The sequence below is a fragment of the Nicotiana sylvestris genome, chromosome 9 (assembly GCF_000393655.2).
Source record: "Nicotiana sylvestris chromosome 9, ASM39365v2, whole genome shotgun sequence".
NCBI classification, from domain to species: Eukaryota; Viridiplantae; Streptophyta; class Magnoliopsida; order Solanales; family Solanaceae; genus Nicotiana; species Nicotiana sylvestris.
The window spans coordinates 132,030,533-132,102,621 of NC_091065.1; the positions used below are offsets into that span (position 1 = coordinate 132,030,533).

Consider the following 72,089-nt stretch of genomic DNA (forward strand, 5'->3'; position numbering starts at 1 on the left):
GAGGCTTTTGTTGCATTTGCAACCCTCGTATTTGTGAACCTGGTGTCGCAATTGCGACATCAGAGGGCTGTGTCCAGCTCTTTTAATGCAGGATTTAGGCCATTATTTCATTTCACTTCATCCTCTTAGGCGACTTTTAGAGCTCTTTGAAAAGGGTTTTCACCTAGCACTTTGAGGTAAGTAATTTCTACACAACATGAGTTAAATACATATATTATGGGTAGATTAACATGTAAAAAAATTAGGGAAAATCAAGGGTTTAGGTAAAAACCTAGTGTTTTGATGAAAACAAGATCTAACCACGAAATTTTGTTATGGAATGGAGTAAAAATCATGTATTCTTGATCCTTAGGTTATGGGTAACAACTTTTTTCAAAAAATTTCGGGATCGGGGCACGTGAGCCCGGGATGAATTTTAAGAACTTGCATTTAGGGTTGGGAAATTAGCTTAATAATTAGAATATAAACTCTTGAGCATGTATTGACTAGTTCTTACCCCATTTGAATAGTTTTTGGATCGTTCGGCTCCGATTTGGAGATTTGTGCGCGTTCTTGAATTGGGATATAGGCTTCGGAGCGAGGTGAGTCTCCTTTCTAAACTTGTAAGAGTGAATTGTCCCTATAGGTGAATTAATTGGATATGTGCTTCTATTTGTGGGGGCTACGTACACACGAGGTGACGAGAGCCCGTGCGTCGCTACTATTATGCTTAAGTCCGGGTAGTCTAGGACCCAAAAACATGCTTTACTTGTAATATTTGCAATCTTGTTGATAATTTAAAATGCTTAAAAGATATCGAATGTATAAATAAATTTCTTAATGACTAGACATCGTTCCTTGATTTTTAAAAAGGGAAATTGCCTTATCTTGAATAATTGCTTCTTGATGAATTCTTGAATGACTGCTTGAATGTGTTTATCTATTATGGAATGGGCCGAACGCCTCAGTAGGTTAAACAGATGCATCTATGGTTTGCTCCATTCGACCCAGTGGCATGCACAGTTTAAATATTGTTGCATCGGGCCATACGACCTCGGCATGGTTTGCACATACTTGTATTGCTTGACTTGCAAAGCTATAAATGATGATATTGCCTCCCTGTCCTGAGATAAATGTATAAATGACGAAAACAACTTTGAAAATTTCCTATTAATAAAATTATTGTTTACTTGCCTCATGCTATTGAGTTAAAGTCATTATTATGAAAATCCCTGATTTTCTATATTATTGGTATTATTATTATTGGACCCCTAGTAAGTGTCAAAGTCGACCTCTCGTCTCTACTTCTTCGAGATTAGACGGGATATTTATTGAGTACACGTTGTTTTTGTACTCATGCTACACTTGTTGTGCATTTTTTGTTCCACTTACATATGTATCTCTAGTGGCCTAGTGGGCGTAGCAGCATGATTGATACAAAGACTTAGGTGAGCTGCACTTCTCAAGACGACCCGCAGCCAGCAGAGTCTCTTTCAGATTATTGTGTTTACTTTCTATCCAATTTGTATTCCTGATGGTTTTTGTATTACATTGTTTCCTAGAGATAGCTCATGCACTTATCACACCGGGTTCTGGGATAATTATGAGATTATTCAATATTAAGTTTGTTAAAGATTTCACGTTTATTTCTGTGAATTTCATTATTTATTGTTTAATGTATAAAGAAACTAATTTCAACAAATACTAAAATGGAAATTTAATTAACTCCTTCGTGTTGGCTTGCATGACAGTGTGTCCGGCGCCATCACGACCCTTAGTGAATTTTGGGTCGTGACAAGAACTTGCCCGAAATATTCTCCAAGGTGAAATCCTAGACTAACTTGGTTTGAAAAATGATGTTAGGTTTTCCTTAGACCGTTATTATGCCTTCAAATTTCCTATCCTTACATAATTTTCCCTAGTTAACCTCTTTTGAGCCTTTAAACTTTTCTTTGGCAACCATGTTACAAGTTTTAGTCCTTCATTCTTTATTGATCTATATTTTGGCATCCTACCTCCCTAAGAACTTTGAAAGTGTAGACATAGGCTAAAAGCCTAATTTTGGGGATGAAGGTTGAAAAGGTTGTGAAGTGAAAGTTGCTTAAAAGGTGGAAGGTAATATATATAGTGGAAGCTTCCTTGATTTTTGAAAAAAAATGAGTAAGAAAGAAGAAAAAGGAAAGAAAAATAAGGAATTGTGAATAAATGAAAGACTAGGTGATGAAATGAAAAATGAAGAAAGGGTGGAAAAGTTCTTGAAGGAAGTGTAATTTGATTGTTGAAAACTTGTAGTGCTTAGGGAGGTTTTGAGTCAGTCTAGCCTTAATTGTGCCATGCCTTAACCAAAAGCCCAAACTACAACCCTTTAGGTCCTAATTAATTTTGAACCAAGTTTGTCTACATTAGTGGAGAAATACATGAAGGGCAAGCCTATGGTACTACTTGTGTCCATTTGAACATCTTTGTGAGAGAGAGTTAATTCTTTCCATTTGATATCCCATTTATATTTTGAATTACAACTTATGAGCGTGGGATTCTCTCATTAGTGTGAGGGCACATGAAATTTGATTTGTGAATTTAATCTCATTTTCAATTGGGAGGAATGAACAAGGAAAAGTTATTTGTGATAAAGAGGCAAATTTTGACGCTTTAGTGTCATGACTTGATTGCTACTTTGATTAATGTGGTGTTTGAGCACTTGAATTGTAATAAAATTTGTGAGAAGTTGTTGGCGATTCATATGCTTTGGATTAATTGTTGGTACCAACCGAAGTCACTAGATTGTGTTTAATTTGAACCTTTTTGACATGAAATGTTGTTTGGTATGCCATTGAGCTTAATTGATGATTTTATAGAAGGATGTTCATAGTTGTTGAATTGCTTGAGGACAAGCAATAGTTTAAGGTTGGGGGTTTGATAAGTTGGTATTTTACCAACTTATCTCAACTTTAATATTAGATTTTTGCTATGTTTGATTGATTAAATTGTGTGGTCAATGTCATTTACTTCTATTATGTGATTTAGAAGTGATCGCGAAGAAACCAAGTAAAAACGAGTCAAAACGGAGCTAAAATAAACAATAGAAATCTGCCCAGTGAATGACCCTTTGCAAATGCGAAGGAGTAATGCGAACACGAAAGAGCAAGAAATCGAACCTTCGCGAACGCGAAGCATAGATCGCGAACGCGAAGACGCTGAAAACAAAACTTCGCAAACACGAAGGAGAGACCCAAACGCAAAGATGCAGAATAAACCTTCGCGAACGGGAAGGTAAGATCGCGAATGCAAAGAACAAATGGGCGGAAAAACTGGGGCAGTTCTGGAATTTAATACACGACCTAGCTTATTGGAAAGTATTTTTGGTCAGTCTCTGAATATTTTTGACATATCTGAAGAAGAGAAAACAAGTTTTGGAGTTAGGGTTCTTGTACACACATTTGGGTCTTGGAGATTTGAAGCTTTCGGCTAAGAATTTCTTACCCATTTATATTTATTTCTTCATTTTCTTGCTTTGTATTGTATATCTAAGTATGTAGTATTTTTTTTTCTAACACTTGAATCTTGTTTATGGAATATTCATATTTAAAGTGTGGATTAAATATCTTGTTGTGTTTATGTATTGAACAATTTTTATTTATATTGAAGTGAGTTACTGTTTCTTTCATTGTTCTTGTTCTTTAATGTTTCCAAAGGGATTAGCTAAACCTAGGACTCGTCCATTTACTTTGAATTAATTTTGGAAAAGATAATTTGGGGTTGAAAAAGATTAATTAACAAGAATGTGAGGTGTTAACCCTCACTTTATAGTTTCTACCTAGGGATAGAATTGAACTACTTGTAACCATATTCAGGTATGCTTAATGTCTTAATTGTTTTAGGGATAATTCAATTAGAAAATCTTGTTAGTATTCGGAAGAAGCTAATAAAGAATTATTACTCGAGGCTAATAAACATAAACTCGCTCATATTTATAAAATCGTTAAACACATTGGATCGTTACTTAAGTGTAATTCCCCAGGCATCCATGCTTGTAGCCATTGATCATTTTACTTGCTTTCTAGGTTAGTTTACATTTTCGCAATTAGTTATGAACATTTTCTCAAAACCATTCTAAGTGTTTGGGTTAGCATAATAAGTGATAATTCTCTTATACTCCTAATCGCCTACATATTATTTTCTGTGGGATTCAACCCCGACTCATAATTGAGTATATTATATTACATGCGAGCGTGTCCATTTACTTTTTAGTAGTGGATTTGGGCGTCATCAATAATATCTGCTCACTTATGCTTGTGCATGCACCATCATAATATTTACCTACATGGCATCGAATCTAATGTAAAGCAGCCTAGTGCTGAGGTCTTTCTTGAGCCACTCTCTCTCTCTCCTGTGTATGTGGATCATATAGTTTGGACGGTCACCTTGTTTTGTTATTTAAAACATAAGAGCATATCTCAACACCTATCATATGTGTACATGTCAATTGAAACGGTCACTAGTCCATATAAAATTTCTCAGAAATTTGGGATCTACACAAATTCATCATAGGAAGATCTTATATCTGCCCATCTCAGTATAAATCTTGATCCACCTAGATCATGCCTTGGTGAGTTGTCACACCTCCTTTTTACCATCCGAGGGGGTATATAAGAGAGTTTTTCCAATTAAAGTGACATTATTCGAAATGAGATTATTTATTTAATTTTCAAAGTCGCCACTTGGGATAATTTTATGGTGTCCCAAGTCACCGGTTTATTTTAAATCCCAAATCGAAGAAATTTCGACTTTATTTAAAAGTCTGCGAAACCAGAAATTCTAAGTAAGGAATTCTGTTAACCCGAGAGAAGGTGTTAGGCATTCCCAGGTTCTGTGGTTCGAGCACAGTCGCTTAACTATTAATAATTGGCTTATTATCTGATTTACTACACATTTTAAACCTATTGTGCATTTTTAACTTTATAACCACTTTTTAATTATTTTATGGAATTATTCTGGAACAAGTTACGATTGTCGTACACTTGTTTGTTTGATACACATTGCGAATCATGTCACGAGAACCGTACCCACGATCTACAACATGTTTAATTTATTAAAGTTATTAGAAGTTGTGGCTGGGTCACCCCCCGAATTTGGAAATTAGGTATCACAACTACATCACGGGAACCGTACCCGTAGCTTTGATGACTTTATTATAAACGCGCCTAAGGCAAACTACGAGTGTTCAAAGAATGTTTTCTATTTATAATACTAATGTGAAGGCCATAGATTAAGTGATTTAATTATAAATGGCACGCCTCGATTTATTTTAGAATATTTGTACTCAATTAAAGCAAACTATAGATGTTCATATTTAAAAAAGTAGACTAATTTGAAATTTGGTATCACAACCACGCCACGGGAGTCGTACCCGTAGTTGTTGTAACGACCCGACCGGTCATTTTGAGCTTTTCTACTTTTCTCACTAGTTCTCGGGCATGACTAGCCCCGTGTGGTGTATTATGACTTATATAAATCGCCGGTTTTGATTTTCAGGGTAATCGGAATGAGTTTGGAAGAACAATTCTCAGTTGAAGCTTAAAATTTGAAAAGTTTGACCAACTTTTGACTTGTTAGTATATGATCTCGGATTGGAATTTTTATTATTTCGTTAGCTCCGTTATGTGATTTGGGACATAAGAGCGTGCTCGAAATGTATTTTGGAGGTCCGTGGAAGGTTTAGGCTTGAATTGGCGAAATTGGAATTTTGGCATTTTCCGGTTGATAGGTGAGATTTTGATATAGAGGTCGGAATGGAATTCCGGAAGTTGGAGTAGGTCCGTTGTGTCATTTGTGATGTGTGTGCAAAATTTCAGGTCATTCGGACGAGGTTTGATAGACCTTTTGATCGAAAGCAAAATTTGGAAGTTTTTTAAATTTTTAGGCTTGAATTAGATGATGATTCTATGTTTTGATGTTGTTTTGAGTGTTCCGAGGGTTGGAACAAGTTTGAATGATGTTATGGGATGTGTTGGCATGTTTGGTTGAGGTCCCGGGGGCCTTGGGTGAGTTTCGGGGTAGTTTCGGACCATTACTAGTTGCTGGTTTTTGGCTTTAGGGGTGTACAGTGCATTAGCATAGAGAAAATTTGGAAAAATGGAGTTGTGCTTTGCGATCGCGTAAGTCTTCCCGCGATCGCATAGAGTAAAATCTCTGCTGCACTAACCCGAGTTTGGAAGCTTATATCTCACAATCTATAAGGAATTTGAAGATGATCCAAAAATGAAAGTTGTAGCCCTTGATGTCTAGTTTTCATAAAGTTAAACAAACTGTAATTTGTAATTCTGTACGAAGAGTTATTACCACTATACTAGAGGATGTTCGGAAGAGTTGGAGAAGGTTGTTGGAAAAATTTGTTCTACGCTATTGGGGGGAAATGGCCACGATCATAGAGAGTAAAAGAAGGGCTGGAAAATTTTGTGCTTTGCTATCGCATTAGTTTGTGTGTGATAGCATAGGGTAAATGCCTGGGCAGATTATAAAGTAGTCTATTTCGAGGATTTTGGCCATTTTTGCTCATAGCTTGGATTGAGGCGATTTTTGAAGGGATTTTCTGAGGATTGATTGGGTTAAGTGTTCTTCACTAAAATTTGGTTAAATCTCATGATTATGTCTTGATTCTTATCATTTAATTTGGGAATTTGGGGTGAACATTGGGAAAAATGGAGGAAGGTTTGGAGAGTTAATTTTGGGGATTTGGATGACCATTTGATGTCGGATTTTGGTGAATTTGATGTGGGTAGACTCATGAGCGAATAGGTTTTCCAGTTTTTTGATTCTTATCGGATTCCAAGATGTGGGCCTGGGGGCCGGGTTTGAGCCAATTTCGGGATTTTTGAGTTAATTTGATTATTTTAGCTTGGGATTTGTTCCTTTAGCGTCTATCGATGATAATATACTAATTTTGGTTATATTTGGAGCATTTGGAGGCCGATTCGAGAGGAAAAGACATCGCGGGCTAGAGTTTGGACCGATTTGAGGTAAGTAATGATTTTAAATGCTGTCATGAGGGTACGAAATCCCAGATTTCATATCGTTGTGCTACTGTGAGGTGACACACACACTAGATGACGAGCGTAGAGTCGTGCACCGTTGGGGATTGTGGCCTTGTTTGTCCCGTACGGCTGTTAAGTCTCATATTTGATTGAAAATTGTTTGATATCATTGTGTTTTCAAAAATATTGCTACGTTTTGGGCGGAATGCCATGTTTGGGCCTCGTGCCAACTGTTTTGGACCCTTATGGGGCTTTTACTACTTTTCCTCACTGTTTTGACTTAATAATTGTACTTAGTCATACTGTGTTTTATTGATCTCATAGCTCAGCCTTATTTACTCAATTTTGATATTATAAATGATATTTGAGCTGAACGCCCTGTTTTACTGATAGTCCGAGTGACTTGTGAGGTTGATGGCCGAAAGAGGCCGAAGGCCTGATTGTGAGGTTGATGACTGAGATAGACCGAGAGTCTGATGGTGAGGTTAATGACTGAGAGAGGCCGAGGGCCTAGTTGTGAGAATTATATATTTATGGATCGGGCTGCACGCCGTAGCAATATATATATATATATATATATATATATATATATATTTATGTATGTATGTATATGGATCGGGTTGCATGCCGTAGCGATATGTTGGATCAGGCTGCACACCGCAACGATATAGCGCTTGGGTTGTAGGAGCCCCTCCGGAGTCTGCGCACCCCCAGTGAGCGCAATCAACTATATATATGGATTGGGTTGCACGCTGCAGTGATATATGGATCGGGCTGCACGCCGCAACGGTTATGATAAGGTACTTATTGAGCGTAAGTGTTGAGTGTGAGCGTTGATTGCTGAGAGTTGAGTCATGAGTGACTGAGTAGCTTGCCCGAGGGGCTATATATATACACATATACGAGTGATGCTTTGCATGAGGGGCCTATTTATGAACTTACTGTTTTTTCTCACTCTTCCTTAAAGTGAGTTTCTGTTGAATATGTTGATTAAATTACTGCTTTCACTCATCTTTAGATCGAGCCTCTGTTGAAAATGTTGAACAAATTCTTTAAACAACTTTCATTTATACTGAAGTTTTTACGAGGTGTTCAAAATTTAGTCACTGATTTGGCTTTGTTACTTTCTCCGAGATTTTTAAGTTATGAAATGGTTATGAATTTCTGTTTGCCGAGGGGGTGTATGAACTATGTTTTGCCCGATAGGCTGATTATGATTTTCATCACTTTTACTATATATATTTCATTAAACCTCTATTGAAAAGGTTAGAAAGATATTTTCTAAAGGATTTTACTAAAGTTAGAAATTTAACGAAGTAATTTGAATGGTATCTTGTTTTGGGAACATTCTGTAACCATTGTGGTGTTATGACGTGGGTTACGTGATTTCTTACTGCTCAGTCTTTATTTACTTTTATTACTTACTAAATTGGCGTACTCACATTACTCCCTTCACCTTGTGTGCAGATTCAGATATTTCTGAACCCAGTAGCGGGTGTTGATTGCTCAGTGGTAGAGTCATCGGAGTTAGCAAGGTAGTTGCCCAACGTTTGAAGCCCTGCTCTTCTTTCTCTTGTCTTTCTTAGATTGTTTTTAGTATATTTTCAGACTCTTCATTGTATTCAGACCTTAGTAGATGCTCGTGACTTGTGACACCTTGATGTCGGGCTTGTGTATTTATTCCGCACTGTTCATTTACACTTACATCATGAGATTATTGATTAATAAATGATATAAAAAAAACTTTTATTGAATAATGGTTGATTTGGGAATTGTGTCGGCTGGCCTAGTTTCACGATAGGAGCCATCACGACCGGGTCAGTTTTTGGGTTGTGACAAGTTGGTATCAGAGTCTAGGTTACATAGGTCTCACGAGTCATAAGCAAGTTTAGTAGAGTCTCGCAGATCGGTACGGAGATGTCTGTACTTATCCTCGGGAGGCTGTAGAACCTTTAGGAAAAACTTCACATTCTTGAATTCTTATCGTGCGTCCTTGATTCGGCTTGAAATGTAACTCTTTGAATTCTTTCCACGCATTCGTTTGCTCGCATGAGCGCTCAATATCAGATATGCATCGATAGCTTGTGATTCCATGATCGAGGGGCGAGATGTGATATCTGTATGTTGATGTTGGGCCAGTCTGGAGGACTTGAGGCCAAGTTTTTCCTATAGCTTGAGCATTGAGGCGTTGATTGTGTGAGCACGTGTTTTTGAATTTGTATGTCCAATAGTGTCCCTATTAGCGGGAGTGATGACTGGATAACTATGTGACGAGTATGATGTGGCTGCGAGATGTGTACATATGATTTGAACGAGACAAGAAGGGTCTGCTTTGGGGTAGTAAGAACTATCCGGTGCTTGATTTCCATCTTGATTTGATGTATAGCCCGAGTTGTAGGCGGGTTGAAGGACCTTTTCATGTTGCCTAGTTGGGAAGTGAAGTAATTTTCACGTTGTGATATGAGTTCAGACTCAGGAAGATTAAGTGACTGCGTAATGTTTATTCCAGTGGAAGGATATAAAGATATGTTAGTTTGAGGCGAAGCGGGTGGGTTATCTTTGCGGATTGTTCTGAAGTTTGTGTGATCCTTATATCGTTTATTGGAAGATCTCTGTTACTAGTAAAAGATATGTGTTACAATTTGAATTTGGGTTGCTTAAGAGAGTGGGCTTGTATGTTACGAGGGTGAATGCGAGATTTATAGAAGATTTAAAGTACTAAATGGTCTGTCTTTCACGAGCTTATGAAGGATTCAGTTTAATCTCACTATGGTATTATGGCAGTAATAGAGTATATGCATTATGAGTTATGGTGTGTTTTGATCTATGGCATTGAGCCAAGTGGGGGAGTCTGCGATTGATCAGTTGATTGCACGGTTATGTGCTATGATGGTTCTAGTTTGGGACATACTGGTGAGTCAGTGATGGCTTACAGAGGTTGAGACCGAGGATGACTCGAGTAAAGGAAATTTCAATAAAGGTTATGCTTTGCTTATGGGTGTATGAGAATCACGGAATGACTTGAGTTGTTATTAGTGAAGGATGTAATGTACATGGAGCAGGAATCTACCTGTATACATTAAGGTGGGGTTACTTTCGTGGTATTGGAGTGCTAATGGAGCACAGGCCGTCCAGTCCGTTTGATCAGTCTAATGGAGGTTTGAGCAGAGTGGATGACTCTCGAGAATAGGTCTAATGGGTTCAAGATTTTTACATGTAATAATTGGAGATTTTCAGGTTGTATATTTGCCTAAAAACTGAGGTTTACATTGGAGGGTGTCAAGACTCGTGGTATTTCTATATTATTATGGATTCTACACACCACTATCAGGAAGGTAAAGGCAATGACTTTAGATTCGTAGAAGGTCTTCTCAGAGCGGGTATCATGGCTCTGGTACTTTTAGGGTGCTTCAGAGGAATGCGAGGGTTTATGAGCCTTAGGGCAATGTGATTTTTAGCTAAAGTTCGTGGGGCAAGTTTTAGTTAAGGATAGTGGTGTACTATCAAGGAAACATATGAATTTGAAGGTAATTCGGAAGGAACTCAGAGAATTAGAACATCTTGGTAGTAGGTTGGATCGGCAGGGTAATAGATATGGTCGGTTCTTGGGTGCTTATGATGCACTGGGTTTCTACAGGTGTTTCGTGGCAATGCTCCTAGGTTTCGATGGCCTACGTAGCTGGGTTGAGTTAGAGGAATTTAGTTCTGTTTGGTATTGTGCAAATGGAATTTGGAGAGTTCTTGATGGTTTCTACCACGGTTAGAGATGTATATTTTCTACTGGCATGAGAAACATGGGATGTATAATGATTTTCTCCTAGATGAGATCAAATGGAAATGTTCTTGGCTGGCTTAGTACGTAGTTGCTTGTAGCTCGGAGTGGGTTATGAAGTTATCATATTTATCATAGGATGGTATGGTTTATGCGGTATGTTGTGTGGGGTTACATGTGCAAGGTCACGGTTCAGTTTTGAAAGGAAGGTCATAAATTCTTAGGTAGCATGGACAACTTCAGATGACTAGATAAATGAGATCACGGATTGGTGTGGCTTGATGAGGGTATACATTTCAGAAAGGGCGATGTGTTTGAGTTATGGATGCTTTATTGGTATTGCAGCACTATCTTGTCGGATCGACTGCTGATATTCAAGGTTTGCTTGGTGGCACAGAAGAATATTTAGAAGTACCCCTTATGGGATGATCGAGTAGTAGGGATGTGTTAGATATTCGGGAGGTGGATCAGATATGGCGATTCGTGTGCTTTATGGATTTGGAGATTGGGAGTTCTCATGAACAGGTTATTTCGCAATTGTGGACTGTAAAGATGTGAGTAAGCTAGTCAGATGATAGTATGTGCTATAACTTAGTCACTGCGAACCTTCGGAGGGTTATTTATATGTTATGGGTGACCAGAGTTGATGTGTGGTTCATTGGTAGGCCCAACATGGATGTGTGTTCTGCACCGGGTTGGAATTGTTGACTTCGTACTATTATTGTTGAGAGATGTACCGTTCGATTGTTGTTGAGCTTATCCGTGTTCTGGAGTGATCTATAATTTACTCTTATGTGTTACGAGGAGTTGTGATTTGTGGGTTATATGCGCATATGGTGTGACTCCATTTGAGCTTTACAACAGAATTTGAGCGAGACGGGTAATTGGGCGTTGCACGATTTGTTGCGCATTGGGTATGTTCTTTCGGACTGATATGGCATTACGTCATTTGCTTCTCCATGGTTATGGTGATTCACTTTTGGATGCTAGGCATCAAATTGCACTTGGTTGATGATTTTGAGCATGGTTATTTGAGGCATCTCATGCGAACCAGTATTTGGATAGGGTCGCGCATTGCGGCAAAGTTATGTCGAGGTATGATCCTTCGGGTTAGATTCGTGTGTTCTTGTTCTACAACGTGTGATGGTTTCTTAGCATTGTGTTGTGGTAGTATTGGTGAGCTTGCGGTACAGCTCTCTCATTTGAGTCATTTTTCATGATTTGAGTACGTTCGGATTGTTGCTTATTAGTGTGCGGATTGCACGAGTTGTGGCTTTAGGTGGTATTGATGTGTCATGTCACCAGAGTAGCTGTGTTGGGTTAGATGAGTTTGTTTGGATCTAGAATGAATAAAAACGGATTCGGTTTCAGCATGTTGGAAGGATAATATCAAGGTTCGGCTTAAAAATTTACTATAGTCCTTGCCAAAAGAGAGGGAGCTTCATGAATGGTTGATCTGAGGAATGGTTATGACTTTCTGCGTGTTTCATTCATCATTGGCAATATACGAAAGTGTTGGAATGAGGTTTTATTTGATAAGAGGTTTATTATCGATATTCGGTTGTTTTGAGCAACTACTGTGATTAGAAGTTATCGCTACGTGTGTTTGAGTTATGTGGTATATCATGTAATTGCATCTGAGGCTGCAGGTATGATTTGTTACAGCTTTGGGCTTATTCAGTGTATAGATGGGAGATTCTGATCTTAAAGATGATATTAGAAGTGGAAAACTTGGTTCCAAGGTTTATGGGCTATGATGGATTGTGGAATTTCAGTTGCATTGTGTTATCGGACCTATATGAGATAGGGTGACGGGGGATCACCCCCGGGGTATATGCATGGTAAGGTTACACAGTGATTTGATGGCTTTCAGAACAACTCTGGGCACGTTCGAGGACGAACATATGTTTAAGTGGGGGAGGATGTAACGACCCGACAGGTCATTTTAAGCTTTTGCACTTCGCTCGCCAGTTCTCGGGCATGAGTAGCCCCCTGTGGTGTATTATGACTTATGTAAATCATCGGTTTTGATATTCAGGGTAATCAGAATGAATTTGGAAGAACAGTTCTCAGTTTGAAGCTTAAAATTTGAAAGGTTTGACCAAGTTTTGACTTGTTAGTATATGATCTCGGATTGGAATTTTTATGATTTGGTTAGCTCCGTTAGGTGATTTGGGACTTAGAGCGTGCTCAGAATGTATTTTGGAGGTCCGTGGAAGGTTTAGGATTGAATTGGCGAAATTGGAATTTTGGCGTTTTCCAGTTGATAGTTGAGATTTTGATATAGGGGTCGGAATGGAATTCCGGAAGTTGGAGTAGGTCTATTATGTCATTTGTGATATGTGCGCAAAATTTCAGGTCATTCGGACGAGGTTTGATAAGCTTTTTGATCGAAAGCAAAATTTGGAAGTTTTTGGAATTCTTAGGCTTGAATTAGATGATGATTCGATGTTTTGATATTGTTTTGGGCGTTCCGAAGGTTGGAACAAGTTTGAATGATGTTATGGGATGTGTTGCATGTTTTGTTGAGGTCTCGAGGGCCTCGGGTGAGTTTCGACGTGGTTTCAGACCATTTCTTGGCCATTTCTTGTTGCTGGTTTTTGGCTTCAGGGGTGTACAGTGCGTTAGGATAGATCTGACCGCGTTAGCATAGAGAAAATTTGGAAAAATGGAGTTGTGCTGTGTGATCGTGTAAGTCTTCCCGCGATCGCATCGAGTAAAATCTCTGCTGCACTAACCCAACTTTGGAAGCTTATATCTCACAATCTATAAGGAATTTGAAGATGATCTAAAAATAAAAGTTGTAGCCTTTGATGTCTAGTTTTCAGAAAGTTAGACCAATTGTAATTTGGTGTTTTGTACAAAAAGGTATGACCATTATACTAGAGGCTATCCGGAAGAGTTGGAGAAGGCTGTTGGAAAAATTTGTTCTACGCGATCGCATAGGGTAAAAGAAGGGCTGGAAAATTTTGTGCTTCGCTATCACATTAGTTTGTGTGTGATAGCATAGGGTAAATGCCTAGGTAGATTATAAAGTACTCTATTTCGAGGATTTCGGCCATTTTTGCTCATAGCTCGGATTGAGGCAATTTTTGAAAGGATTTTTAGAGGATTGATTGGGGTAAGTGTTCTTCACTCAAATTTGGTTAAATCTCATGATTATGTCTTGATTCTTATCATTTAATTTGGGAATTTGGGGTGAAAATTGGGAAAAATAGAGGAAGGTTTGTAGAGTTGATTTTGGGGATTTGGATGGCCATTTGATGTCGGATTTTGATGAATTTGATATGGGTAGACTCGTGAGCGAATAAGTTTTCCAGTTTTGGGATTTTTATCGAATTCCGAGACGGGGGACCGGGGGCTTGGTTTGAGCCAATTTCGGGATTTTTGAGTTAATTTGATTATTTTCGCTTGGGCTTTGTTCCTTTAGCGTATATTGATGATAATATACTGATTTTGGTTAGATTTGGAGCATTTGGAGGCCGATTCGAGAGAAAAAGACATCGCGGGCTAGAGTTTGGACCGATTTGAGGTAAGTAATGATTTTAAATGCTGTCATGAGGGTACGAAATCCCAGATTTCATATCGTTGTGCTACTGTGAGGTGACACACACACTAGATGACGAGCGTGGAGTCGTGCACCGTTGGGGATTGTGGCCTTGTTTGTCCCGTACGGCTGTTAAGTCTCATATTTGATTGAAAATTGTTTGATATCATTGTGTTTTCAAAAATATTGCTACGTTTTGGGCGGAATGCCATGTTTGGGCCTCGTGCCAACTGTTTTGGACCCTTATGGGGCTTTTACTACTTTTCCTCACTGTTTTGACTTAATAATTGTACTTAGTCAAACTTTGTTTTACTGATTTCATAGCTCAGCCTTCTTTACTCAATTTTGATACTATAAATGATATTTGAGTTGAACGCCCTGTTTTACTGATAGTCCGAGTGGCTTGTGAGGTTGATGGCTGAGAGAGGCTGAAGGCCTGATTGTGAGGTTGATGACTGAGATAGACCAAGGGTCTGATGGTGAGGTTAATGACTGAGAGAGGCCGAGGGTTGGTTGTGAGGATTATATATTTATGGATCGGGATGCACGCCGCAACTATATATATATATATATATATATATATATATATATGTATGTATATATGCCGCAACGATATAGCGCTTGGGCTGTAGGAGCCCCTCCGGGGTCTCCACACCCCCTGTGAGCACAATCGACTATATATGTGGATTGGGCTGCACGCCGTATCGGTTATGATAAGGTACCTATTGAGCGTGAGTGCTGAGTGTGAGCGCTGATTGTTGAGAGTTGAGTCATGAGTGACTGAGTGGCTTGCCCGAGGGGATATATATATACACATATATTAGTGATGCTTTGCATGAGGGGCCTGTTTATGAACTTATTGTTTTTATTTCACTTTTGCTTAAAGTGAGTTTCTGTTGAATATGTTGATTAAATTACTGCTTTCACTCATCTTTAGACCGAGCCTCTATTGAAAATGTTGAACAAATACTTTAAACAACTTTCATTTATACTGAAGTTTTTACGAGGTGTTCAGAATTTAGTCACTAATTTGGCTTTGTTACTTTCTCCGAGATTTTTAAGTTATGAAATGGTTATGAATTTTTTTTTGCCGAGGGGGTGTATACAAACTATGTTTTGCCCGAGGGGCCGATTATGATTTTCATCACTTTTACTATATATATTTCATTAAACCTCTATTGAAAAGGTTAGAAAGATATTTTCTAAAGGATTTTACTGAAGTTGGAAATTTAACGAAATGATTTGAATGGTATCCTATTTTGGGAACCTTCTGTAACCACTATGGTGCTATGACGAGGGTTACGTGATTTCTTACTGCTCAATCTTTATTTACTTTTATTACTTACTAAGTTGGCGTACTCACATTACTCCCTGCACCTTGTGTGTAGATTCATGTATTTCTGAACCTGGTAGCGGGTGTTGATTTCTCAGTGGCAGAGTCATCAGAATTAGCAAGGTAGCTGCCTGACGTTTGCAGTCCCGTTCTTCTCCCTCTTGTCTTTCTTAGATTGTTTTTAGTATATTTTCAAACTTTTCGTTGTATTCATACCTTAGTAGATGCTCGTGACTTGTGACACCACGATGTCGGGCTTGTGTATTTATTCCGCACTATTTATTTAGACTTACATCATGACATTATTGATTAATAAATGGTATAAAAATAACTTTTATTGAATAATGGTTGATTCAAGAATTGTGTCGGTTGGCCTAGTTTTACGATAGGTGCCATCACGACCGGGTCAGTTTTGGAGTCGTGACAGTTGTAATGATTTAATTGCGTGCCTAAAGCAAACTATGGAATATTCAAAGTGTTTTCTACACTAGTTGGTATTAATGTGAGGGCCATGAATTATGGAGTTCAATTGCAGATGACACGCCTCAATTTATTTTAAAATATTATACTTGTCTAAACAAACTGTGATCGTTCATAAGATTCAATTACTTGTATATAATTTGAGATTACATGGATTGGACCGAAATTACGAAATTGACTGGGGGCAGGAGCGTATCTGAATATTAAAAGATTACACAAATAGTCATGATAAAAATTGAAGAACTAAATACAATCAACTTTTAAGTCTGAGTTTAAGAAACAATCGTGAGTATTAGATTACAAGGAAAACAGGCCAGATGTATATCCTTATTTCTGAAAATATTGGGCTCTCATTGCCTTGCTGAAATTCTTTATTGGGCTAGAAATAAAATTCGATTAGGCCCATCACAATGAGCATGTACCAAAATTATACTATTTCTCGGAACCGAATTACATAAACAACCAAAATGAGACTACTTTCTCAGAAACAAAATCATACTACTTTTACAGAATATCTTGAAACATTCTGGCATTTACAATTCTGGTCATTTCAATCACAATTCTTCATAATTAATGCTTTCTAATGTATACAAAAATCACTTACAATAACAATTAAACTAATGCATGATCTGATTAAATCTTTAGCTCAAAACTCTTTTCCCAACAACTTTAAATCTCTTCCTTAGCTTTGGAGCTTACTAATCTAACCAACTAGTGGTCAGATCTGCAAACTACAGCCAGGTAATCAATAGCAAACAACTTTTACATCCTCAAATTAGCACAAATCTACATATTTCATATACAGAACACTATAGTAGAGCTCATGTTTAGACTATTGCCAAGTCTGCATGATCTAAACAACAACTTCCACCTTAAAACCAAAAGACATTTAATAACTGATGCCTCATGCTACTCATAAATCAAACAAGAATAGCAACGTTTCTGAAAGAAAGAAAAGAAAAGGAAAAGACAGTATGATATTCAAATAGAATGTTATATCAACTACTGGATATCAATAGACCATTTCCATTGTCTTAACACTCCAACCATTGCAAAAATTAACAAAAAATGAAAAAAAAAACTAAAACAGATTTAAGACTTTAAACAGGCTGAAAATTTCAAGAATATTGCAAGAGTATAATATAAACAATCCAACTTTATGCTCGAATGTTTAAGGAAAATAACATTTCATTCAAGGCAACTCAGCAAGGCATACAAGAGTTCAGAAAAAATACCTAGCAAAAGGAAAAACAGCCAAAAGAAATAAAGAAATCTGTAGTTCCTAGCTCAGCTCAGCAAAAACCAGCAATGAATAAACCCCAAATTTCTACTCCAACTTTTGAAACCCAGCAAAAAGACCTCCAGAACAAAAGAAAGCTCAAAATTTCTTAAGAACACTTTAGGAAAGTTTTGTTTTCAGCAGTTTTGCCTTTCCACTCTTTTTTCTGTGCCCTAATCATTGGCAAAATGATCTTTTTATAGAGGGGATTTAAGGCAACCAATTCTGATTTTTATCATTCAAAAGTACCCTTTAAACTTTTAATTTAATCAACTTACACCCCTGTCCCAGAATTTTCCCCCTGTTTTTTTCTAAATGATCCTTGTCAGCTTTTATCTAGAAGCTTCCTATAAGATTCCCTCAATCCCTATCCAATTTGAACCCTTAGTACCCTTGTAATTACCCCCTATTTTACTATTCTGACATTTACCCTAAGTGATATTGGATCTCTGGGCCACTTAAACCACAGGCCCAATGTTTTACTTGGGCTTTTGCACTAATAGATCCAAATCTGAACCCACGCTAAAAGCAAAAACTCTCAGTGAAGACTTAGGCAAACAAAATTCTGACTAACCGGAAAAACAGATTAACGATGCATTCAGAAAAACTAATACATTAACAAATGCAATTAAATCTAGTTATTGAGATATTACCACTGATGAATCAATCATGAACCAAACAAAAACTACTTTTAGACAAAAATTGTTAACACATGAAGGGTTATGAAAACAGGGGGAGAGGTATATCAATTGAATCGAACAAAGCTTTGATATCCTTTAGAAACAGTGACAAATCAACTCAAAATCCGGCGGGCAATAATCTCGGCAAAATGGTGAGAATTGCAACATGAACACTCGCTGGACTCTTTTCCACATCTAGTGCTTCATGCAACAATTCTCAATATATGCCAAAGAGAAAATGAGGCAGAGGTTCGAAGAAATTGAATCATTCAAAGATCATTTGCCCGGAGTCCGGCCAATCTATGAGATAGGACAATCTCAACATTAAAATGACTTCCTTTGTTGAAAACTGAGGAATTCATGTGGGTTTCATCATGGATTGAGGACCATGTCAAGAAAATTTGAACAAAGGGCAAAAAGTTCAGATTTTTATTCTTGGATCTCAAATTCGGAGAAACTGAGTGGCCTTTTGGAGAAATCATTAGCGGGATATGAATGAGGGGGTGACGAAGGTTGTATTGTTGAAATTTGAGGGTTTTTTAGGTGGCCCGCCGCCACGAGACGATTTTCGGGCGGCGGAGGAATGGTGGAGCGGACGGTGGTCTCTGGGAGAGACGGGAATTAGGTTTATATTAAAATGATTGAATCATGAAGCCAGGGGTTTTTGGTCGTTTAATGGGGTAAAGATGTCGAAATGACGTAGTTTTGAAGTGCAACTACGTCGTTTTGATGAAGGGAAATTGGACCGGGTTTGAAAGGATTGGGCTTGGGTCTGGATTGATTTGGGGGGGGGGATTTGAGCCGATTTGGTATGAGAATGAGCCCAAATTCAGATCAAAACCCCTTTCTTCAATTACCTTTTTTTATTTCATTTTTCTATTTTTTCTTTTTTTAATTAAAATTACTGAATTAAATTCCTAAATTAATCTAAATTGTAAAATTAAGCTAATTATCTAATTATAAAATTTATAACAATTACTTGATCCTAAATTAAAAGAGAAAAATCACTAATCTAAAAATTAAAAGGTAGAAAATATAAAAATGAGCCATTTTTGTGATTTTCATTTTTAATGAAGCAATTAATTAACTATTTAATCCTAAAAATACTAAAACAAAAACCTAAATGCAATGCATGGTATTTTTGACATTTTTTATGATTTTTAACAAAAAATTAAACATGCACAAAAAATGCAAACAATTAATAAAATCCTACAGAAAATCCTATAAAATGGCAAATAATTGGAAAAAATCTATTTTCTTTAATTTTATAGGAGTATTTCATATAGGGCAAAAATCACATACTCACAGTCGCCCCTCTTTGCTTAGAAACATGAAGGATTTTCGGGCAAAGATAAATGAGAAATTACGAGCGATTTTTGCCCGTTTGAAACTCCATGGGAAGCATCTTTTGAAAATATCTGATCGAACCTTACTTCGGAGGTTGCCTACATATCCTTGGCTATAAAGGAATTAGGTCAGTGTAGTTCTGAAAGTTTTGGTAGTCGAGACTACCGGGAAACTGTGATTTCACTCTGTTGCTGCTGTTTCTGCTGGCTGAGCTCCTTATTACACCAAAATAAAAAATGAAAAACTAACTAACTAAGCCTATCAACTACGAGTTACAAGATTCCTATCTATAAACCTTCTGAAGTTTGGTCTTGAGTCTTGGCTGGTTCTTTTGCAAACTCTGATCTGAATCTTGATGCTCGTTAGTTGCGAACACTGGTTCATTCTTCTTCAGCTTTTCGGATCAAGGCGGGACATGCAAAGCTCATAACTTCAATCATATCTTGAGCAGTCCGCATCTTTTCTCCGCTTATGCACTTGAAGATCCCTTCTTTTCTTGTTATATCTTTTCTTTTATTCTGGATTGAAACTTCTTCTTTTGGTTATCTCTAACCCTGTGTCTTAAGGTATAACCTGCTTAGACACCAAAACAAACAAACGAACAAAATTTTTCTGCCCCAGTTTTCACTAGAAAAATTTCGTGAGTTATTGTGACAAAATCTAAACTATTTCTTTATTGAAAGCAATTAAAACCAGGATTGTGTATCCCTGAGAAAAGAAATTAGGGAGTGGAGACCCTATATCTGCAATGAAATCAATTGGGGATCGGAGGCCCTGAGTTGGGAAGATTACCAAGTTATGCTAGAAAAATGACCGGGTTATGCTAGAAAGGTTCTCGGGTTATGCCGGGGAGGTCCACAGGTTATGCTGGAAAGGTCATCGAGTTATGCCGGAAAAGATCCTCGGGTTATGCCGAGGAGCTCAACGGGTTATGCCAGGAAAGTCATCGGGTTATGCAGGAAAAGGTACTTGGGTTATGCCGGGAAGTTCCACGGGTTATGTCGGGAAAGTCAACGGGTTATGCTGGAAAAAGGTCCTCGGATTATGCCGGGGAGGTCTACGGGTTATGCCGGAAAAAGGTCCTCGGGTTATTCCGGGGAGGTCCACGGGTTATGCCGGAGAGGTCCACGGATTATGCCGGGAAAGTCATCGGGTTATGCCGAAAAAGGTCCTCAGGTTATGCCGGGGAGGTCCACGGGTTATGCCGAGAAAGTCATCGAGTTATGCCAGAAAAAAGTCCTCGGGTTATGCTGGGGAGGTCCACGGGTTATGCCGGGAAAGTCATCGGGTTATGCCGAAAAAGGTCCTCGGGTTATGCTGGGGAGGTCCACGAGCTATGCCGGGAAAGTCATCGGGTTATGCCGGAAAAGGTCCTCAGGTTATGCCGGGGAGGTCCACGGGTTATGCCGGGAAAGTCATCGGGTTATACCGAAAAAGGTCCTCGAGTTATACTGGGGAGGTCCACGGGTTATGCTGTAAACGTCATCGGGTTATGCCGGAAAAAGTCCTCGGGTTATGCCGGGGAGGTCTGCGGGTTATGCCGGGAAAGTCATGGGGTTATGCCGGAAAAGGTCCTCGAGTTATGCCAAAAAAGGTCCTCGGGTTATGCCGGGGAGGTCCGCGGGTTATGCCGGAAAAGTCATCTGGTTATGCCGGGGATCAACTAGGGAGTGGAACCCTATACTGGAAAAGACTACCAGGTTATACTAGCAACGATTAGGGAATGAGATCCTATGTTAGGAAAACATAGCTAGAGATTGGGGAACCTAGGCTACCATGATTTTGAATCTTTTCTTTTCACTTTTCATTTTATTTAGGAGAATGAATGAAGAGTTTAAAAGGACTTCCATTTTTGGGTCAACTCTTGATGCAGAACTGTTTTTGTTTCTGCGTGCCTTGCTTTTATTGCACCTGCTTCTTAGAAGGTTGTTTTGGACTGTACCTGTTTTCCTATTTTCAAATCAAAGAACAATTTGTCAGTTTGAAATGGTGGTTGGTTTTGTGGCCTTGATTGTTTCGATCACTTGATCTTGGCCCAACTCTTTCGATGAAAATCTTCATTGCTCGCTGGCTCTCTGGAAATTGGTTTCATTCCTAATCCCCGAGATCGTGACTTTCCAAAATTCCACATAATGGTTAACCCGTGTGGGGCTTGGCCTTTTCATTTTTTTTCCTTTATGGGCATTTGACTTTTGATTCCTTTCCTTTCTAAGAGTTTTGATTCTAGAGCATCGACCATCATGGCCAGCTAAGATCGACTTGATGCACCTACTGAGGTTGAGTTCTTTTCTTGAATTTGACTTTTCTCAAACAAAACCCTGTAAAACCAATCTTGCCATATTTTCTTTGTATTAGGTTCGGAGGAGAATTAGACTGAAAGAAATTCAAAGAAAAGTAAACAACGGGTAGGATAATGAATTTAAACGATAAGTGTCCTTTTCGGGGAAAGGAAAGAAGGACTTATCTGGAGTGCATGCAGACTTCAATAGACATGACATGCTTCTTGGACTGGATACCCGATCTGTGCAAACCATCCAACTCTCATAAAGCCTTTCATAATCCATAACCGAGAAACCTTGCCAGGACTCTCATCAGTACCGATGGTTGTAAGTGATTCTTTTTTCGATCAGTGGCGCCCTTTTGTGGGTTTTCACCAAATGATCTCTCTTATTTCTCTTCTCATCGTCGCCTTATAGTGTTCTTTGTGAGTTTTTACTAATAAGACTCTCTCATTTTCAATTTCTCTGCTCACCATCGCCTAACGGTGCCCGTGTGAGTTTTCACCAATAAGACTCTCTCATTTTATTTCTCTCATTTGATTGTATAAGATCCAAGTAACCAATATCCCCCTATTTTTAATATCTTTACCGATTGATCAGAAGGATTTTGAACAGGATTTAGGGTAAAAGAGTTTGGATTGAATTACAAATTTGGAACCTTTCAGGCGAACCGGTTCCGAACCATTATAAATTTTGCCCCAGTTTCATCTTTGGGGGGAATGTGGATTTTTGTTTTGGTGTGACTGAACCCCAGAGAGAGGCTGCCTACGTATCCTTTCGGAATCAAGTTGAACGTAGTTCAGGGAAACTTTGTTTTTTGATTTTTTTTACAAGCATTTTCGGGTTCCAAAGAGAGTAATCAAAGAAAGGTAACCGGCTCAAAGGGTTAGAAAAGGGTTAAAGTGTTTGGGTAGCGAGAATGAAAGCCTTCGTTAACCAACCAGAGAATCTTGGTATCGCAGAATGGTTAAATGTAATAACTTTTGACTGCGTCTGCATTGACAGCTGTTTCAGGGTCATTTCCTTTAATGTCTCCCAAGTACAACGCCCCTTTCGGCAACAATTTTCTTATAATGTATGGACCTTTCTAGTTTAGAGCGAACTTTTCTTTTGCTTCCTTGTGATGCGGGAGAATATGTTTCAAAACGAGTTTCCCCATCTCAAAGTTGCTAGATCACACTTTCTTATTGTAAGCACGGCCATTCTTTGTTGATACAACTGCCTGTGGCATACTGCGGCCATCCACTTTTCATCAATCAGGGTTAACTGTTCTTGACGGGTCTTGACCCATTCATTTTCCTCAATCTCAGCTTCAACGATGATTCGAATGGATGAAATTTCAACTTCTGTGGGTATTACGGCTTCAGTGCCATAAACCAATAGATATGGTGTTGCTCCAACTGATGTGCGCACAGTTGTGCGATATCCCAACAATGCAAACGACAACTTTTCATGCCATTGTCTAGAACTTTGAATTACTTTCCTGAGGATCTTCTTGATGTTTTTGTTTGCTATTTCAACAGCACCATTAGCTTTGGTCCGATAAGGGGTAGAGTTGCGATGCGTGCGTAAGGTCCCGTGAAATCTCTACTCAAAAACCTGAAATCTCGTAGTGCCACATTAAGGACATATTGCCTGCTTGTGTTCTTGATTTCAAAGGTAGCTGGGATGATCATTTGACACTCATAGAATTTGCTTATAACAATAGCTTCCATGTTAGTATCCAGATGGCACCATTTGAAGCATTGTATGGTAGGAGATGTAGGTTTCCCATTGGGTGGTTCGAAGTTGGGGAAGCTGAATTGATAGGGATCAGGCTATGGAGAAAGTCGAGATTATTAAGGAGAGGTTGAAATCTGGAGTCGCCAAAAGTCTTATTCGGACGTTCGTCGTAGAGATTTGGAGTTCAAAGAAGATGATTGGGTATTTTTGAAGGTTTCCCCCATGAAGGGTACCATGCGGTTTGGGAAGAAAGGAAAATTGAGTCCGAGGTATGTCGAACCGTTTAGAGTCATTCAGAGGGTCGGTCAGGTGGCATACAAGCTTGAGCTACCACCCAAGATATCAATGGTATACCCAATCTTCTATGTGTCTATGTTAAATAAGGTAGTGGGAGATTCGTCCACTATTGTGCCAGTTGAAACTATTGAGGTTAATGAAGAACTGTCATATAAAGAAATGCCAGTTGCCATTCTTGACAGGCAGGTTCGGAAGTTGAGAAACAAAGAAATTGCCTCCGTGAAGGTATTATGGAGAAACCAGCAGGTTGAAGAAGCCAGTTGGGAAGCCGAGGAAGAAACTAAAAGAAAGTACCCATATTTTTTTGTATAGCCATGTAATAGTTTCTATGAATTTGGTCCCTATGAGCTTTGTATCACTTGATCAATCTATGTAAAACTGTTTCGTTTTGATTATATATTGCCCATGGGGCCGTGGTTAGTGTGGTTGTGAATTATGTCATGTCAATAGATTGTTTATATGCTATTCGGATATGTTTCTGGGGCTCTCTGGAAAATTTTTTGGAAATATAGGGAGTTAGTCAAATTTGGGGGTTGTTGGTATATGGTGTGAAGCTGAAAATGCCTAAGTCGTTGATGAGTGAATCCTGTTCCTCATTCGAGGATGAATGATCTTAAGTGGGTGAGGATGTAAGGCCCCGTGAAATTTCTACTTAGAAACCTGAAATCTCGTAGTGCCAAAAAATGGACTGATCTGTGCATCAAAAAGTTAAGGAAAATGATTTTCAGAAGAGCACATTTTTGCGGCCCATTATGCGACCGCATAACAGCAATGCAGGCCACATATCTGCCACAGAGTGAGTCAGAGTGCTGGCTAACTTTGAGGTAAACTGTGCAGCCAATTATGCGATCGCATAATCGATATGCGGGCCGCATAGTCGTTGCAAAGCCTCCTTGGGATTTTTGCGAAGGGTCGTTCTGCGGTGCATTATGCGACCCCAAAACAGGTATGCGGACCACATATTGGTCGCATACCCGGGAAGTATGTTCAATATTGAGGGCTACTTTTGCTGTCCCTTTTGCGGGCCGCATGTCAGTTATGCGATCGCATATGCGACCGTAGATTGAATCGGGGCTCCTATTTTCTAACTTTTAAAACCCAACCTCATTTCATTAAAAACACCCTATTAGGATGTCTTGTGCCATTTTCTACTATATTTAGAGTGAGAGAAAGAGTTCTAGAGGGAGAAAATAATCCTCACTAAGTCACTATTACATCCTTGCCCAAATCTTTGAGGATTATCAAGCAAAGTTGCTAAGCCTTCATCATAAGGGGTAAGAACTTGTACCCTAACCTTTGATTTTGAAATTCATACTAGAATAGGTAATTAACAAGTGGGTTCATGGGTATAAGGATGGATTTTCTTGCATGTATGTGTAATAAAGATTATGGGGAGACTATGAGCTAAAAATGTAACAAATGGGGTGTAGGATGATAGAAACTCTCACCAAAAAGGGTTTTAAAAATCATAATGCACACTTAGTGCTTGATAATGTGCTCAAATGAGCTAGAATCTTGATTATCCCTATAATTCTTGGTTCAATATGTAATTCTCATAAAATAGATCGAGGTTGCTAGGAGTTCCAGAATTATTGTAAGAATTTAAGGAAAGCTCTATTGAGGTATGTATGGCTAAAACCCCCTTTTCTTAGAAATTGGTCTCTCATAGCGTCCATATAAATGTTGTAAGTCTGAAAATCTATAGATGTAGTACTTGTTATTTCAAGTGAAATGGTGTTTCAAGATTACATGTGGAAGGTGTGTTTCAATGTGCACAATATGCTATTCTTGGTAAATTGAGAATGTGTGAAGAATGTGAACTATGTGCTAAATTGCCCAGATTCGAAGTCAAGTTTAATTGAGATTGTTATGCCAAACTATGTGAAATCCTCTTTATGCTTACAACTTGAATTGCTCTTGTATGTGCTTATTATCTCAAATTACAAGGTTAATATTGAAAGTGGAAATGATGTGAAACGTGGGGGGAAAGAGTTTGAATAATGAAATGTGGCCTAGTGCCGAGTATAATGTGATAATTGTGGCCCCAAGTGCCTATGAACTGATATATGTGAAATAAAGATTGAAATGAGATGATTGATGGAAAAGGAAACATGTCTTGGTAAGACGGCCTAGCCGATCGGGCCGTGATCGGACGCCATGCTACACACATGGTGGTATTGTGCTGATATTGAAACCAAAAAGTGAGAATGAAAGTGTGATTGAGTTACATGTCTCAAATGAGGCAACCTTGCCGATCGGGTCATGATCGGACTCCGTGCAAGAAAGTAGTGGTATTGTGAGATGATGCAACAGTATGAAATGTGCCAACCTAAAGCTATGGAAATTATGTGAAAGCTATGTGATTCCTTTTACTTGATGATGTGGTGATTGTTTAATGCTCGTGTTAGTCCTTATGATTTATCTGTTTTTGTATGGTTGTTCTTTCTAATTAGATGGTGTTTAGTTATACATACTAGTACTATTCCACAGTACTAACGTCCCTTTTTGCCGGGGGCGCTACATCTTTTGAATGGATGTAGGTGGTTCCATAGCAGACAGTGTCGATCGCAGGTAGCTGAGCATCCTCCTCTCAGAAGTCTTGGTGATCCCCTTTTCCTTCAGGTGTTATGTTGTACACCTTTTGTTTTAAATTTCCACTTTTGAGGTATAGCCGGGGCCTTGTTGCCGGCATTATCATAACTGTCTTTTGTATCCTTAGAGGCTCCGTAGACATTTTGTGTGGGTTATGTACGGGTATTGGATGGGCCACTAGATTATGTTGTAATTCTAAACTCTTGTTTCCTCTAAACGGTAAATGTATGAAATTGGGAAATTTAACTATGGTTTAAGGATTGTAATATAAAATGAACTATCAATGTTTCATGTGCGATCTTTTCTACTGACTAATTTAAATAAAAGCTTGGTTTCTTGATCATAGTGAGTTAGGTAGAAGGTGTCCCAAGGCTTGGTCAGTTGGGTTCACTCGATTGAGCCCCAGTCGCGCCTTCCGAGGTTAGGGTGTGACAACGTGATCTTAAATTGTTCTCATACTTCCATCATCAAATGACTGTTCAAATTTGCAGCATTATCCGTAATGATAGTTTTAGGGATACCAAAACATTAGATAATGTTGGAATGCACAAAGTCCACCACTGCTTTCTTAGTGACGGCTTTGAGAGTGACTGCTTCGACCCACTTTGTGAAGTAGTCAATGGCAACTAATATGAATCTGTGCCCATTTGAAGCTTTTGGCTCCATTGTCCCAATGACATCCATACCCCAAGCAACGAACGGCCATGGTGCTGACATAGGATGTAATTCTGAAGGCGGTGCATGAATCATGTCACCGTGTACCTGACACTGATGACACTTTCGGACAAAACTGAAGCAATCATTTTCCATAGTCATCCAGTAATAACCTACTCGAAGGATTTTCTTTGCAAGCATGTATCCATTCATATGGGGTCCACATACTCCCGCGTGCACTTCATTCATGATTCTTACGGCCTCTTGGCATCCACACATCTTAAAGGTTCAGATCTGGAGTCCTTTTATACAAGACCTCTCCGCTAAAATAGAAGCCACTAGCAAGCATTCTAATGGTCCTCTTTTGGTCTCCACTAGCTTGCTCGGGATATTCTTTTGTTTTCAAGAATCTTTTGATATCATGATACCATGTTTGAGCATCAGGATCTATTTCAACTACGCTGCAATAACCATGTCTTTGTGGAATTTGGATTTCCAATGGGTCAATGTGGACATTGCCTGTATATGGTAGCATCGAGGCCAAAGTAGCTAGTGCATCGACCAACTCATTGTGAAACCGAGGAATGTACCTGAACTCGACAAATTTGAACCGCTTGCTAAGATATTCAACATATTGCCTGTATGGAATAAGCTTAACATTCTGAGTTTCCCATTCACCTTGAGCTTGTAGGATAATCAAGTTCGAGTCTCCCATGATTGACAATTCTTCCACATCCTGATCAATTGCCATGTTCATGCCCATAATGAAGGCTTCATACTCAGTAGTGTTGTTCGTGCAGAAAAAACAAAGTCGGGCTGAGGCCGGATAGTGCTGACCAGTGGGTAAGATCAAAATTGCCCCAATCCCGACACCTTTTGCATTCACAGCTCCATCGAAGAACATTTTCCAAGCATTGGTGTCTTCTGAAATTACCTCAACTAAATTTACTTCCTCATTTGGAAAGTAATTACTCAAAGGCTGATATTCATCATCAACAGGATTTTCAGCTAGGTGATACGCTAAAGCTTGAGCTTTCATTGCCGTGCGGGTGACATAGACTATGTCAAACTCGGTGAGCGGGATTTGCCATTTTGCTAACCTCCTAGTGGGCATTGGCTTTTGGAATATGTACTTCAAAGGATCCAATCTGGTGATGAAGTAGGTAGTGTATGCCAACAAGTAATGCCTAAGCTTCTGAGCGACCCAAGTTAAGGCGCAACAAGTCATTTCCAAAGTGTATTTGGCTTCATAACTAGTGAACTTCTTGCTTAAATAGTATATGGCCTGTCTTTTTTTCCGGTCACATCACGCTGATCGAGAACACATCCAAAGGAATTCTCCAAGACTATCAAATACAAAAACAAAGGCCTTCTAGGTTCGGGTGGGACCAAGACTGGTGGGTTCAATAGATATTCTTTGATTTTATCGAAAGCTTCCTGACACTCATCTGTCCATCTAATCGTTGCATCTTTCTTCAACAGCTTAAATATGGGTTCACATGTGGAAGTCAACTGAGTAATGAACCTGCTGATGTAATTTAACCTTCCCAACAGACTCATAACCTCTTTCTTAGTTCTTGGAGGAGGCAAATCCCGAATAGACTTTAACTTTGTTGGATCTAGCTTGATGCCCCTCCGACTGACTATAAACCCCAAAAGTTTTCCAGATGGAACTCCAAATCCATATTTAGCTGGATTTAACTTCAAATCATACTTACGCAGACGCTCAAAGAACATTCTCAGATCCCGAACATGGTCGTTCTGCGTTCTTGATTTAATGATCACATCATCCACATACACCTCGATTTCTTGGTGCATCATGTCATTAAAGATGGCAGCCATAGCTCTTATGTAAGTTGCCCCGGCATTCTTCAAACCGAACGGCATGACCCTATAACAATAAGTACCCCAAGGTGTGGTGAAGGCCATCTTTTCTGCATCCTCTTCATCCATCAGGATTTGATGATACACAACATAACAATCTACGAAAGACTGCATCTCATGTTTGGCACAGTTGTCAACAAGGATGTGGATGTTTGGTAATGGAAAGTTGTCCTTGGGGCTCGCTTTGTTCAATTCCCCATAGTCAACAAACACTCGGGTTTTCCCATCTTTCTTTGGCACTGGGACCATATTAGCCAAACATGTGGTGTATCGGACCACTTTGATCATACCCGTTTTCAACTATTTGGTGACTTCCTCTTTAATCTTGTCACTGATATCCGTTTTAAACTTTCTCTGCTTTTGTTGGACAGGGGGATAATCGGGGTAAGTTGGAAATTTGTGCACCACTAAATCAACACTCAGTCCTGGCATATTATCATAGGACCAAGCAAACACGTCTTTGAATTCGAACAAAAGTTGGATCAATGCATCCCTATTTCTTTCATCAGTGTGAATACTTATCATGGTTTCCTGGATCTCTTCCGAACTACCCAAATTAACTGGCTCAGTTTCATTTAAGTTTGGCTTAGGCTTATTCTCAAATTGTTCCAATTCTCGATTTATTTCCCTAAAGCCTCATCTTCATCATATTCTGGTTCTTAGTTCATTATTTCACAGTTAGACATCATGTTAGGATCTGGGCATAAAGTCCGCAAGCATGTCATGTTATTTAAGTTCGCATTATTAGAACTGCAAGAAGAAATAAGAAAAATAACAAAATAAGAAAGAATAAAGAAATAGATTCATTGACGATGAAATATTGATTTCATTTCATTGAATTTGAAGATAGAAAGGTTTACATTGGAATTTTAAAGACAATAAACTAAAGACATTCGAGTTACACCCTGCAATAACTCAGAATGCAGAAAAGATGGCAAAACTAAACTACCGGGATTCCTGCCTGACTGGGAATGGAGTAGTCTTCCAATTTTGAAGCTTGGCATTGGGCCCTATATACTGCACTTCAGCAGTGCTTGAGCCTTCAACCGCTGGACCATATGAGCCTCATATAACATTTGTCTCATTGCCCCACATATGTCCTCAATTTCTTCATCCGTGAAGGCCTCATCTTCTTTCTCTATGTACCTTGGTTTAACAAAAGTTCTGGCAAGATGTGGGACCGGCTAAGGTTGAACCCACCCATCGTTCTTACGTTCTTTATCCTATTTCACGTCGGCTTCTGTATCTTGGAAACCGACACCAAAGAAGTTCTCACTGTCAGTCAAGGTGATGGGCTCTGTAATGCTTTACAAAGATGCCCCAAGCCCTTTCCCGGGCTTGAGCCATGACTGATCATCTCACTAGCAACCATGATTGATACGTTGGACAAAAAGGGTTGAGGACACGGGGTTCCTTCCTCACATTGGTCTGCGACCACAATCTCAAAAGCTTGGTAGACTATATGCTCGCTACCTTCTTTAGCCTCCAGACATGGGACTGGAGGGTCCCTGTAAATTGAGTGCTCATCTTCTCCATGAACCACGATTTCTTGGTCTTCATGCTCAAACTTAACTATATGGTGGAGAGTAGAAGGTACGGCCCCTGCCGCATGGATCCAAGGCCTTCCTTGAAAAATATTGTAGGAATTGTCTATGTCCAAAACCTGAAATGTCACTTCAAAATCCATAGGGCCGATGGTTAGAATAAAATCGATCTCCCCTATTGTGTCTCTCTTGACGCCATCAAAAGCACGTACACAAACATTGTTGGGCCTGATTCTCTTAGTCCTAATTTCCATTCTTTGCAAAGTTGAGAGAGGGCAGATGTCAACCCCAGATCCGCCATCTAACATGACTCTTTTCACGTAGTATCCTTCACACTTAACATCCAAATGAAGAGCTTTGTTGTAGGAAGACCCTTTCGGAGGTAAGTCATTTCGGCTGAATGAGATCCGGTTGACTTTAAAAAATCATTCTGCCATTCTTTCCAATTTTTCAATAGTGGTCTCGACCGGAACATATGCCTCATTAAGGATTTTTATCAGCACTTTCTGATGTTCACTCGAACTTATGAGTAGAGACAAAAGTGAGAACTGGGAAGGAGACTTTCGGAGTTGGTCAATTATATCGTAGTCCGTAGTTTTCATCTTTCGAAAGAATTCCTCTGCCTCTTCGGCACTGACTGGCTTTTTAAGCAGAAAACGCTTCTGTTTGGCATTGTTCACTTCTTCCAGATCGAGGTACTTCCCAGATGGGTTTGTTTCATTCACTTCCCCTATGATTTCTTTTCTCTTGTACGTCACTACTGCTTTGTTTTAGTTCCAGGGGACGGCAGTGGGATCCTTCATTGGCTTTTATGGTGCGCAACTCATAACTATGGGCTCAGTCAGCCTGGGTGAAATTACCGGCCCCCGTGCCACATAAATCCCCTTTGGTACGTACATCTTTGGTACCGTAAGCGTGACCTTGTTTTTCTCAAACCTTTTGGGGGGACTCAACAAAAACTGTTCTTTCCTAGATGCCCTGAGAACATATAGAATGGCATATTTAGGAGGTACTGCCCCGGTCTTTGTTTCCATAACCTTTTCTACGCTTTGAGGAATGGGATTGTTTTTCTTCTCATCCTTAGCTTGCTTTGCTGCCATTTTGGTCTTCTTTTCAATAGCGGCAATAGTAATGATAGCTTTTAAAGCTGGGTCAAACTCTCTGTCTTCACAGATCATCCCAATAACCGGCCCGTTGTTGTGAGCTGGTAATGGGTTGTTGGTTACAATGGGGACCTCTTCATCCCTTAGAACTACCCATTTTTGTTCTATCAGGTTTTCAACCATCCTTTTAGGGTCTAACAATCCTCAATGTCGTGCCCTTCTACCCCCGAATGATAAGAACATCAGGTATCGTGTCAGTAGGAGGGCGACTCTGGATTTTGCTTGTTTGGAGGTACGGGCTGCAACAGACCCATTTGGACTAACTTTGGGAAGAGGCTGGAATATGACTCACCAATGGGTGTGAAGTTGTTCTTTCTGGGTGGCTCACGGGCACGGGTGTTATATGGAAAGTTGTTTTGTGGAGGACGGGGATTGTATGGAGCTTGGTGAGGAGGGTTATTTCTGGGAGGTGGAGCTCGGTTCTGGTTATACTGTTTTTGTGGCCGAGCGTATTGCTAGGCATTCATCACTGCATGGGGATGAGGAGTCATGGCGTATGCCACATCTTGGTGAGGGTAATAATATTGCGGGGTGTTTGAGGAGGAACCGAAGTAACCTCGGGGTTGACAGGGGTTTCTTAGATCTGAGGCCATCATTTCCACTTCTTCTTTCTTTTTTCGGTTTGTCGCGCCCCCTAACCCACTCTGGATTACTTGAGAAGTAGCTCTTATAGCCAACTGGCTCAGGATGCGACCCATTTTCAAACCATTTCTACCATTTCCCCAATCTTTATGGCTTCCGCAAAAGGCTTGTCCATAGAGGACATCATGTTTTGGAAGTAATCATCCTCTTGAGCTTTCAGGAAGACAGACCATCTCAGTCTCATCCATTGGGGGTTTCACCCTGGCAGCTTGCTCACGCCACTTGACGGCGTACTCTCGGAAGCTCTCTGAAGACTTTTTCTTGAAATTAGACAAAGAGTTTCTATCCGGAGCTATGTCCACGTTGGACTGGAACTGTCTAATAAAGTCTCAGGCCAAGTCATCCCATATGTGCCAGCGGGATATGTCTTGGCCCATATACCATTCGGATGCAATTCCAACTAGACTCTCCCCGAAGTAAGCCATTAGGAGCTCTTCTTTTCTGCCCGCTCCCCTCAACTGATTGCAATACCTCTTTAGGTGAGCTATGGGGTACCCATGTCTGTCATACTTTTCAAACTTGGGAGTCTTGAAACTGATGGGCAGATGAACACGCGGGAACATGCACTAGTCAGCATAGGAGACATTTTTCTGACCACTCAGGCCTTGCATGTCCTTGAGACTTTCTTCTATGCTTTTCATTTTCCGAGTGATCTCATATTGCTCGGGATTCTTTACAGTTCTCTCTTGTCCCACAGTAAACTCGTACTGAGGTTGTTGAGGGTAGGAGTTTGTGGTGAAATGAGTCGTGTCTGATGGAAATGGTAGTATTTGGAAAGTAAAGGATGATGACTTGAAGCTTGGCCTGGGCAATGCTGGTTGTGCCGTAGCTGAGGTTGGTGGTGCAGTAAATATGTTAGAAGCCACTCCCGAAATCAGTGCCTGGGGGCGAACCTCAGAAGGCATTCCGACAAAGTGGGCTGACATGGTGGTGTATCCAAGTGGGATGTTTGGGTAATTTATAGGGATGTTGGAGGTTCCACTTGTCTTGGGAAACAGCTCGGGAAAACCAGGTATTGCGCTAGGCGGCTCTCTACCGTTAGACCAAGCGTCCCACATTTCCAACATGCGGAGACGTAGTGCTCTGTTCTCTTCAGCAGTTGCTGGCTCTGACGTTGGAATAACCGACAATGGGCTATCCTCTGTGATGGGAATTATTGGTAGATGACTCTCTAACGACATTTCGACACTTCCCTTGATCTTGTAAAGTAAAGGTGCGAAGCCAGGTTACCACAAAACCAACCACCTTAAAAATAGAACCTGATCTCAACAGCAGACACAACAAACCGGTTAGTTTGACACAATTAACACATAGGGAATAGCACATTGGGGGATGTGATACACCTATACAGTTAAATGTGTTTCTAATGTATTGCAACGGTTGCGTGGCTCATCCCGGCTTTTTTTTATCTCCCCGATCTTTATTTTCTTTCGGCGCTTTTCATTATTTGCTCTCTTTTCTTTGCACTCTGTCATTGTTTTCTCTCTTATTCTTATTCTCGTTTCTCTCTTTTCCTTGTTTTCTCTCTTTTTCTTATTTTATCTCTTTTTCTTGTTTTGCTCTCTCTTTCTTGTTTTTCTCTTTTTTTTTATTTTCTCTTTTTGTCATTTTATCTTTTATTTGAGTTATTTAAAACCATGACTAGATCCGATGGGGATTGCCTATGTATCATGACACCGCGTGAATTAGATCATCACGTAATTCAAGGAATAAATGCAGAAATAAAAGAAAGAAACAATTTTGGGGTTTTTTTTCAAAAATATTTTTCATTAAAATAAAACTTCTAATTAATCTTAATTTTTTTTATTACAATGACTCCATCATACCTTTCTAAGAATTGAAAAAAAATGATTTGAACAGACTCTAGAAATGGAAGCTAAAATACAGACTCGAAAAGAAAATCAAGAATACATAAGTGCTTCTAAAACTACTCTAGGGCCCGTAGGACATCAGTCGGTCTCGCCACGGGCCTACGTGCAAGATCTCCTTGGAGGCGGTCCAGGTCATATTATTTGGCGAACAAAGGTTATCACTGCGGCGAAGAATGTGGATCTAGTCATGTCCTCACATTCATGGCATTTCATGACGATATAGTCAGCAATTTCTCTAACCCTTTCCCTAATGATGCCTTTCTCTTGGAGCAAGCGTCCGATTTGTTGAGACATAGCTTCCAGAACTTGGGTGTCATGATGGTTTTGCCCCTGCAACTGTTGCATGTCCTCTTCTAGCCGAGACATCAGTTCATAACAATGTTCCCTCTTTGCCTTAAAGTTCTTTGCTTGTTTAGCCATTTCATTCTCGAGGGTAGTTTGCTTTTTCTTCAGGCTCGCGACTTCTCTGTCATATTTCCCTTCTAATTGCCAAACAAACTCTGCCCATCCCTCTGCGTTCTTCGCCAACTGTGCATGGGCTCTTACCAGACTACCTTCGGATTTTTTCAAATCATTCCCGTACTCACATATTTTCCTCCTAAGACCATTTATGAGTCTTTCATCTATTTGGCTCCTTTCCGGATTCGCGGCAGCTATCTTCATTATTTGGATTTGGGCTCGGAGGACTTCATTTTCTTGGACCAACTTCTTCTTTTCACCCTCATTTGCAGCATCTTGTAAACCATTATCAAATTTAAGATCCCTAATTTGCCCTTGCAACTTGCTTATGGTGGCCCTATATTCATCTTCTTTGGTCAACCAGGCCCATTGTTCTTGTGACGCTTCAACAAATTCCTGGATGTGAGGCCTTTTGGTTGGCCTTTTAGGTTTGAACCTTGCAGTGAACTTCTTTCTATAACAAGCAAGATAACCAGGCAAGACCTCGCCTCTAACCAGGTCACGTACTCGGGTGTTTGCTGTCAAATACTGGCCCTCGTTCCAAATGTGATGAACCACTTCTTCATGAAATTGACCATCAGAGCGGATCTCAATTGCATGAACACTAAGATCCACATCTTGGGTAACTACCTGACATATTCCCAACTGTCTCAAAACCCGGTATGGGGCATAAGGCTGGATGCTTCGAAGGACCATTAGGAGAAAATAAGGACCAGTGGCAGGCATGTACACAATTTCTTCAGCCGGAAGCCAACCCAATGCCCACTCTATCTGTCCTGCAGTTAGGGAACGAAAGTGGGATATCCAATCTCTAACCCCTTCTAGCAATTTGAACCCTGAGACCCTTGTGTCAAACTCCTCAATACAGCTTTTCTCTGTAGATCTGTAATTCATATATTGATGACGATGACACAGATGCTCAATAATCCACATTTGTAACAGTAAATTGCATCCTTCGAAAAAATATGACCCGGCCTTACAATCCGTGAGATATTGGAATATCTCAGATACTATCATGGGGGTGAGGGTGCTCTTAGCATTGGTAATCAAGACTTTGACGACTCCAGTTACCCGCAGATCAATATTCCCATCCTTCCTGGGAAATACTAGAAGACCTAAGAATGCCACTATGAAAGCGAAGCATCTATGCTCTTCCCACATTGACCGGTTATCTTTGCTACAGATTCCACTTTCCGGATTGTCAAACCCTCTAACATGTCTGTACCGCTGGTATATGAAGAATAGAGAGGAAAACCCACTTGTCAAGTCTGCATACTGGACCTGCCTACTTATTTTTAACAAATCCAGAAACTTGTGAGGGGTGACGGGCCTTGGAGCGACCGGGTATTTATATCTTAGACCCTCGGTACTCCCAGCATAGCCCGCTATCTCCTCCAAAGTAGGTGTGAGTTCGAAGTCCGAAAAATGCAGAACATTGTGAGCCGGGTCCCAAAATGTAACCAGTGTTTTTATTGTGTCTCCCTTAGGCCTAATCTTTAGTAATCCGGTGAGCGCCCCCAAGTAATGGTTGACCCTGTCATGTCCTTGATTACCTAGGTCCTCCCACCACATATGTAGTTCCAACGGAATCTTGGTCATAACCGTTATTGGTAAATTTTGACTCGTGCTCATTCTGCACATTTAGATTAAAGTGATTGATTTAAAACGAAGTGGAATTTATTAAAACTGATGAAAGGGGTCATTTTTACAAAATTCTAAGGTAAAAAAGAAACATGGCAACTTTTGCAAATACGGCCCTTCAGCACTTCGAAAGGGGAAGATTTTAGGGCTATGCCTGCTAGGTGGCCAAAAATTGGCAAAGAAACCATCAGTGGCTATTTTTGCAAAAACGGCCTTCCGGCACCCGTTCGGGACATTTGGCTATTTAGACAAAAAGCGGCATCACCCACCTTATTTATGACAACAAAGACATCATTTTTAATTTTTTTTGAAATTTTTGGGTTATTTTTTGCAAAAGCGTGGCTGGACCTGATGAGGGTTGCCTACGTATCTCACGTCCGGTGAGAATCAAACCCGCGTAGTTCGGTCAGTTTTGACGTAACAGAAAAACATGAATTTTTTTTGAAACAATTTTCCCTTCTTTTTATTTTTTTTCCTTTCTCTTTTCTTTTTTTTCAAAATTTTGGCCGAGTTTCGGTATATTTTAGACACCAGGTTTTTAAAACGGGCAATTATCTCTCTCATACCACAAATTTTTTTATTTCTTTTTTTTTTCTCCCTATTCTAGAAACCGGTCAACATGCAAACCGAAGCAAATAATTGTACAAGTAGCACGTAAACAAGCGTGCCGAGGGAGTCCCCAAAGTCAAATGCACATGATGCAAACAAGCGTTCCTACTAGGGATTCGGCATGAGGCTGAGTTATTCTAGGTTTAAAACCTGGGTGTATTGTTCTAGACCTGAATTACCCGAGTGGACAAATCGAGCCGAGGGAGGCAGCGTACCGGTAACCAAAAGATCATCCGGCTTTGCAACTTGTCCGAACCTCGTTCAAATTTAGGGCATGACACTAACAGAAGAGAAGTCACGCCAGCGTGTACTTCCCAGAAGATGAGAATAGAAGGGTTTCGCAGCAGTTTATATACAGTTCAAATAATATCAAAGCGGTAAAAAGTGGCATTTAGCATTAGGCCCAAACATGTAAAAATCAGATAATAAATAAAGCCAAGTATAACAGTTATTCTAAGCTCGAATTCCTGAACACTAAATCAGAGATTCTAGGTTCAATCCCTAGCAGAGTTGTCAGAGCTGTCACACCTCCTTTTTACCACCCGAGGGGGTATATAAGGGAGTTTTTACAATTAAAATGACATTATTCGAAATGGAATTATTTATTTAATTTTCAGAGTCGCCATTTGGGATAATTTTATGGTGTCCCAAGTCACCAATTTATTTTAAATCCCAAATCGAGGAAATTTTGACTTTATTTAAAAGTCTGCAAAACCAGAAATTCTAGGTAAGGAATTTTGTTAACCCGGGAGAAGGTGTTAGGCATTCCCGAGTTCCGTGGTTCGAGCACGGTCGCTTAACTATTAATAATTGGCATATTATCTGATTTACTACACATTTTAAACTTATTGTACATTTTTTAATTTTATAACCGCTTTTTAATTATTTTATGGAATTATTCTGGAACAAGTTACTATTATCGTACACTTGTTTGTCTGATACACATTGCGAATCATGTCACGGGAACCGTACCCACGATCTACAACATGTTTAATTTATTAAAGTTATTAGAAGTTGTGGCTGGGTCACATAAATGTACCCCCAAATTTGATAATTAGGTATCACAACTACGTCATGGGAACCGTACCCATAGCTATGATGATTTTATTATAAACGTGCCTAAGGAAAACTAGGAGTGTTCAAAGAATGTTTTCTATTAATAATACTAATGTGAGGGACATAGATTAAGTGATTTGATTGTAAAGGGCATGCCTCGATTTATTTTAGAAGATTTGTACTCAATTAAAGCAAACTATGGATGTTCATATTTAAAAAAGCAGACTAATTTGAAATTTGGTATCACAACCACGCCACGGGAGCCGTACCCATAGTTGTAATGATTTGATTGTGTGCCTAAAGCAAAGTACGGAATATTCAAATTGTTTTCTACACTAGTTGGTATTAATGTGAGGGCCATGAATTATGGAGTTCAATTGCAGATGGCACGCTTCAATTTATTTTAAAAGATTATACTTGTCTAAACAAACTGTGATCGTTCATAAGATTCAATTATTTGTCTATAATTTGAGATTACATGGAAGGGTCTGAAATTGCGAAATTGACTGGGGGGCAGGAGTGTATCTGAATATTAAAAGAAGTAACACAAATAGTCATGATAAAAATTGAAGAACCAAATACAATCAACTTTTATGTCTGAGTTTAAGAAACAATCATGAGTTTTAGATTACAAGGAAAACGGGTCAGATGTATAGCCTTATTTCTGAAAATATTGGGCTCTCATTGCCTTGCTGAAATTCTTTATTGGGCTGGCAATAAAATTTGATTAGGCCCATCACAATGAGCAAGTACCAAAATCATACTACTTTTCGGAACCGAATTACATAAACAACCAAAATGAGACTACTTTCTCAGAAACAAAATCATACTACTTTTACAGAATATCTTGAAACATTCTGGCATTTACAATTCTGGCAATTTCAATCACAATTCTTAATAATTAATGCTTTCTAATGTATACAAAAATCACTTACAATAACAACTAAACTAATGCATGATCTGATTAAATCTTCAGCTCAAAACTCTTTTCCCATCGACTTTAAATCCCTTCCTTAGCTTTGGAGCTTACCAATCTAACCAACTAGTGGTCAGATCTGCAAACTACAGCCAGGTAATCAATAGCAAACAACTTTTACATCCTCAAATTAACACAAATCTACATATTTCATATACAGAACACTATAGTAGAACTCCTGTTTAGACTATTGCCAAGTCTGCATGATCTAAACAACAACTTCCACCTTAAAACCAAAAGACATTTAATAACTGATGCATCATGCTACTCATAAATCGAACAAGAATAGCAACATTTTTGAAAGAATGAAAAGAAAAGGAAAAGATAGTATGACATTCAAATAGCATGTTATATGAACTACTGGATATCAATAGACCATTTCCATTGTCTTAACACTCCAACCATTGCACAAATTAACAAAACATGAAAAAAAAAACTAAAACAGATATAAGACTTTAAACAGACTGGAAATTTCAACAACATTGCAAGAGTATAACATAAACAATCCAACTTCATTTATGCTCGAATGTTTAAGGAAAATAACATTTCATTCAAGGCAACTCAGCAAGGCATACAAGTGTTTAGAAAATATACCTAGCAAAAGGAAAAACAGCTAAAAGAAACAAAGAAATCTGCAGTTCCTAGCTCAGCTTAGCAAAAACCAGCAATGAATAAACCTCAAATTTCTGCTCCAACTTCTGAAACCCAGTAAAAAGACCTCCAGAACAATAGAAAGCTCAAAATTTCTTAAAAACACTTTAGGAAAGATTTGTTTTCAGTCGTTTTTCCTTTTCCACTCTTTTTTCTATGCCCTAATCATTGGCAAAAGGATCTTTTTATAGAGGGGATTTAGGGAAACCAATTTTTATTTTTATCATTCAAAAGTACCCTTTAAACTTTTGATTTAATCAACTTACATCCCTGTCCCAAAATTTCCCCCCTCTTTTTCTCTAAATGATCCTTGTCAGCTTTTATCTAGAAGCTTCCTATAAGATTCCCTCAATCCCCACCAATTTGAACCCTTAATACCCTTGTAATTACCCTCTATTTTATTGTTATGACATTTACCCTAAGTGATATTAGACCTCTGGGTCACTTAAACCACATGCCCAATATTTTAGTTGGGCTTTTGCACTAATAGACCCAAATCTGAACCCACCCCAAAAAAAAACAACTCTATGAAGACTTATGTAAACAAAATTCTGACTAACCGAAAAAATAGATTAACGATGCATTCAGAAAGACTAATACATTAACAAATGCAATTAAATCTAATTATTGAGATATTACCATTGATGAATCAATCATGAACCAAACAAAAACATCTTTTAGACAAAAATTATTAGCACATGAAGGGTTATGAAAATAGTGGGAGAGGTATACCAATTGAATCAAACAAAGCTTCGATATCCATGAGAAATAGTGATGAATCAACTCAAAATCCGGCAGGCAAGAATCTCGGCCAAATGGTGAGAATTGCAACATGAACACTGGCTAGATTCTTTTCCACAGCTAGTGCTTCATGCAACAATTCTCAACACATGTCAAAGAGAAGATGAGGTAGAGGTTCGAAGAAATTGAATCATTCAACGATCATTTACCCGAAGTCCGGCCAATCTGTGAGATAGGACAATCTCAACATTAAAACGACTTCCTTTGTTGAAAAACTGATAAATTCATGTGGGTTTCATCATGGATTGAGGACCAGGTCAAGAAATCATTTGCAGGATATAAATGAGGGGGTGACGGAGGTTGTGTGGTTGAAATTTGAGGGCTTTTGGAGGTGGCCCGCCGCCATGAGACGATTTTCGAGCGGCGAAGGAACGGTGGAGTGGACGGTAGTCTCTAAGAGAGACGAGAATTAGGTTTAGATTAGAATGATTGAATCATGAAGCCAGGGGGTTTGGTTGTTTAATGGGGTAAAGGAGTCAAAACGGCATAGTTTTGAAGTGCAACTACGTCATTTTGATTAAGGGAAATTGGACCGGGTTTGAAGGGATTGGGCTTGGGTCTGGATTGATTTGGGAGGGGGGGAATTGTGCCAATTTGGTATAAGAATTAGCCCAAATTCAGATCAAAACTCCTTTCTTCAATTACCCTTTTTATTTCCTTTTTCTTTTTCTTTTTTTTTCTTTTTCTGAATTAAATTCCTAAATTAATCTAAATTATAAATTTAATCTAATTATCTAATTATAAAATTTATAACAATTACTTTATCCTAAATTAAAAGAGAAAAATCACTAATCTAAAAATTAAAAGGTAAAAAATGTAAAAATGAGCCATTTTTGTGATTTTCATTTTTAATAAAGTAATTAATTAATTATTTAATCCTAAAAATATAAAAACAAAAATATAAATGCAATGCATGGTATTTTTGACATTTTTTATGATTTTTAACAAAAAATTAAACGTGCACAAAAAATGCAAACAATTAATAAAATCCTACAAAAAATCCTATAAAATGGCAAATAATTGGAAAAAATCTATTTTCTTTGATTTTATAGGAGTATTTCATATAAGGCAAAAATCACATGCTCACATGAGTAACCCATCGTGTTCCTAGAATTGTAGCATCTCATGATGTGGCCGGGTACCGCATCTTGAGAGTTGTTATAGCAGAAACGTGTTTAGATCATAACAAATGTTCATTTTCTCTTTGTACCTCTACTACATGTTCCGACTGTGTTCCTTTGTTAGTAAATTCATTGTGTTAGTTTCCCGTTACTCGTTGGATAACCATGAGAGATCACGCCCTTCCATATTTCTCTGTAACATTTCCTTTCTCATAAGGATCCTTAATAGGCTCTCCGTCAAGACCAGATGCACTCTTGGGGTCATCATAGCATCATGTCTGCTTCTCATGTCCATCCTTCATTAGCATCCGGGTACTTTTCAGGTCATAAAATGCATGGAAAACTCGTTATGAACATTCACAAACCTTCCATGATTATTTTATAGTGTCTCACTGGGTTTCGTTATCTTTAAAAACTCGGCTTCTAGAATCATTGACTATGTTAATGTCATGTGTGGAGAGTTTACTATCCTTAATGTTCCATATCTATGGGTGGATCAGAGTTATTTGTCTTTCTCCATGGAGCATCATATTACCCATTAGAACCTTTCTAACCAATGATATCATCACAATGATTAACCATGTCAGTGTTATTGGTAGTAATCTTCATATCTCTTAGTATATGACTTCCCGAAATGCCCCGCTCAGCACATTGATGGATTCTTGAATAATTCTAGCCCAATCTCGAACCTCGTTGTTCCTATTTTTAGTAAATTTATCGAGAGTTGTAGGTTTAAACATGTCAAAAAAGGAGCATCATTCCATGATTGAACATATTGGACAGAAAATCTGTGGTCATATTCATTCTAGTACATCATAGAATAATTGTTGAAGGTTGCCAAAAGTTTCATTCGAGTGTTCGACATAGAGATTTAGAATTGAATAAAGTGAATAGGTTATTCTCAAGACTTTCTCTATAAAGATATTATGTGAATTGTTAATAAAGGTAAAGTAGGTATGGTACACATTGGGCCTTATAGAATCTTGATGGAAATAGACCGAGCTATGCGTATGATGTCCCCCATCATTGTCCTTCATGCACCTGATGCATCATGTATCTAGGTTCCAGAAGTTAGCTGGAAATCCTTTGTCAGCCACTTCGGTAGAAGCTATTGAAGGTAAGGTTAATGGGTAATTGGCTTATGAGAGGTACCTAATTGTCATCCTTGTTAGATAAGTCCGAGAGTTGAGATTGCCTCCGTTAATATGCTATGGCGAAGTCTGTGAGTCGAGGAGGTCACCTCGAAGGCTGAGAGTGTTGTGGAAAGAAAATATTCTCAATTGTTTGTATAGCCAAATGGCTGTGGTTGGAAGGTACTTACTATGTGTTATGATTTAAATATGTGCAGTTCATGTCCAGGTACCATTTTTGATAATATAACACCTGTAATGCTGAGATTAGTGTTGTTGATACATATTGTGATGCTTTGATGAGTTGTGGATGTGTTGTTAGGGTAGTTTTAGTGGTTCTTTAGCAGGTGGATAGGCCCAATTACCGGGGAGGCTCTGCTGAAATTTCTGAAGAATTTGCGAGTTAGTCAAATTTAGAGGCTTGAGATGTGTGAAAGAAGAGACGAATTATGTTGGATGTTTTGGGAGGACTCTACCACTCATTTGAGGATGCATGATCCTAAGAGGGGAGGATATAAGGCCCGTATAATTTCACCAAGGAAATCAAGTTTAGTGGTGCTGTGTAAGGAGGTGGTAAGGACTTTTTGGGTTATAGAATGCATTGAAGAAGTTGGTGAAATTTTTAGCAAAAGAAGGCAATTATGCGGTCAGATTCACGACCGCAGATCCATTATTTAGGCCGCATAATCATCGCAGAGTTGAGCAAAGAATTTGTTTAATTTTGAAGTTTGTTATGCGATCCATTATGCGATCGCATAGTTGTTTTGCGGTCAGCACTTCCATCATGGATTTTGTATGAAGAATTTTATTGGGTGATTCTGCGGTCCATTCTACAGTCGCATAAGTTGTCTGCGGATTGTAGACCTATAGCAGACTGGTCCAAACCAACCCAGTTCTTGGCATCTTTTTCGTGGCCCATTTTGCGGGCTGCATATATGTTATGCGGTCCATTTTGCGATCGCAGACTTGAGTTCGAAGGGTCCATTTTCCTATTTTTATAACCCGGTCCCATTTTTATAAATAGCCTTTGGGGCTCATTTGAAATGAATGTCGGGTGAATTTAAAGAGAAGACTATTTTAGAGAGAGAAGGAGGAGACCTAGCACACTAATCATACATTCTTGCACTAATCTTCAAGAATCATTGAAGCTACTCACTAAACCATCATCTATCCGGGTAAGTCCTACTCCTAGGTTGTCATGCAAGAGGTTATGAGATCAAGTATATTGTGGGACTAGAAATAGGCCATGCATATGACAAAATGTTGTAGTATGTGGGGTTAATAAACTATTTTAGATAGTCTCTTGTTGAAATTGGTTGAGGGGGGAAGGAATTACCATTGTAGAGCCTTGTAGTCCATTTTGCATGATAGGTGTTTGACAAAATTCTTGAAAGAATTACACCATGAGAATCCCTCTAATTATTGTCTGATTTTCGTTATCTTTCTATAGATTGATATTGCTAGACGTGTTGGGACGTTGTAGAACTAAAGGAAAGCTCAAACAAGGTATGTTGGATAAACTTCTATTTTTATATCGAATTCCATGATGTCCCCATAGGTTTCAAGTGTGGTTGGCTCAAGTTCCTAATTTCCATGTTCCAAGTTATTCCTTATAAAATTTGACTACCCCGGACAAGCTTGTGTTGAAAGATATGTACTAGAAATGTGTACCGAATGCTCCTATCGTATTGTGCTCTCCTACGGGAATGTATTCAAACGTGATCAATGTGTCGGAATATTATGATTTCAATCATGTTTTTATAGCAAGTCATTATGCCAAATTGTGGAAGGAAAATCAATGTGCTATGACTCTTATTGTTCATATACATATCAAATCTCGATTTCCAAGTGTCCTTGTTGTTGATAAACTATGCCTAGGTTCGGAAGTGGAAGAAATAAGAGTGAGGTATAAAATGTGGCCATGGTTGTTGTAACTAGAGCACTTGAGTTGCATTCGTGTTTCAATTATAAACAACTATGCTCTCCTTTATATGTAATTCCAATGTGAGTCATGTTCTTGCCTACTCAAGGGTTGAAATTGTGTATTGCCCTTTTGGGAAAAGCATTTCAAAAATAAATGGTGTATTGCTCATTTATGATTTTAACGTGTGTTTCTATTGCTGGTTAGTTTGCCCCATTCTTTGCGAAAAACCTATTGTATTTAAAGTTTCCATTATTAATGAGTTTGAAGTTATGGTTCCGGAATATTCTATATGTTGCTGTTGAGATGATGATCCCTGAAAGTGCAGAAATCAATGTGCTTGGAAGTATAAATAAAATTATATAAATGGTGTAAAAGGTTATTAGGTATATGTATTTGAATTTTGTTTCCTTTTGTATGCAAAGACAAAAAAAATGTTTTTGGGAGTATATTTAGTCACCAAGGAAGGGTAGGTTGACATAACCTAACCTCGGAATACACCTCCACCCGCACACATTGGGGTGAGGCGGCAGAATCGCTTTGTGTAGAGATTGTGATTGTGAATACACCTCCACTACACACTTGGGGTGAGGCGGCAGGGCCACTTTGTGTAGAGATTGTGATTGTGAATACACCTCCACCCGCATACATTGGGGTGAGGCGGCAGGGCCGCTTTGTATAGAGATTCTGATTGTGAATACACCTCCACCCACATACAATGGGGTGAAGCGGCATGACTACTTTGTGTAGAGATTGTGATTGTGAATACACCTCCACCCACATACATTGGGGTGAGGCGACAGGGCCGCTTTGTGTAGAGATTGTGATTGTGAAAATACCTCCACCCACACATATTGGGGTGAGGTGGCAGTGCCGCTTTGTGTAAAGATGGTAATATTATGATCACACCTCCACCCGCACATATTAGGGTGAAGTGGCAGGGCCGCTTTGTGTAGATTGAATGTCTTGGGATGAGACAGCCTAGCTGATCGGGCCATGATCGGACTCCGTACAAAATCACAGTGGCATATTAGTGCTAATGATCTCCCAACCAAAAATAATATAACTTTTAGATTTTTGGAAATTGTTTTGTTTTAATTTGGCATTTGGATATCATTGGTTGTTGTTGTTGTTTCCATGGTTTTCTATTTCTTATATTTATTTCGAAAGAGGACATTTAGCTTTACATACTAGTACTATTCTATATGTACTAATGCCCCTTTTGCCGAGGGTGTTGCATCTTCAATTTGGTTCATCAGCGGAGGGTTTTGGTCCTCATTAGCAGTTACTCTCAACTCAGCAGGTTTTTGTGAGCCCTATTGTAAGGCCCCGTGAATTTCCTACTTAGAACCCCAAATCCCGTGGTGCCAAGTTAGGAGCATGTGTTAGGATTCATAAAAATTCTTCGTGGCGAGCTTGCTCACCGCGGTTTGGACCTCTTTGGATTGAACAGTGCATTAAAAAGTCAAGAAATAATATTTTCCAGAGAAGTGCGATTTTGCGGTCGAGAATGCGGTCGCATATCAGGTATACAGACTACATAGGGGGCATAGTCACCGCAAAGTGAGTCAGTGTGTTAGTCAAATTTGAGGTTAAATATGCGGTCCATTATGCGATCACATAACCGATATGCGGATTGCATAATCGTCGCATAATTTCCTTGGGATTTTGTAAGGAGCAGTTCTGCGGTGCATTATGCGACCGCAGAACGGGTATGCGAACCGCATTTCTATCGCATACCCAGACAGAATGTTCAGATTTTGGGAGCACTTTTTTTGTGCATTCTGCGGGCCGTATTTCCACTTTGCGATCACAAATGCGATCGCAGACCTGACTCGAGGCTCAAATTTTCTAAATTTTAAACCCGACCCCTTATCGATATATTCGGTGTTATAGCTCATTTTGAGCATATTTCCTGATGCTTTTACAGAGAGAGAGAGAGAGAGGATCTTAGAGAGGGAAGTGATTCCCATCAAATTACTCCATGAAACCTTGCCAAATCTTTGAAGATAATCAAGTGAGGGCACCTAAATCTTCATCCCAAGAGGTAAAACTTCATTACCTCAGCTCTTATTCCTATGCTTAGCAATAAGGGATCACTAGTGAAGTAATTCATGGGTATAAGAATGAATTTCTTGCATGCATATCACACCATAGAATATTGGGAGGTAGTGAACTAAAAAGAAAGTAATTAGGGTATAAAATGATAGAAATTTCTCTCAAAAGGGCCTAAGATCACAATGCACCTTTAGTATTTGATAGTATGCTCAAAACAAGCTAGAATCTCAATCTCGTCTCTAATTCTCGGTTTAATTTGTAATTCTTACACAATAGATCGAGGTGCTAAAAATTCCGGAATTTTGTAAGGAATAAGGAAAGCTTTATTGAGGTATGTATGGCTAAAACCCCATTTTTTAAAAATTGAGCTTCATCGTTGGTTGTGTGAGTACGGTAAGATTAAATTGAATTGTTGTATTAATTGCTATTTCACTTGACTTGGTGTTGCAACCTTATATGCGTGGAAACTGTGTCTCAAATTGATCAACGTGTTATTCTTGATGATTTGAAAAGGTGCAAGGACTATGAATCATGTATCGAAATGCTTAGACCTTAGATTGAAATTGAAGTGCGTTGTTGTGCCATTTACATGAAGTCTCATCTACGCCTACAACCTTATTTGCTCTTGTGTGCTATACTCTCTTGAATTACAAACCTAATGTTGAAAATGGGAACAATGTGAAACATGAATTGTGTAATGTGAAAATTGTGGCCCCAAGTGCGGTAAACTAATACATGTGTAACCAAAGATTGGAGTGAGATGAATAATGGAAAATGGTAACACCTCGGTAAGGCGGCCTAGCCAATCGGGCCGTGATCGGATGCCATAACATATACACATGGCGGCTATGCATTGATGATTGAAACTGGAAAGTGTGAATAGAATATTGGTAATGTCTCTGGGAGATGGCCTAGCCGATCGGGTCAAGATCGGACTCCGCTCAATATAGAGGTGGTAATGTGACCGATGTGGAACAGTATGAAATGCCCAACTAAAGGCTATGGAAACATGATGTGAAGGTTGTGTAATTCTTTCATGTTGATAATGTTGTGATCGTTTAAAGCTTTGGAGTGATACCTGTGATTTCCTTATTTGTGTATGAAAGTTCTTTCTAATTTGATGGTGTTTAGTTATACATACTAGTACTATTCCATTGTACTAACGTCCCTTTTGCCGGGGGCGCTACATTTTTTTAAATGAATGTAGGTGGATCCATAGTGGATAGTGCCGGTCATGTGTAGCGAAGCATCCCTCTTCTCAAGATCTTGGTGAGCCCCTTTCTCTTTCAAGGGGCTATATTGTATATCTTTGTATTGTGGACTTTCACTTCTGAGGTATAGTCGGGGCCTTGTTGCCGGCATTGTCAAACTCATCTTTTGTATCCTAGAGGCTCTGTAGACATATGTGCGGGTTATGTACGGGGGTTGGATGGGTCTACGAACCATGTTGTAATTCAAAACTTATGTTGCCTATAAATTGTAAATCTATGGGGATCTTGGAAACTATCTTATCTAGGATTTAATGTGGTGTTTAAAATGAACTATCAATGTAGAATGTGATGTCTTTCCCCGTCTAAATGGATAAACAAAAGTATTGTTTCTTTATTCATATTGAGGTGGGTAGGAAGTGTATGGTAAGACTTGCTCAGTTGGTTTCACTCAATTGAGCGCCGGTCGCGCCTCCCGAGGTTGGGGCGTGACACCTACTCTGTTCCGGGCTTTATGTCACTTGACATTGTATTTTGTGCTTTGAGGTATAGCCGAGCCTTGTTTCCAGCACTTCCATTCTACTCTTCTGTCATATTTAGAGGCTCCGTATATAGGTTGTGGGTGGTGCTTGATATTGGGAATTAAGCTAGTATGTGCTGCTATTTGGCAAACATGTTTTTCATATCTATAAACTTGTAATATTTTGGAAATCATAAATAAATATCCGTTGAGTAATAGAAAAAAATGTGGAACACTTGACTCTTCTCATGTCTATCACTTGTATTGATTCTTATATCGTTAAATGGGCAAGGTTGCTTAATCGAGGCACCTCGATTGAGCGCCGGTTGCGCTCCCCCAGGTTGGGGTGTGACATTAGACTCCCGCAGTCCGCACTCTAGAGTAGCGGGTCCATGTTGATCAGGTCCCAGAGGTTATATCAGTGCAGCCAATTGTTCCAATTCAACCCGAGGTTAGGGCAGTAGCATTTGAGGAGGAGGAGCTTAGACTTGAGAGGTACAAGATGTACCATCCTCCTACCTTCAGCGGCCTAGATACAGAGCATGCATAGGTTTCTCTAGAGAGTGCCACTGTATTCTCCATACCATGGATATTGTGGAGACAAGCGGGGTTGCTTTTAATACATTCCAGCTGTTACGACCAGCGTATCAATGGTGGCGGGCTTATGAGGAGGGTAGCCTAACCGATGTAGCTTCACTCACATGGGCTTAGTTTTTGGAGATGTTCTTAAGAAAATTTGTTCCCCAGAGCATTTGAGATGCTGGTGTGTGGAGCTTAAGCAGTTGCGCTAGGATACTATGACTGTGTCAGAGTATGTTGTCAGATTCAGTGAGTTGTCAAGACATTCACCTGCCTTGGTTTCCACAGTCAGAGAGCAAGTTTGTCGATTTGTCGAGGGGACCAATTATGGTATTAGATTCATCATAACTCGAGAGTTGGAGACAGATACGCCATATCAGCAGGTCGTAGAGATTGCATGGAGACTGGAGAGTATGCGGGGCTATGAGAGAGAGGACAGGGAGGCCAAAAGGCCTCGAGATTCTGGTAGATATAGTGGTTCACGTTCCCCAGTTGCAGCCCATCATGGTAAAGGCTATGTAAGCCATCCAGTTTATTCAGCACTTCTAGCTTCTAATGGTACTCCGACATCTTCCTAGTCTCAGGTTGCCCATTATACACCGCCACTGTCTAGTGCACCTCCTACATAGGGTGCTTTCAGCGGTCAGTCCAGCTGACCAGGCTCAAGCCAGTTTTAGCATCCATATCCTCCGAGAGCTTGTTTTGAGTGTGGCGATACTCGTTATACGTGAAAGACTGTCCAGACTCAAGAGGGGTGCACCTCCACTAACTACTCAGGCTCCACGAATTCCACAGGGTCCCTAAACTTCTCAGGTCATGGTTACTACTCCAGTTTTCGCTCCACCTGCACAGCTAGCCAGGGGTAGAGGTCAGGTGGGTAGGGGTCGCCCTAGAGGGGGAGGCCATGCCAGATGTTATGCTTTTCCGAGTAGAACGAAGGGGGTTGCATCAGATGCAGTTATCATAAGTATTATTTTGTTTTGTCATAGAGATGCATCTCTTATTTGATCCAGGATCCACTTACTCATATGTATCATCTTACTTTGCTTCGTGTTTGTGTATATCTCGTGATTCTTTGGGTTCTCCTGTTTATGTGTCCACGCTTATGGGAGATTCTATTATTGTTGACCGTATGTTTTGATCGTGTTTAAAGGTTATTGGTGGTTTCTAAACCAGGGTTGATGTATTATTTCTCAGTATGGTAGACTTCGATGTTATCTTGGGCATGTACTGGTTGTCGCCCTATCATGCTATTCTAGAATTTCACGGCAAGATTATGACATTGGCTATGCCAAGATTACCGCGGTTGGAGTGGAGGGGTACTTTGAATTATGTTCCTAGCAGGGTGGTGTCCTTCCTTAAGGCACAATGGATGGTTTAGAAGAGGTGTGATGCATACCTAGCCTTTTTGAGCGATGTCAGTGTTGATACTCCTACCGTCGAGTCATATCCGATAGTGAAAGACTATCCAAATGTATTTCTAGCAAATCTTTTGGCATGCCGCCCAATAGGGATATCAATTTTGGGATTGACTTATTATTGGGCACTTAGCCCATCTATATTCCCCCATATCATATGGCCCTAGTGGAGTTGAAAGAGTTAAAGAAGTAGTTGTAATAGTTGCTTTATAAGGGTTTCATTTAGCCTAGTATGTCGCCTTGGGGTGTTCCGATTTTGTTTGTGAAGAAGAAGGATGGTTCTATGCGCATGAGTATTGACTATCGGTCGTTGAACAAGGTTACAGTGAAGAACATTCACCCATTGCCGCGTATTGATGACTTATTTCATCAGCTACAAGGTGCCAGAGTATTCTCAAATTGATTTGCGGTCCGGTATCATCATCTGAAGATTCGAGATCAGGATATCCCAAAGACTGCATTTATGACTCGATATGGTCATTACGAGTTCCTTGTGATATCATTTGGGCTAACAAATGCCCCAGCAGCATTTATGTACCTGATGAATAGTGTATTTTAGCCATATCTTAATTCATTCGTCATTGGGTTTATTGACGACATCTTGGTGCACTCCCGCAATCGGGAGGATCATGAGCAGCATTTGAGGATTGTGCTCCAGACTTTGAGGGAGAAGAAGTTATATGAAAAATCTTCAAAGTGTGAATTCTGGCATGATTCAGTGGTATTTTGGGTCATGTTGTGCCGAGTGAGGGGATCAAAGCACATACGAAGAAGATTGAAGCAGTTCAGAGTTGGCCCAGACCATATTCAGCTACTAAGATCAAGAGTTTTCTTGGTTTAGCTGGGTATTACCTCCGTTTCGTAGAGGGTTTCTCATCCATTATTGTACCTATGACCAGATTGACCTAGAAAGGTGCTCCTTTCAGATGGTCCGAGGACTGTGAGGAGAGCTTTCAAAAGCTCAAGGCTTTTTTGACTACAGCCCCAGTGTTAGTATTGCCTACGGATTTGGAGTCTTACACTGTGTACTGTAATGCATCATGCGTTGGCCTTGGGGTGGTGTTGATGCAGGATGGTAGGGTGATTGCCTATGTGTCACAGCAGCTGAAAGTTCACGAGAAGAATTATCCTATCCACGACTTTGAGTTGGCAGCTATTGTTCACGCCTTAAAGATTTGGTGGCACTATCTGTACGGTGTCGCTTGTAAGGTCTATACTGACCATCAAAGTCTCAAGCATCTGTTCAAGCAGAACGATCTTAATTTGCGACAACAGAGGAGGTTATAGTTCCTTAAGGACTATGATATCACTATGCTATATCATCTCGGGAAAGCAATTTGGTCGATGCCTTGAGTTGAAAGGCGGAGATCTTGGGCAGTTTAGCATATTTACCGGCATCAGAGAGGCCACTAGCCCTAGATGTTCAGGCCTTGGCCAACCAGTTTGTTAGATTGGATGTATCAGAACCTAGTCGAGTTCTTGCTTGCGTGGTTTCTCAGTCTTCTTTATATGATTTCATCAGAGAGCGTCAGTATGACGACCCCATTTGCTTGTCCTTAAGGACACGGTACAACACGGTGATGCCAAGGAGGTTTCTATCATAGATTATGGTGTGTTGCGGATGAAAGGCTTTTATATGTGCCCAATGTGGATGGGTTGCGTGAGTTGATTCATTAGGAGTTCCACAGTTCGTGGTACTCCAATCATCCGGGTGCTGCTAAGATGTATCAGGATTTGAGGCAGCACTATTGATAGAGGAGAATGAAGAAATACATAGTGGAGTAAGTAGCTCGGTGCCTAAATTATCGTAGGTGAAGTATAAGCACTAGAGGCCAGGAGGTTTGCTTCAGAGACTTGATATTTCTGAGTGGAAATGGGAACGAGTTACCATGGACGTCGTTGTTGAGCTCCCACGGACAAAGAATAAATTTGACGTTATATGGGTAATTGTGGATAGGTTGACCAAGTCGACTCATTTCATTCCGGTGGTGACTAATTATTCTCCAGAGCAACTAGCTCAGGTCGACATCCGCGAGATTGTTCGACTTCATGGCATGCAAGTGTCCATCATCTCTAATCGAGGCACACATGTTACACCACACTTCTGGAGAGCTATACATTGTGATTTAGGCACACAGGTTGAGTTGAGTATAACATTCCACCCTCACACAGACAAACAGTCTGAGCGCACCATTCATATATTGAAGGATATGCTTCAAGTCTGTGCTATGGAGTTCGGAGGTTCTTAGGATTAGTTCTTGCCGCTTGTAGAGTTTGCCTACAACAACAGCTACCAATCGAGTATTTGGATGGATCCTTATGAGGCCCTATATAGGAGGCAGTGTTGTCCCCTGATGGTTGATTTGAGCGGGAGAGGCTAAGTTATTAGGCACGGATTTTGTTCAATGTAAGGCCCCGAAAAATTTTCACTAAGTAACTTAGGATTTCGCGTTGTCAGGTAGGCTAATTATAATATTTTACGTGCTATTAACATGATGGACATCAATTGTATTTGGTAAATAAGTATATAAGTCATATAATAAGTAATTTGGGGTCCAAGGAAAGTCCTTAGTCTAAGCTAAATTGGAAAATTTCATAATAGGCTAAAATTCCAAATGAGTTCGCACAAGTCCACACTTTGTACGAGCATATCTAAATATAGATGAGGTTTTATGTTATGAACAACCTATCAAATTAAATTTCTTCGAGTCTAGTTTTTAACGCTTCAAACCGTTTGTTATTTAGACATTCCTACACAAAGTTATGATCAAATTACCAAAGGCTGGATTTGCGATCAATTTCGCAATCGCAAAACGACTCTGCAGACCACATACGCGTTGCATAGTGAAGCAGAGTCAGGCAAACATTATGTTGTTGCATGTTGATTATGTTGTCGCATAATTGATTATGTTGCCGCATAATGATTATGTTGCAAGTCTGATGCCCACATATCGATTATGCTATAGCATAATTGCACCACATATTTGACTTCGGGGGTCATTTTTGGAAATTTCCATATCCGAACCCACTTTAATAAATAAGCTTTGGGGCTTCATTTGGGGCTATTTTATACTAAATCTAGAGAGAGGTGAGAGCATTTTAGAGAGATAAGGAGGAAGCCTAACATTATAACCATTCAATGTTTCATCAATCTTCAAGAATCAAGAAAATCAATCACAAGATATTCATCTAAGAGATTGGGATTGCTAGAATTTCTGGAACGTTGTCATAACTTAAGGAAAGCTTAAACAGGGTATGTATGGCTAAAACCCCCCTCTTCTTAGAAATTGAGCTCCCATGGTGTCCATGCAAATATTGTAAGTCTGAAATTTGATTGGTGTAGTACTTGTTATTTCTAAAGGAATTGGTGTTGCAAGAATATATGTGAAAGGTGTATCTCAACGTGTTCAATATGCTATTCTTGGTAAATTGAGGATATGTGAAGAATGTGAACTATGTGCTAAAATGTCTAGATTTCAAGTCTAGTTTAAATTGAGATTATTATGCCAAACTATGTGAAATCCTCTATGAATAAAGATGTTTGAAATAAATCAAATGAATTTGGGAAATAGAGTGTGGACAACGTGCCAAGAACTTGAGTTATAATTGTGCATGGTGATTCCTATGACATGAGAAAATATGAAACAGATTATAAAATGAGCCTTGACTCTACTTTCCATAAATGACTTCAATAATAAAGTGTTCTAAAGGCTTTGTACTCAATTTATGCCCATAAGTGACTGTTCGAGATAATGTTTTGCCTTATAAGTACATCCAATGTGATCCGAGTTGTTACATGCTCCGATGTTGAAATTGTATATTGTCGTGATTGGAAAAGAGTAATTCAAGAATAATTGGTGAAATTGCTTGTTTATGACTTTGATGTGTGTTTCTATTGTGGTTTGGTGTGTTCCCTCCTTTTTGGAAGAATCCTTTGTGTTTAAAGTTTCATTGCTAATGAACTTGAGGTGTATGATTTCTGAAATATTGTATATGCCCATGATTCATGATTCCTCTCATGTGTACTTGACATCTTGGATTGAATGGCTTGTAGTTGAAATTTCTATTGATGTGAATTGTGGGGGAAAAGAACTCGAATTATGAAATATGGCCTAGTGCCAAGTATGATGTGATAATTGTTGCCCCAAGTGTAGATGAACTGATATATGTGAAGTAAAGATTGAAATGAGATATAAGAGGCCACATGGAAGGCCGAGAGTGTTGTGAAAATAAAATATTTTCTCTTGATTGTATAGCAATTGGTTTTGATTTGAAAGGTACCTTCTAGGTGTTATGATTTAAAAATGTGTAGTCCATGTCCAAGTATCATCATGATAATGTAGTGCTTGTAATGTTGAGGTTCGTGTTATTGATATAGACATTGTGATGCTTTGTCGAGTTGTGGATGTATTTTTAGGATGGTTTTGGTGGTTCTCTGGCAGGTGGATAGTCCTAGTTACAAAGGAGACTCTACCGAAATTTCTGAAAAATATAGGAGTTAGTCAAAATTTAAGGACTTGAAGTAGGTGTGAAAAGAGATATATTATGTTAAGTGTTCGGGGCGGACTCTACTCCTCATTTGAGGACGAATGATCCTAAGGAGGGAGAATGTAAGGCCCCGGAAAAATTTTGCTAAGTAATTTAGGATTTTGTGGTGCCAGGTAGACTAATTATAATATTTTACGTGCTATTAACATGATGGACACCAATTGAATTTGGTAAATAAGTATATAAGCCATATAATAAGTAAGTAATTTGGGGTCCAAGGAAAGTCCTTAGTCTAAGCCAAATTGGAAAATTTCATAGTAGGCTAACATTCTAATTGAGTTCGCACAAGTCCACACTTTGGATGAGCATATCTAAATATATATGAAGTTTTATGTGATGAACAACCTGTCAAATGAAAGGTCTTCGAGTCTAGTTTCTAGCACTTCAAACGTTCATCATTTGGACATTCCTACACATAGTTATGATCAAATTACCAACGGCTGGATTTGCGATTAATTTCGCGATCGTAAAACGACTATGCGGACCGCATACGCGTCGCATAGTGAAGCAGAGTCGGGCAAAAATTATGCTGTCGCATGTTGATTATACTGTCACATAATTGATTATGCTATCGCATAATGATTATGCTGCAAGTCTGCTGCCCACATATCAATTATGCTATAGCATAATTGCACCACATATTTGACTTCGGGGGTCATTTTTGGAAATTTTCATATCCGAACTCACTTTGATAAATAAGCTTTGGGGCTTCATTTGGGGCTATTTTATACTAAATCTAGATAGTGGTGAGAGCATTTTAGAGATAGAAGGAGGAAGCCTAACATTATAACCATTCAATTTATGCCCATAAGTGACTGTTCGAGATAATGTTTTGCCTTATAAGTACATCCAATGTGATCCGAGTTGTTACATGCTCCGATGTTGAAATTGTATATTGTCGTGATTAGAAAAGAGTAATTCAAGAATAATTGGTGAAATTGCATGTTTATGATTTTGATGTGTGTTTCTATTGTAGTTTGTTGTGTCCCCTCCTTTTTGGAAGAATCCTTTGTGTTTAAAGTTCCATTTCTAATGAACTTGAGGTGTATGATTTCTGAAATATTGTATATGCCCATGATTCATGATTCCTCTCATGTGTACTTGACATCTTGGATTGAATGGCTTGTTGTTGAAATTGATATTGATGTGAAATGTGGGGGAAAAGAGCTCGAATTATGAAATGTGGCCTAGTGCCAAGTATGATGCGATAATTGTGGCCCTAAGTGTCGATGAACTGATATATGTGAAGTAAAGATTGAAATGAGATGATATATGGAAAACGAAAAATGTCTTGGTAAGACGGCCTAGCCGATCGGGCCGTGATCGGATGTCATGTCGTACACATGGTGGTATTGTGCTGATATTGAAACCGAAAAGTGAGAATGGAATTGTGACTGAGGTACATGTCTCAAATGAGGCAACCTAGCCGATTGGGTCGTGATCGAACTCCGCACAAAAAGGCAGTGGTATTGTGATGATGGTGCAACAGTATGAAATATCCCAACCTAAAGCTATGGAAATTATGTGAAAGCTATGTGATTCCTTTTATTTGATGATGTGGTAATTGTTTAAAGCTTTTGTTGAATCCTTATGATTTCTTTGTTCTTGTATGGTTATTCTTTCTAATGGGATGGTATTTAGTTATACATACTAGCGCAATTCGACGGCACTAACGTCCTTTTTGCCGGGGGCGCTACATCTTTAAATGTATGTAGGTGGTTCCATAGCAGGCAGTGTTGGTCGTAGCTAGTGACGCATCTTCCTTTCAGCTGACTTGGTGAGCCCCACTTCATTTCAGGATCATGTACCGTTGTTTTATCATGTACTTTTTATTTTGAGGTATAGCTAGAGCCTTGTTGCCGGCATTTCCATATTACTCTTCAGTTGTATTTAGAGGCTCCGTAGACAGGTTATGGGCGGTGTTTGATATTGGAAATTAAATTAGAAATATTGGTATTTGGCAAATATGTTCTTCATATCTATAAAAACAAAATTGTCATAGTTTGGATGTTATGGTTGAAATGGCTAATGGAAACAAAATGGAGGTTGTTAATGAAATATTTACGAAGTATGATTAATGGAGTTCATCTCCTCTTTATTCATGAATTAGTTTGGGTAGAATGAATCTTTACATGCTTGCTCAGTCGGGTTTACTCGATTGAGCGTTAGTCGTGCCTCCCCAGGTTGGGCGTGACATTCGAGATGCCTTAGAGAAGGTCAAGTTGATCCAGGATCGGCTCCGAATAGCCCAATCTAGAGAGAAAAGTTATGCGGATCGAAAGGTTCGTAATGTTGCATTTATGTTTAGAGAGCGAGTCTTTCTCTGAGTTTTACCCATGAAGGGTGTGATGAGGTTCGCGAAGATGGGAGAGTTGTGCCCTAGGTATATCTCACCTTTTGAGATCCTTGAGAGAGTGGGAGATGTGGCCTACAAGCTTGCATTGCCACCTGGTTTGTCTGCTTTCATCTGGTGTTCCATGTTTCTATGCTCCGGAAGTATCACGGTGATCCGTCCCATGTTTTAGATTTCAGCTCAGTCCAATTAGACAAGGATTTGTCTTATGTTGAGAAGCCTGTGGCCATCTTGGATAGGCAGGTCCGAAAGTTGAAATGAAAGGACATTGCTTCAATGAAGGTTCAGTAGAGGGGTCAACCAGTCAAGGAGGACACTTGGGAGACCGAGCATGATATGTGTAGTCGTAATCCTCATCTTTTCACCACTTCAGGTATGTCTCTAAACTTGTTCGAGGACTAATGTTTGTTTTAAGGGGGGGATGTAACGACCCGCCCTGTCGTTTTGTGTATTTTAGCCCCTGTTTCCTATTTATTGCCTCCTCTATGTTATATTGTGGTTATGTGACTTGCCAGGGTAGTTGGTTTTGGTTTCGGGTGAGCTTCTAAGTGAAATAAGATGCTTAGGCCCAAAGTTGGAAGCTTATTTGATGGTTCTGGTCACTTTGTATGGTGATTTTGGACTGAGCAGCATGTTCGGATATTGATTTGGAGGTCCGTAGGTCATTTTGGCTTGAATTGGTGAAAGTTAGAAAGTTGAAGATTTGAGTCGGTTTGGTATTAATCGCAATAGTTTTTGAAGTTGGATATTCATGGTTTAAATAGGTGTGAATTGGGTTGAGATTCATAGAATCGATATTTTTTTATGTGATTTTAGGTCTCGAGTAGGTTCGCTATGTGTTTTGGAACTTGTGCTATATTCGGACGGGGTACCGGGGGCCCCGAGTGCGAATCGAATTGAAATCAGGATCATTTTTAGTCTTGTTGATTGCTGAAAGTTCCTGAAGTCTGGTGTCATCACACCTGCAGTGGGCTTGGCCACAGGTGCGGACGCACATGTATGGTAGCTTATCATAAAAGCAAAATTCTAGTGGGCTTGGCTATGACCGCAGATGTGAGAAGATTTCTGCCATCTGCGAACCCCGCAGATGCGGAGGAACTGGTCATAGATGCGGATTGGGCTAGTTTGGCATGTGGTCGCAGAAGCGTGTGCACATAACTCGCTCCTTGTCCACATGAGCGAAAACGGAGATGCGTATTTTTGTCTACATAAGCGGATTTTCCTAGGCTTAAGTGGAAGACGCAACTACGATGGAACTTCTACAGGTGCGGAGTCGCAGAAGCGACAAATTAGCCGTAGAAGCGGTAATCGCTAGGCAGAAATAGAGAAAGTTTATTCCCCTTCTTCATCTTTTGTGTTAGAGACCTCGATTTTGAGCGATTTCGAGAGAGATTTTCAAGGAGTTGATTGGAGTAAGTGATTTAGACTCGTATTTGATTATTATACATGAATCCATTATTGTTTTTACCATTTAATTAATGCTTTAAGTTGAAAAATTGGAAAAACAATTGTGAAAACTTCATAGACTATATTTTGAGGATTTGAAGGTTGATTTGAGGTCGGAATTGAGTAATTTTAGCATGGTTGGACTCGTTATATAATGGGTGTTTGGATGTTGTAATTTTGGTCGGGTTACAAGATGCGGGATCAGGTTGAATTTTTGAGTTGACTTTTTTAATTTTTCTTTAAATATTTCAACTTTATTATCCGGAATAGTTTCCTATAGTTTGTATTTATGGTATAAAGTTATTTTAGCTAGATTCGAGCCATTCGGAGTTAGATATTCGTTGAAAATGCTTACTAGTGGATTAGTTAGCGTGTTTTGAGGTAAGTATCTTGCCTAACTTTGTGTGGGGGAATTACCCCTTAGGATTGGTGTTATTTTGTGCTAATTGTGGTATGTGAAATCCGTGTACGCAAGGTGACGAGTGGGTACACGGGCTATATATGGTAATTGACCGGTTTAGGCTATTTAACTTTTTTCTGTCTTTAATCGTATTATCATAACATATTATTTCTTCCATCATTAACTTATCCTACTGCTTTATTTGACATTCTTAATACTTGTCACATCTCTTACTTGTTAATTGCATTTACATTCTTAGTTGGAGTTACTGTTTTTTTATTATCTTGTTAATTATTCAATTGTTGAGTTACCTTACTTGAAGTTGTTATTTCTTGGAATATCTTATTATTGAGTTTCAGTGTTAAAGTTGTAAAAGTCATGATCACATTGAGGAAAAGTTGTAAATAGTTGAAATACCATACATGTTGAGCTATTCACTTTTAGTTGCTATTGTTGAGACTCTTGTACACTTTGTGGTGGAGCCATGGGCTATTGTTATAGAAATATTATTATTGTTGATTCTTTTGGCAAGTTGTGGTAATTGGAAACTTGAGGTGCGAGTTGTGATATCGATACGCATGTGGTGGTATAAGGATAGGGGTTGATACGCATGTAGTGAGATAAAGTGGGCTTGATACGCGTGTTGCCAGTAGGGGAACTACTTGAAGCCATGCGGTGTGATAAGGTGGACTAGAACACGAGTAGCTATTTCAGAAAAAGATAATAATTTCAAAACTAAATGTAAGGCTCATGCGGTGAGATAAGGAAAGATTGTGATTGTGATTATGGAATGAGATACGAGGTTGTACCTCGGATGTAATTCTTGTTGTTATCATTCATTTACATCACTTGTGTTTATCTGCATCGTTTCCCTAGTGTTCTTATTATTTTGTTTCCCCTTTGATGCCTTTCTTGCCTTAATTTCAGTGTAGCTTATCTTGTTGTATTCTTTCATTGTATTATTTCCTTGTTTCCATTATTATACTGTACCATACATGTTCAGTCTTTATTTATTGCAGTAGGTGTCTTGACCTAACTTCGTCACTACTCTAACGAGGTTAGGCTTGATACTTACTGGGTACCATTGTGGTGTACTCATACTATACTTCTGCACATCTTTTTGTGCAGATCCATGTACCTCATATCAGGCTAGGCACCAGTGAGTTGAGCTTTCAGATCGGAGACTTCAAGGTATACCTGCCAGTATTCACAGGCCTCGGAGTCACCCTCTGTCCTTGTTTTCTCTTACGTACTCTTATGTAGATAGTGATGTATTAGGGATGTTTCAATTACTCGTGTAGAGCTTATGACGTAGTCTCACCAAATTTTGGGAGTTATTGTTAGCTATATTATGGAGTTCTTTTATGATAGATGGTTGGTTTAAATTTGAAATTTTATTATTATTTTCATTATTTCTTAATGTTTGTTAGGCTTACCTAGTCTTAGAGATTAGGTGTCATCACGAGATCTTACGGCAGGAGATTGGGGTCGTGAAATTCTTGCATCTCTTTAATTCTTACATGTAGAGTCAAAAATGACATAGGAATATCGCAAGTCTTGGCACCATCCCATACAACTCTCAAGTCCTAGACATACACAAGTCCGAAAATCCTTAAATGCCATAATATAATTGTAATTCCTTTCATAACCGATCATTTGTTCAATTTGGTCGATTTGATACTTAGTTTATTCTTTTATTTTTATGTTTCTATTGATACCTAATCGATAACGAACCTGAATGGCTTTTTTAGGTCCAATTCTATTAATTTTGGTTGAGGCAATTCTTACTTGTTCATCGTGAACTAATCTAGCTCCTGAAACCTATAACATTCTTGATTGATGTTATAGTGAAATATTTATTATGGGGAAGAGATCATATTAAAAATTCAATGCAATAAAATTTAATTAGTTCCTTTAATATTGAAAATAAATAATTACGTTTTTAGAGTTATTAATTAATTAGAAAAAGAACCCCATTTGTTTTCCAAGTTATTTTTCAAGTTGAGGGATACCTAAAACATTTCCATAAGAATAGCATTGGTGCTAGTGATGAAAGAAATTAGAAAAAAGAGTAAGTTAGAAATAATAAGGATGAAAAATATTAGACAATATTTATATAAACTTTCAATAAATTGCAGTTTCCTACTTTTCTTTTTTATTTTGCGTTTACTCCAATAAAACATATTTTCCTAAATTTTTTTTTACACATTAAATGAATGAGACTAATAATTCTAATGAAGCTATACACACAAAGATCCAAAAATAAAAGATCAGATTATTTTTCCAAAATTGATAAATTTGCAAACTTGTAACAATAAGGATAAAAGAGTAAAAAATAAAACATATTCTAAATGAGTAAGCATTAATTGTATAAGCACCCGAAAACAAGTCATAAAATACTTTGTATGCATCATACTAGCATATTCTTGACCATACTGCAAAATAGGTCTAAAGTTTGTTTCATAGATTCTCAACTCAAATCACATGGCTATTGAAGGAAATAAACATTCTATTCTAGGGAACAAGTCATGGGTATGATTACCACTTACCATATTGATCATCAACCACTAATGCCTCTTACTCGGCTATCCCATCTCATCAATAGTATAATAACACAACTCACCCATAACATTCATTCCCTCAATTCTCCTACTTTTCTTACCTCTAGTCCTCCATCTCTTCATCGTATCCAAATTCTTAAATTCAATCCATAATATCTCTCAACCTGCCAATTTTAGCATTTGGAATTACCTTTCCATGTAAAGGAACCCATGTTGCATTGTTCTCCAAAATGAAAAGCTAGAGACCGTCCAACAATCTCATAATTAAATTTATGTTCTTAATATTATTATTATGTGAAATGACCCCAAACGCCATCACATAAAGACAATCCAGTAAGAGCACATAAAAACTACTCAATCCTAAGAGAGAATCATGAGTTTATGTATAGTTCTGGTCGTACATGTTCTTCATGCCAAAAGAAAATTGAAATCAGAAGCCTTAATTGACCAATAAGATATGTAAAACTTGTTCGCAGAGACTTCAAAGATGGCTCCAAGGTTGACAGGTCTAAATGAAGTCAAACCAATGTATCTCAAACCACAAAATGCTTCTCTAAGAATGTTGTCATAGATAGCAGGGAAAAAACTAGGGGAACAACAACAACAACAACAATAACAATAATAAACTCAGTGTATTCCTACAAGTGGGGTTTGGGGAGGATAAATGCAAGGCAGACCTTACTCCTACCTTCAAGAAGGCAGAGAAGTTGTTTCCGGAATAAACTAGGGTCAGTCCTTCGAAATTTCACTAACTGTATAAACTCAGAAGTGAGCCAACTAAAATAGTGGAACCTCCTAGCTAAGCTAAGCGTGCACAAAGAAGAGGACAAAACAATGAATGTTGTCGAGTTCGTTTCCCTTCATACTTAAGCTCCGTAATTCTTGTGGTGCATACAACAAACAAGAGCTGATACAACACAATACAGTAGGCATCGAATTTGCTGATAATAGAGCAAATTTATGATTTTACCATAAGGGAAAACACTTGAATTAACCTCATGACCAAATGACAGGAAAAATTGGGCATTGTCCACACGCTTAGTACAAAGCAAAACCAAATATTTGCAGAATAACTTGAAATTGCTGCTCTTTTCCAGTCACTGAGTGCTTCAAAGGGGAATATTTAGTGATTTAGCTCTAATTTTTAATCTTTTATCCTGCAAAGGAGGTAAACAAATAACAAAATCCTTCGTGAGAAACATCGTCTCTGAGCACACAGCCAGTCAACTCAATAGAAAGCAAGCAATTACATTACCAGCCATAATAATCTAGACATCAAAATTATTAACATCAATACCATGCAGCAAGAAATGCTATTTTATGTATATGTACACCACACCTATTTTATTTTACTTTAATAAATAAGCTCCAAATCCAGATAATTGCTCCGTAGTCAAAAACGATTTTTGGATCATTCACGGGCCGCTCCGTCATTGTCTGATTTTTGGTTGTTTGATTACACTCGAAATTATGTATCTACTTATTATATTTTTACCCCTGCTCGGCAATTTTATAGCAGGTTGTTTCGGACGTTTTCAAGGAAAAGAAGGAATCGCTATAATAACCACTACATGTGTTTCATTCTCTTTGATCTTCTCTTTGATTGCTTTTTATGAAGTCGCACTGGGAGCTAGTGCTTGGTATCTAAGAATTGTTCCATGGATCTCATCGAATCTTTCCTTTCTCATAAATGTTTCAAATAATCAAATTGTTGAAATATGTTTCAGAGTTTTGGCTTATGCCATTTAAATGGTTTTTGAATGTAGCTCACTGATGTTGAGTACAAGGTGAAGATTAGCCAAGCTTCCTCCAACAATCTTGTCAAGGCAGTTATATCAAAGGTAGCTTTCCCGTCTGAACACGACAATTACAAACAGATATTCAAGGGTATAACAGGAAGGGTGAAATTCTTCACTTAATGGGACCTTCTAGCAATGGAAAATATATATATATATATATATATATATATGAGATTGCAAATAAAGTATTGCATTGCATCCATCATCAAGTGAATGATGCAGAGTGTGAATTAGAGCCTTTGGCCAAGCATTTGAGATGCCAAAAGTACTTTTTCTCTCCAAAAAAGTAATTATTTAGAAATTTGAGTTGTTTGGCCAAGACAAAAAAGTGCTTTTGATCAGCAGCAGAATTAATTTTTCTGCTTTTGGGATGCAAAAAATTCTAACTTCTTCCAAAAAGCAGGAGCAGAGGCAGAAAATTAATTTATCCAAGATAAAATTATCCTCACTATAAATTTTTATTTTTCAAATTATTCCTCAATAATTTAAGCCTTTTCTTTTTCTTCTTTGTTTTTAGTTTCTACCCTTCTTTTAAATGAAAGACATCAGATACATGAATTGTAGCAAATACTTTTTTGACTTTTCTTGTTTCAAATTCTTTTTTCACTAATCTTGTTTTTTATTTCTCTAAAGTAATAGATCTCCTCAAACTCTCTTTGTAACTTTAATAGATCAGCTCCTCGAATTCCTTTCTGCAAAATAAGAAGTCCTATATATTACTACAAATAGACCTTTCTCCCTATTTTTTGTGCAGTTTCTTCCTTTGTGTATCTTATTCCTCTTTGAAACAACAAAACTAATAACAAATTCAAGTACTTTCTTCATAAGGTATGATTTATTTTTTTCCTTTTGTAGTGTACCAATTTATTATACACAATATCTAGTATGTATTTTTATCTATTCTTTATTAACGTGAGTGCATGTACCAATGATACATCAAATATTTTTTGAAGGTGACTACTGATTTTTTTTTTAGACTTTGATGTGCAATAACACTTATTTTTAATAATATAAGTGATTACCAATTGAAAGCTTTTCCCTTGATGCTCTTTTTTTTTATCTTTCTCCTTTTTTGACATGACAGATTTTTAGTTCTCTTATTTGTTTAGTATTATTAATCAAATGTACTTAATGCATATTGAAAAGAAAATGAGCAAGAAAGTGACACTAGATAACAACTGAGAAGGCTAAATGGGATGAAGAAATGGCAAAACCATTTTAATATATGTGTGGAAGAAATTTAAGCCGGAAATCATCCCGAGACTCACTTCAGCCGATTAGGATGGTCTAATCTGGTGCAAGTTCAATGATAAAATCTGAAGAAACTATGATAACGTTAAGTTGAATATTATCATCACGTAAGCAATAAGTAATTATACTAGGTAATATTATTAATTTGGTATAAATATATATATTATATTGATTTAAATCTTTAATATGTATATTTACTTTATGATAATTTTTAATTTTTAATTAAAAAGAATAAAAAATAATAAAAGTCTTACAACAAATATTTAAATTTATGTTTCTCTTTAAAATACTTTATAAAAGCTTGGTACTATCCTTTTTGGTAATTGGACACTCAAAAACACTTTTTAGAAAGATGATCAAACACAATTTGTTTACCAAATGTTGCAAAAAGTACTTCTCAAATGAATTGGTCAAACACAAACTATTTTTTTTTTCAAAATACTTTTAGAAAAAGCACTTCTAAAGAAAAGTACTTTTCCGAATAAGTAGTTTTTGACAGCTTGGCCAAACGTGCTCTTACACAAAAAGCAAAAACTCAAATTCATTACTGCAAAGAGAGGAATTTAGTATAGGCTGTCTAGCTCAATTACATCAAAAAGCCAATAGGGAAATGCATTTGTATGTCGATCAATGTACGCTCTCATATTTCCTTTCAAACAAGGTAACAAATGTTTCTGTTTTTTTTTTTTTAAATAAGGACAAGTTAACAGATACATTTACCCCAATTCAAGCTACCAAAAATAAATCAACCCTATTTAAGAAATGAGCTTTAAATCAAGATGACTTTTGGTTTTTCACTGGCCTTTGGGTACATTGGGACTGGCTCAAATTTAAAGCTTGCTCCAGCTGTGAAGTTATTTTAGAGTTGAACAAGACAGCTCCATACAATTGAGAATCTAACCACCCATGCAAACACAATTTCTTGGGTGTCCTAGAAATTCGCATTTGCACAAAGTATACATGTGCATACAGAGACATGCATTTGCATATAAAATCTACTAACGCATGAGACCTCAAGTAAAAAAGGAAAAAGGAAATGAAAGCTTCATCCTAGTGTCCCAATTACACCTTGAAAGAATGATGTACAAATGAACCCTCTTTTTCAGTTAAAAAGAGCAAATGTCTAGAATAACTTCTAGCAAGCATCTTCTACAGAAACCGACAAAGCATTGTGTGCATTAGGATATATATATCTAATTTCTCCTTCACAACAACTTCAAGTAATAATAATCATCCCTATCTTTAAGGTGGGATCAGTTACTGTTGTTTCATCTTTTTACTAACCTATCATAAGACAATGAAACGTCTGAATGGAATATTCTAGCCAAAATACTTTATTAACTAGCCCAATCTTCCACAACGCACTATATGAAAGGGGTGGAACTTCCCCCAAAATTGACAACTGCATTTTCCCTTTACCAACACTTGAGCTAAGGGTATTATGATCCATTGGGATACCCCACTAGATTCTGTCATGGATCTGACTATTAAAAAAACACTAATTATGCCTCAATCCCAAGCTAGTTGGGTTGGTCGAATGAAATTTTTTGAGCTAAATCAGCATTTTCCGTTAACAACATTAAATTAGCTGATCGAAAATACAAATACGTTCAGCGTCATGTGAGTTCCAATTTTTTTTTTGATAAAGAGCATCATATGAGTAGATAGATACCCGAAGATGTTAATGATTTAGATTTCTCACTTTGACGAGTTAATGGACATTTATAACCTTATTCAGTAGCAAGGACAAAGGCTGAATAAGGAGATTACCACAAGCTCATCTTGTGGAACTTTGCTGAAAAACATTTCTATTAACCTGCTTACAGGCTCAACCTACCTTAACATCCAAACTTTCAAAACAAGTGTTGAGACCCAATAAAAATCAGGAATGGAGGCTGACTTGTGATATCACAATCCAAAATCGGGGGGAGGGAGGGGGGCGTGGTAAACAAAGTGTGCAACGAGCAAAGCAGGAATCCACAACGGCAAATGATTAGAATTATACCCATACCTATAGGAGCAAGAAGCCACGCTTTCAATATGGAGAAAGAGCAACGAAATATGAGAGTGGGGATTCCGACAAGCATATTGTGAAGAAGACCAACAAGGATATAAAGAGCGAAAATGTAGAGCAAACAAAGGATGATAATTAGGTATTTAATCAATGGGAAATCTGCAACTTCCTTAGTTTTTAGGTGTTTCAATCTATGGGCATGAGGATGAGGATGAGGCCTTAACCCTAATGTCAAAATAGGAAGAGACTATAGGAGAGAAGGGGAGGGGAGGACAACAAAACCCTCCCTGTTGCTAAAAAATCTGATCACGGAGGGAAGAATATATTGGAATTGAAGAGATTGACATGTTCAATAAATCGCGATGGCAGAAAGGTGAATTTACAGAATAAGAACGGAAATAAGTTAGGTATAGTACAGAAAATATTCTGCAATATAGAGGCAAAATTGGGGTATAAGATGTGACAAAATCTGTGAGAGGCCACGCTGTGGAGTAGAAAGGGAGGAAGGAGTGGATAAGGTAAAGATAAGAGAACTTGGAGACTGAGTAGAATGCTTTAACACAAGCATAATTTGTTAAAAGAAGGGATTTTCAGTATAATTTGGATTAAATGGATGTAACATGTGTAGAAAAATAGGGGATATACATATACACACGGGTGAAAACAGTTTTTATGAGGTGTACTCTATAATGTATAATTAGTTAGAGTAAGATTTTGCATTTTACATGTCTGATGTACTCTCTTGTCGTATACTATCGTTGTTAGGTGTATTAGACTAATAGTATTTTGACTTACCAAATCAAGGAAGAAAAAACTGATCAGCAATCTCATAGTTGATTACTTCCTGAACAGGTTAGTCGAAGTTGTGCAAGAAGCTACACAACAAAATTTTCATAACGTAGTAACATACTACTATCATCTAATGAGGTTTACATAAAAGGAACCATATTAAAGTAGGCCAGTTCACTTGCTCAATAAGAACTATTTTCACACTGCAAGCAAATTCAAATTACCTTCATCAGCCCCTATGCTTCTCACCTGAAATATTGTCAGTCTCCTCATCATCCTCATCTCCATTGTCCTCATCGTCATAATTGTCCCTTATCTTAGCGATTTCCTCCTGTGCCCTCTCAACAATCTGTTTCTTCTGCAACTCCAACTCCCTCTGGAAATCCCTTCTCATCTTCTCCAACTCCATCATCTGTTTCCTCTTACTATTCTCAATCTTCTCATATATCTTCCCAAACCTTTGAATTGAATCAGCTAGCAGCTTAGCTGATTCATTATCACCCTCCCATCCTCCCGAACCCAGCTCCTCCACCTCCTCTTCTTCATCATTATCCGCATCCGATCCTGCTGGACTATCCCTCATCTCATCCAACACATTCGACCTATCCAAGTACATTCGTGGGTCCATAAACACATATTCTCCCGAATCGAGCCCACATCCCAATCCACAATGCCCTTTCATCCTCAAATTCATCAACATATCCATTTTCTTGAAAAATGGCCACTTGCTATGAAACCCACCCCCAGTTTTCTCCATTTTGGTTATCTCCTTCTTGTACTTCTTCTTTAACACATCTAATTGATTCCTACACTCAATTTCACTCTTTTCTACCCCAATCATTTCTGTTACCTTCTCTGCAACTTCAGCCCAATCTTCGGCCCGTAAGCTCCGCCGGCCCAACTCCAAGTACCTCTCACCCCACACTTCCAACAACACAAAACTCTCCTCTTCACTCCACATTCCACCCTGTAAACTATGAGAACTCCCGGAACGAGGGGCAAACTCGTAATTTGACACTAAAGTTTCCAATTTCCTCCTCTTTTGAAAACTATGATACCCATTTTCTCCACTGCTAAATTCTTGCTCTGCTTCTTCTTCATCAGATTCATCATCATAGTCATATTGAAATTCATTGTTATTATACCCATGATAATGGGTATTTCTGGAACAAGAACTAGGGTTTCGAATAGAGCGCCTCGATCGAAGAGAAGAACTGTAAATGGAGTTGGGTCTTGAAGGGTACCGAGTTTCATCATCAGAATCATCCATATTTACGAAAATAGGAGCATCGATATCAATATACAGGTGAAATTCAACTCCAATTGCAGTGACAAAGGCAAGCAAATGGTGGGTTTTCAAAAAGACCCTTAGCGTTAGGGGTCTTAGGGTTTCTAATGAAAAATGAAGGATGAGAATCGAGGGGTTTCAGATTCGGATTTTGGTCGGGTTAAAAACGAATATGAGTGCATTTTGGTGTGAAGATGAAGGGGTATGATATGACAAATGTCCCTGGGTCTCTTTTGCTTCGATTGATGGTGCGAGTGGGCGAGAAAAATATTTATATTATTTTTTCACAAAATAAGAAATATTTATATTAATGCTTAAATATGTTAGAGATATTACAAAAACATAGAAATCTTGGTACATATACTATTTGAAATTGTTCTCACAATATTTGTTTGAGGCCCCGTGAAATTTCACCTAGAACCCAAGGTTTTGTGGTGCCGAGGTAAGGCAATGTGTTTGAGGATTATAGAATTCTTCGTGGCGAGCTTGCGAGCCGCGGTACGGACTTTTGGAGTTGCTACGTGCGTTGGGGAATTGAAGGAAAAGCTTTCCATAACATGGCAATTCTGCGGTCTACTATGCGACCGCAGAACTAGTTTGTGGGCTGCAGATCGGCTGCGGAATGAAGCAGCAAGATTGCCAATTTTGAGGACCATTATGCAGCTTATTATGCGGCCGCAATACCGTTTTGCGGGCCACAGATCCCATCGCAAATCCAGCATGAGAAATTTTGGAAGGAGGTTATGCAATCCATTATGCGACTGCAGGATTGGTCTCCGGACCACAGACCTATCGTAGAGTGAAGCAGAAACGCCTAGTTCTAGAGGGCCATTATGCGGTTCATTTTACGGATCGCATAAGTATTATGAGATCGTATATGCGACTGCAGATTTACATGGGGGTTTCATTTCTTAATTTTATAACTCGGCCCCTATTTCGTTTATCTAGCCTGAGGGTTTATTTTTTAGGGATTACCTCACATTTTTGAGAGAGGAGAGAGTCATTCTAGAGAGAGGAAAGGGAGGACTAAGGATTTCACTACTCTACTTTGAATCAAACCTTGGAATTTCATCAAAAGGAACTTGCTAGGACTTCAAAAGGATAAGAATTTCTTTCCCCAAATTCTTCAATTTTGGGTTTGGGTTGATTATGGAAGGTAGATTTATCATACGCATGAGCTAATAGAGCTATGGGGAAGTTGTTGAACCATTTTGGTTGGTTTTGTTCTTGAATTAGTTGAGGGAAGGTTGGGTCATCAATATAGTATATCTTGTCATATGAATTCCTCTAATCATGCTTGTAATTCTTCCCTCTTCTATAGACTAACATGTGTCGGGACGTTATTGTTTCACCAAGGAAATCTCTTTTTTTTATAATAAGAATATTTATATTATAAAAGCATTAAAGATTGTTCTTAGTACATAAGATCTGAGAATGCAGCTTGTCACGACTTGGTATCCCAATGTTTGTGACATTCTGGTTGCCTAGGAGTATTAGTCTATTACAAGCCGTAATATCTAGTGAATTCTTGGAAAGGTAAACAACATCCATATCTTTAGCAAGTTGAGAGTTAAAAAAATGAGGTGGTGCTGGATGTAGTTTTGCTGACTTCGTGCATGGTTGCCAAAAGGTGACTTTGTTTGCATCTGTTGACAAAAGATGAGCTACTTGGTTTCCTTCCTGGAAGTTATGTCGTAGGGACAGATCCTTCCGCTGGAACATCAATAACCTGCATGCATGAATAATATTAGTCATAACAAAATGATCATTATTAAGTGCATGGATAGCATCAGTGGAGTCTGTTCCGATTTCTAGTGGAAATAGGTTGTAATGGGTTGCTATTTTCATGCCTTCGTGGATTGCCTGAAGTTCTGCATGCAGAGGTGATATAGCCTTATCCATTTTCTGATAACCTAATATACATCTTCCTTATTGTTGCGGAACACATCCCCAATACAAGATTTATTACCTTCGTGTTTAGTTTATACCAGTCGTGTTGTGGGGGATACCATTTTATGTTAATGCTGGGTTTATCCACAGTTGTTGTGCCAGTGGAGTTGAAAAAGAGGAATTCATAGGCTAGGTTAGAGATGTCTTTCATACGGGGGGAGTAGTGGGTGTTATTGATATTGTTGTTGTTTCTATTGATCCAGATCCCCCATAGAAGGAAAGGTAGGAGATTGTTCCAAGGAATTTTCAAGGGAATTGGGTTTATGTCTCTCAGCTTGGTTAACCAGTGTTTTTCCGAATCAGTGTTCATATTTGTGATATTGAACTGTCTCCATATTGCTGAGACTATGGGACATGTGAGGAAATATGAGTGATGGTTTCCTCTTGGTTTTTGCAACTAGGGCAATTGTGGTTTATATTTATTCCAATGTGATGGAGATATGAACGGCAAGGAATCTTATTGTGAAGGATTTGCCAAAAGAAGTATCTTATTTTGTAAGGGCAAGGCAGTTTCCATATCCACACAAAGTCTTGGTTACTAATGTCCCCTTGGATTAGTAAGTTGTAGCGAGATTTTGTGTTGAATATCCCGTTTGGGTTGAGACTCCAAAGGGGTTTATCTATGCTTTGGAGGGGTAAGAGGATAGAATTGATTTTGTCCATGATAGAGGAAGGGATAGTAAAAGAAGTTTCCTGAAAATTCCATCTTCCTTTGTGGTATAATTTCTTAATAGGAAGGTTAGCTTCATTTTTGTTTAGAGGGCCCTCAATGCTAGCTCTAAGAGTTGAGAGTTGAGGGATCCATTAGGTCTCCCAACTTTAAGATTAGAGTTTTTGCCCGGAAGCCATTGAATTCCTTGGTTACAAATTTTCCAGCCAGTAACAACACTTTTCCAAATGAAAGAGGTGTGTTTGATATTCCTTTTGCAGTATTTGCGTATTAGGAGATTTGCCTATGGTGAAGAGGTATTGTTAATAAGTCTCCAAGAGAGACTAGATAGTAAAACTTTATTCTTTGAAAGGGCATCTTTCATTCCTAGACTCCTAGAGTTTTGGGCTTGGTAACAGAGTTCTAATTAATAAGGTGAAGTTTTTTCTGATTTGATGTATTGCCCCAAACAAAATTCCTTTGAATTTGATCAATAAGTTTAAGGGTTTTTTTTGGGAGCAAATTATATTGCATAGCACGGTTTGGGATAGAGTTGAGAGTAGCAAGGGCTAAGGTAGTCCTACCAGCTATGTTTAGAAAATTGGTTTTTCAATTTGAAAGTTTGGCCCGCATTTTCTCAATGATGAATTGGTAGTCGTTTGCTTTGGGAGCATTGTTAAGAATTGGAAACCCCAAGTAGTTGCCAAACTTATTGGCTATATTGATGTTAAAACCTGATGCAATTTCTTTGGTAACTTGAATAGGACAGTTTTGGGAGAACAAAATGTTTGATTGCC

General features: G+C 38.6%; 2 protein-coding genes across 3 annotated transcripts; both read right to left on the reverse strand.

The window, feature by feature from the left end:
- Positions 1-27,272: 27,272 nt before the first annotated feature.
- Positions 27,273-28,031, reverse strand: LOC138878235 (uncharacterized). The gene has a single exon (XM_070157901.1). The coding sequence runs from the start codon at positions 28,029-28,031 to the stop codon at positions 27,273-27,275; it is 759 nt and encodes a 252-aa protein (XP_070014002.1).
- A 34,345-nt stretch (positions 28,032-62,376) lies between these two features.
- LOC104232187 (trihelix transcription factor ENAP1) lies at positions 62,377-68,931 on the reverse strand. Of its 2 annotated transcripts, none has more exons than XM_009785324.2 (2): positions 67,655-68,931; positions 62,377-62,709 (listed from the first exon to the last, which is right to left on the reverse strand). In XM_009785324.2, the coding sequence occupies exons 1-2, from the start codon at positions 68,673-68,675 to the stop codon at positions 62,705-62,707; spliced, it is 1,026 nt and encodes a 341-aa protein (XP_009783626.1). In that variant the 5' UTR covers positions 68,676-68,931; the 3' UTR covers positions 62,377-62,704. The 2 variants fall into 2 exon arrangements, with proteins under 2 accessions (XP_009783626.1, XP_009783625.1); XM_009785323.2 differs by having other exon boundaries at positions 67,630-68,931.
- Between the last annotated feature and the right edge of the window lie 3,158 nt (positions 68,932-72,089).

Excerpts from the sequence above, each read along its gene's own strand:
- LOC104232187 (XM_009785323.2), bottom strand. The coding sequence starts at position 68,675 with ATGGATGATTCTGATGATGAAACTCGGTACCCTTCAAGACCCAACTCC.
- LOC138878235 (XM_070157901.1), bottom strand. The coding sequence starts at position 28,031 with ATGAAAGCTCAAGCTTTAGCGTATCACCTAGCTGAAAATCCTGTTGAT.